General features: G+C 41.5%; 3 protein-coding genes across 6 annotated transcripts in view; 2 read left to right on the top strand and 1 right to left on the bottom strand.

Annotated features, from left to right (window-relative positions):
- Positions 1-4,788, top strand: part of dip2ba (DIP2 acetate--CoA ligase B (putative)a) — a 48,127-nt gene extending 43,339 nt beyond the window's left edge. Inside the window, exons 36-38 of the mRNA XM_026153337.2 lie at positions 1-106; positions 344-467; positions 563-4,788. The exon at positions 1-106 is cut by the window's left edge and continues 69 nt beyond it. Of these exons, the coding sequence (XP_026009122.1) occupies positions 1-106; positions 344-467; positions 563-815 (483 nt within the window). The 3' untranslated portion in view covers positions 816-4,788. The remainder of the gene's footprint in view (positions 107-343; positions 468-562) is intronic.
- A 378-nt stretch (positions 4,789-5,166) lies between these two features.
- LOC113012796 (transmembrane protease serine 12) lies at positions 5,167-11,164 on the bottom strand. The gene is made up of 5 exons (XM_026153114.2): positions 10,975-11,164; positions 9,611-9,794; positions 9,196-9,473; positions 6,700-6,842; positions 5,167-6,610 (listed from the first exon to the last, which is right to left on the bottom strand). The coding sequence occupies exons 1-5, from the start codon at positions 11,045-11,047 to the stop codon at positions 6,374-6,376; spliced, it is 915 nt and encodes a 304-aa protein (XP_026008899.2). The 5' UTR covers positions 11,048-11,164; the 3' UTR covers positions 5,167-6,373.
- A 9,750-nt stretch (positions 11,165-20,914) lies between these two features.
- On the top strand, positions 20,915-60,588 carry scn8aa (sodium channel, voltage gated, type VIII, alpha subunit a). 4 transcript variants are annotated; one of them, XM_026153111.2, is made up of 24 exons: positions 20,915-21,009; positions 21,459-21,587; positions 22,132-22,223; positions 25,374-25,595; positions 25,854-25,917; positions 26,085-26,226; positions 28,386-28,592; positions 28,683-28,964; positions 31,667-31,981; positions 33,521-33,656; positions 33,894-34,132; positions 36,358-36,531; positions 37,068-37,424; positions 38,501-38,974; positions 41,135-41,252; positions 41,820-41,974; positions 42,457-42,630; positions 47,503-47,625; positions 53,263-53,547; positions 53,915-53,968; positions 54,423-54,560; positions 54,649-54,753; positions 54,856-55,126; positions 55,249-60,588. In XM_026153111.2, exons 1-24 carry the CDS (start codon positions 20,930-20,932, stop codon positions 56,403-56,405), a joined length of 5,493 nt encoding a protein of 1,830 aa, XP_026008896.2. In that variant the 5' UTR covers positions 20,915-20,929; the 3' UTR covers positions 56,406-60,588. The 4 variants fall into 4 exon arrangements, with proteins under 4 accessions (XP_026008896.2, XP_026008898.2, XP_026008894.2 ...); XM_026153113.2 differs by having other exon boundaries at positions 31,667-31,948; XM_026153109.2 differs by lacking the exon at positions 22,132-22,223 and adding an exon at positions 22,433-22,524.
- Positions 60,589-60,948: the final 360 nt, after the last annotated feature.

Raw genomic sequence — 60,948 nt, forward strand, 5'->3', positions numbered from 1 at the left:
GACCACTTCAACACCAGGCTCAGCTTTGGGGAGCCCCAAACTCTGTGGGCCAGGACCAGTTACTTGGGTTTCATCAAGAGAACAGAGCTGCTGGATGCAAGTGGAGGTGAGAGGACATTTGATATTTGGTGACATTGTAATAATGTAATAATGACTTGGAGAAGCAATTGGTGTTGAACCCTTTAAAATGTAAATGCTTGGTTGTACTGAAAGTTCTCATCACAAATGCATCACAACATTGGACCCTAATCTACAGGTTGCACAGTTGTAGCCAGATCTTTAAAACAAGACACTTTATATTGTTGGAACTGTAAATAATCAAATAGTTTTGTCCCCGCCACAGATCGCCATGATGCCTTGTTTGTGGTGGGATCCCTGGATGAAACGCTGGAGTTGAGGGGGCTGCGTTATCACCCCATCGACATCGAGACGTCCGTGTCCCGCGCCCACCGCAGCATCGCAGAGAGGTAAGGAGCAGCAGATGTGCACTTAACGTGGCGTTGTTGATCCTCGTAGCGAACAGTAGCAGAAACCTGAACTTTTCCCACTTCTCGCTTCGCAGTGCCGTGTTTACATGGACCAACCTGCTGGTGGTGGTGGCGGAGCTTAGCGGCTCGGAGCAGGAGGCCTTGGACCTGGTGCCACTCGTCACCAACGTGGTCCTGGAGGAGCACCACCTCATCGTCGGAGTGGTGGTCATCGTGGACCCGGGGGTGATCCCCATCAACTCCCGGGGAGAGAAGCAGAGGATGCATCTACGAGACTCCTTCCTGGCTGACCAACTGGACCCCATCTACGTGGCCTACAACATGTGAACACCCTTCACCAACTGATGCAGAAACCTGAGCCAGGCTCCGAGAACAGACAACGAGGGAGAAGGACTTTGGGGACGTGTACAGTAGCAGCCCCGAAGTTAAAACCTCAGACACACTCATTGGAAATGCCAAACGGCGTGGGAACGCGAGAAACGACTCAAGTACTGTAACGACAACATGCTTCCCTCTCAGAAACTGTTCTGTCTTTACTTCCACCTGCTCGATTGCTGCAGTCCAGGTTCACTGAGATTTCTACTGTGGGGCCTGACACTTTCTCTGCTCCTGAAAGGTAGATGCACGTGTCGACTGGGAGAAATCCCATCATCCTTTTTTTTCTGCACCCACCTCTCCCTCGTCAATCAAACTCATGTTTTTAGGATATTTTAATTACTCCCAGAAAGAGAAGAATGGAATTCTCCCCTCATTTTTCTATCCTTTTGCTTTCCTCCTGAACCATGCATGCTCATGTGTCAGATTTTTCAGTTTTTTTTTAAACCCGTCTAATCTTGAAGGTGCACTGGAACTTCTCCCCTTGCACTTTACGTCCTCGCACCTCGATTTCCTGTCTCCTGCCTCCCCCACCCCTCATGCCTGCTGCTGTCAAAAAGAGCAAATCCACATCAGTATTAAAAGCGCCACAAGCAAGCACAGCCCACAGCGGGCAGTCCTGACACAATTGCCCACCAGGTGCACAGTGGCGTCCACTTTCCATCACACGCGATGTTTGCTGGCAGACTTAGTGTCGACAATGACGAAACAAAAAAATATCTTAAAAAAATGCTTGAATTACTTGTTGGTGTGGGAAAAGAAAGACTTCATGAACCCGAGTAGTAAAGATGAAACAGATTCTTCATCTTCGGTGTGAGTAGGAGTCGGTGGGGTAGATAGCTCGTATGATTGTGATAGTACTAATCTATTTTTAAAAAGCGCCAATTTCCAGAACAACTTTCGAAACTATAGTCTGTGTTTAGGTGTGCATGCCAGCTGGGAGTGCAGGTGACGTCTACATGCGGGCTCGAAACAAAACGAAAACAAGCTTCGCGAGCCAAGGATTCTCACAGCAGTTATTTCGCTGCCTATGCTGAATGTTCAGGCTTTGTCACAGTTTTTGTGCCTCTCATGTAAAAGCATTCACAGCCTCCCGGCGCTCAACAAGAGCTGCTCTTAAAGAGGAAATAAGTACCCGGTGTTAATGAGGGAGACCAAGAATGTTCTGAAGTTATTCCCAGACAACCTTCTGTTTCTCTTCTCCTTTTAACCCATCTTTGCAGTTAACTCTCTTTACTCTTTATCTGTCAGCTAAAATGTTGTAAAGAAATAAATACGTGTGACTATAAATGACAGCACTGTTTGTGTTGTACAAATGTAGCTATAGCCAGTATAGATGAGCGTTTGGTTCATCTAAAGGTTTTGTTTTTTAAGGAAATATCTTGAGAACGTTGGTGTCTCTGTGTGAATGTGTAGTTTTTCTCACCGGGTATTTATTTTCTTTACAAAAATCTCACAAAGTAACATCAACAAACTTTTGTGACTTCACCCATGAGAAGAACTAACCGGAAGTGATTTGAAATTTGTCCGATCACACCTTCAATGTGGTCTCCTTGTGCACCCCAGAACAGCTAATGCACCTCTCACTGGTGCGTTAGACTGAACACATTTCAGACTGGATTTAGTTTTGCTGAAGAGGAAAACACCTCAGGGATACAAATCTGGCACAGCAAGTGCAACAGGGAGGCTTTACAGTAGAATTTGGCCTGGATCCTGTGGACTCATGAGCTGAAAACTATTGTTTGTTCTTTGGGTTGTACATGACAACCAGCTTGCTCAGTCTGACAGTTTTGCAGGGACATTTTTGTAACCTTAGGAAAGTAGGAGAGATAGCAAAGGCCAATTTAATCTTGCAGCTGAGCTCCAGCATCACCCGACATGCATGGGGAACTTCCAGGGAGAGATTCAAATTAGAAAGTTGAGGGAAGTTTTTAAGGTTTTCTTTTCGTGGGTGAAGTCGCCAAATTTCTTTATAAAGTCAAATGTTTAGCTCTAATGTGGCTTTAATGTGATGTTAATACATCAGAGGCTTAATCTGGAGTTTGGCACTCTAGGCTCTGAAAACCATAGCAGACCAAAAAACCGCTAAACAAAATTTAAGGTCCAACTTCTCTGTGTTCAAGGGCCGTTTTGTTCGGCTTCGCCTGGCTTGGTCTGAGGTTCTGAAGTGAGCTGCTAGCTTTCAGTCTGTGTGTAGTTTTCCACCTTATATCAAAGAACGTGTTTCATTTAGTGTCACAGCTGATTAGATAAATGTAGAAAATCTGAAGGCAAGTCGGTGCCTTTTACCATGGTGACATTTACGATAATGGACCATTGAATTTAAAAAAAAAAAAAAAAGCAAAACAAAGAAATCAAGAATGAGGAGCTTTGCCTTATTAAACCTGTGGAACTTCTGTACTTTTATTGCTTATTTAAAGAACTGTTTCACCGAATCTAAGCGAGAAATCGGAAACCAGTTTGTAGCTCAAAACTCACACATACATTTTAAAAAAAAGAAGGTTTTTTTTAAGAGGAAGGCTGGTGTTTTATGTTCATGCTCATACCTTTCTGATTTTAACATAACCGTCATCACTCAGACCCATTAATTCTGAATGTGGGCAACACTTAAAAAAAAAAGAAAGAAAATGAACTGGGAACAATCCGCAACAAACCTGTGATTCAAAAGATTTTTTAAAAATTGCAGAACCCTCCTTTAAAAAGTGAAGTAATAAAGATGTCTGTATACTGTATTTTAGAGGTCAAATACTGTATTACTGGTGTTAATGTGTACATGAAAATGAATCTGTAGATAAAAAAAAACAAAACAAAAAAACTTGACTTGATCTTTCATACTTGACAGCATTTTCTGCATTGTTATTATTTTAAGGTTACCACATCGCAAGCAACAAAAACGGTTTCAGTGGGCAGGAACAAACGTGCACTTTCCCAATATCATTTTATGTGTGTGTGTGAGTGTGTGTGCGCGCGTGTGTTCAGCAGTGATATTTGGCTTCTATGGTGCAACAAGTTTTGTCTTTTGTAAGAATTTTCCCAAAATGGTAAACCTGTTATTTTGTTTTTTTTATTTCTTCTGTTTTTTTTTAATGTCGCCTCCACTGTATTTTTACTCTTTCCATCCAAAATTGGAATTTTAATATATTTTCTAGGGATTTCATCAATATTTTCCTGATGCAATCTTTATCTGCAAGCAGCTGGTTTGATGTAGGAGCGGCTTTGTCGCGCGTCGATTAAACCACTTTTCAATCGGTGACCGACACCGACGGCGTGTGTGCGTGCCAGTGAAATTGGAGTCACGCGTCTTCTGAGGTTTCTGAGGCTGCTGTGTGATTATTGCTTTGTCGCTACTGTTTCACTCTGACAAGTTTTAATAAAGTTTTATAATTTCATGTTGGCCTTCAAGCCTTTTCAATAGACATTGGTGCTATTCAATAAGGGAAAGTTGACAGTTTTGTTCTCCAGTGTCATTACAAGAAGATGCCCTTTTGTGTGAAACCAAGTCATTCTTTTTCCATGCCAACATGTCTTCAGTCACTCCATACTTGCATCATCATCGGTTCGGGATCTGATGGACAATGCGCTCTGAATATATAGAGTTTTCATATTGTGTTGTGACGAATGGCGAACATTTCAAACCTCCAAAGTTATCCTAAGCACAAAATGTAAATGTACCTGCGAGGTAATGAAATTAGGATCTTTTACTCGTACACGCAAACGCAAAACCCCACAAACTCAAGGGCCCACAATGTATACCTCAGCAACTGTCTGTTCACTATGCATCGTCGAGCTGCAGCAAAGACATTCTCAACTGGTTAATGGTGCGATAACTTCTAACAACAACAACAACATGTCTTACTTGACAAAAACACTGTCACTCTGTCATTGGATGTGTTTCATGTCAAATAATAAAAAAATTGCTTTGTCAGACTTGTCTTGTACTTCTTCTTTTCTCATCTATCTGCAACCAGCTGCTGTTACAAGAAAGAAAATGGCATCTTCCCTCCAGCAGGTGTCAGTGTTTCTGCTCTGTGTGTTTGTGTTGGGGGTGTTAAGATGCCACACTTCAGTTTTGCTTAGCGTTTCTTACAAATATTCACATCTAATAAAATAAGATATTTCTTTACTTGAACCAACAGATAGTTAATAGTTGATTGATGATCAACTAATTGCAACAAAGGTCCTGTCAAACCACTTTATATTCTACGGTAAAGTCCCGACAATATATAAGGGAAATTCCAATAATCGCACGACTTCCTACTGGCAAACATTTGGCGACAGTGGGAAGGAAAAACTCCCTTTTAACAGGAAGAAACCTCTGGTTGGCTCAGGGAAGGGCAGATTTCTGCTACGCCCGTTTGGGAGTGAGGGGCAGGGGGAGCGATAAAACCACACTGTGGAAGAGAGCCAGAGATTGATAATAAGTCATGATTAAATGCAGAGTGGAGAACACAAAGAAAGCGAAAAAGAAACAATGCATCATGGGAAGACCCCAGCAGTCTAGGCCTGTTGCAGTGTAACAAAGTAGTATCAGAAAGGAAGAAGCTGTGTATTTAGTTACTTTTTTTTTTTATTCATTTATTTTTTTATATATATTAATGCAAGAATAATTCGATTTCTGAAACAGACTAATTTAGTTTTATTTGACACTGGAAATGTGTTTCTTAAAAGAAAAGCTTTCTTAAAAACACCATCTAGAAACTCTAGATCAGGCTAATCAGTTAAAATCAGGCTGTTAATACATTTATATAATCACCTACAGACATGCCATTAATCCAGGAATTAAACTTAAGCCTTTTAACATCTTAATACAATCTGTTGCTCTTAATAAAGTTTTTTTCTGGATGTTTTAAAGCTTTTATTAGGAAAAAAAGGGAAACTTCTGGTCTTCCTAATAAATAAAAGCTCTGACATCTTTTTTGTACCCACTCAGGAGTTTAAAAGCTCTTCTCTCTTCTGCTGAGTGCCTTAAAAACTCTATGAGATAATCTAAGCAAGCTAAGTTGTTGTGGAAATGTCGCCAATAAAGTGAATTCCAAGGAAGCAGCTGCCTTTCAGTCATATTACAGCTTTCGTATTTCTAATGGACTCGTCTCTCCAAAGGAAACAACTCCTTGCAGCAGAGAAATAAAAACCATCCATTATTAGCACGTCTTAACCCTCCTTCTATTACTGATAACAAAAGCAACGTGTTAGAAAATGTGAGCTCATTTTAAGACGAAGCACATGTCATCACATACATGTGTCTCTGTCTGTATTTACATGCTGTACAAAGAAAATTAATAAACACAGATATCATGTGAAACAATCAGAGCGTTTCTGGCTTGACAACAAGTTACACCATCACTCCAAAGTAAGCTGCTGAATAAGAAATGTGGCTCTCCTGTGCCTTTAAAAAAGCTCTGACAGCTCTAGCAGGGTTGTTGTTATGAACTGTATATGAAAAAATAAGCGTGTGGCGTTCAGAGCTGTTTGCTTTAGTTTGGATGTTTATTGCTGCCAGTCTGGATGTTTCAGAGCAGCGTCAAAGCAGCAGCGAGCAGAGCTGCGATGACTCCCGTGCTCGCTCTGTGGACAGATGCTGCTACCGCTGTCTGACTCGCAGTCAGCCACTTTGAAAAAATGCTGACTCGTGCGTACACCCCAGGCTTGAGAGGAAGTCCACACTCGTCTCCGAAGCTCGTCACGCCAACCTGATAAAACCTATCCTGATTCTCGCTGTAGCACTGCAGCGGGCCCCCGCTGTCACCCTGAAGCAGACACAAACAGCGTGAAGTTTTCTTTCAACCAGCCCGTAGTGACTTAATAAAAAACAAAAACAAAACCCAAGGATCAGCACCTGACAGGAATCGGCTGCTCCGCTCTCCAGTCCTGCGCAGATCATCTTCTCAGTGATGATGCCGTTATACCAGGTGACCCGGTTACATGTTTGTCTGTCGATGAGCTCCACCTCAGCTTCCTGCAGTTTGTTCGTCAGCGGGCCTGCAGTTCACACACCAAAGATGCTTTGAAAAAACTTTATTAATATATGTGACGTAATGTGAGAGTGACATTTAAAAACAGAGGAAAATAATCATGCTTTCAGTATCTACATGATATAATATATTCAAAAACAGGTCACTAGCAGCCCATTGTGACTCAGTTGTAGATTAGACTGTGATAGCCACACTTGTGCGACCTGCCCTAGAAATGACAATTTTCCACATCTGTTGCGCTGAGTGACCGCCCAACTCGAAGCTGATGTGCCACCTTATTTGCGAGGCCCTGTAATCTGGTCAACAAATGCCTTGCGCAGCATGAACACCTGATTTGACAACTCTGCACTTCTCAGGTTTCAGAGTGCATCCCAGTGATCTCCATATGGCGTTTCACTGATTCTTTCTTTCTATTCAGTGTGATCTTTTCTGTTTCCAGGAGTTGTTGTAGAGATATAAGAGCCTGACCTGATACCCGACTTTTCCTAGTTTTCTTGAGTGCTTTCTATGGCTCATCCATTGAAATGGATATACACAGCCGAGCTCTAACTGGGACTTGAAGTTGTGTTAAAGAGGTTCTAAAACTGTTCCTTTCATCACTCAGTGGTGTCCTTCATATCTCCTGTCAGATGTCACATCATGTGGATACCACAGTTTGCCTTCAGTGCAGCAAACAAGCCTTGGGAGTCGTTCTTATCTGACAGAATCTGCAATTCTTCTCCTTCTTTTTGTAGCATCAGGAACTCCAAGTGTTTCTTTCTTCTTTCTTTCTGCGTTTTGGTCTTTACTGTGAGGAAGGCTGGTTCTGACTTTCTAGAAGTTTCTGGATTTCTACACAATCCTCTGAAAACCAGCCGGCTGTATTTTGAGTAGCAGCCTTCAAGATCTCAAGATGTTCTTGAGAATCTTCAAGAGCCAGTTCAACTGCCCTGGCAAATCTTTTTGGTAATCAGCACATGCCAGCTTCACAACATCAAGTTTTCTAGTTTTCATCTTATGAGGTAGGCTTCAAGGCTAAGACAAGCTCAGCAACGTGCATTATCTCTGTTGATAAGAACTTATGTAAGGCAGCATTGCAAGCCACATAATAGTCAAGTAGATGTTGAGTTCACTTGCCAGTGGAGTTCATTTCACCTTTACTAAAATTTCTCATCGTTCTCTTTGTAAACTTTTCCTGCTCTCACATTAAACTTCCAGAGGATGAGAAGTTTGTCTGATGCACTGATGACTTCTAAAACCGGACATACAGATAATACAGCTGCAGCTGCAGACAGGAAAGTACTGCAGAGGGTCATCAACACAGCCCAGAAGATCACTGGCTGCTCTCTGCCCAGCCTCGAGGTCACTGCAAACTCTCGGTACCTCAGCAGAGCTGGCAATATCATCAAGGACCACTCTCACCCCAGCAACCAACTGTTTGAACTATTACCGTCAGGCCGACGGTACAGATCACATAAAACCAGGACAAACAGATTCAGGGATAGCTTCTTTCCCAGAGCTATCACCGTAGTAAATAAGCACAAAAACAATTGAACCTATTCCATACCGTCACTGTCATTATATTATGCTGCTATTCATACTGTCATTATATTAATGCTGCTATCCTGTATATATTGTACATACTATTGTTTGAGTACTTACGATTGTTTTTTTTTTGTACTTTTTATATTTTACATTTATATTTATTATTGAAACTTGCACCAAGGGAGTGGCACTCCAATTTCGTTGTACTCTGTACAATGATAATAAAGGCTATTCTATTCTACAGCTGCAAATACTTCAGAACCCCTTCACTTTTTGCATGCTTTGGTTGACATCAATAAACTCAGCTATTTCAATCATTTTCTTAACCTTTCATCTGACTTGTGTTGCCAGGAGCTGCCAGAGCCCACATTCAGATGTGTTAATAAAAGATAAAAAGATCAGTAGTAAATCTGTTTCTCTACCTGATAAATGTGTAAAATTGAAGAAAACGTTCTGCTATCTCACTCTCCTATTTCCTATTTACAAAAACAACAAACAGGTTTTATTAATTTTCCAAAATGTTCTTTTGTTGAACTAAAATTTCTATGGTAGAAAATGGAAAACAAACTTTTTTGTCATTTACTTGTTTATCTATTACTTAGCTCCTTTGATATAGTATAAATGGGTGTGGCTGTTGGTCTTTGTCAGCATGTAAAGTTGTAAAACTTATAAAAATAAGTTTAAAAGTCCAAAATTTTTAAATTCACTTTTTCCAAAAATGTAAAATGGGCCATATTGGCTCCAATTTTGCCCCCCAGACCTTATGTTTGACATCCCTGCCCTAAACTAAATACTAATTTTTCTTATTTTAAAATAGTAACTCAGGCCTTTCCCACCTTTGTAATATGTGCTTCCCCATCCACTGACGAAGCAGTGGCTGAGGTTGAGCATGGCCTCGTGGATCACATCACCAGGAAGGCAAATAGGCTGGATGTAGTTGGTGAACTTAAAGGGCGAGCTGAGCAGCAACAGCGTCACATCGTTATCGGATGTGAAAATGTTGTAACCATCGTGCATTTTCACTCCCCTGATGGAGCGGACCTGGGCGTAATTTCCTGGAGAAGATAGCGTATTTAGTCCTGCCACCACACGAAAATAGCTCAGGCCGATCCGTCTGGACACAAAAGAAAAGAGTGTAAAAAAAACCAAACATATACATATACGTCAGCGTTTACCTTCACGCCAATAACGTTGCGGTAAAGACCCCCCCCTTGTGCAAAGTGCCCTAACTGTTACTTTTAAGGGACTCACAGGTGGTGGTAGAAGCAGTGTGTGGCAGTGAGCACCCAGACGCTGCTGAGGAGAGTGCCACCACAGTGGTGTCTGTATTGGATCTGGATGCTGACCTGCCATGGCCACGCCCCCTCGGGAGCCTCCCGGCCACCCACGATCCGAGAAGCACCTGGAGGACCAAAAAGAGGCCGTTCCCCACAACCTAATAAAGATTAAAAAAAAGGTTTTAAGTTGACTTGTACGTAAACTTTAAATGTGTTTCTCATTTTAATGTGAAAAACACATTAAAGCTCCTTTCTAGTGTTACTCACCACTCAAACAGGTCATATTGGTCGTAGTCTCACAATAATATTGTAGTTTGTAGGTAGACGCTTTAACATATTAGGATACTATTACCATATAATGATAATAGCATTAACCTTAATTACTTGGACATTACTTGGATACTAGTAATATCGCCTTAACTGGATTATTGAGAGGGATCCAACATTAACTTTCTGGGGTAATAACCTGCTATTTTTATACTGTTACCTGCTTGTTTCTTCCTGTTCACCCCCCTATTACCACATTCTTGCCGAGCTGTACTAAAAAGTGCTACCGAATATTTTTCAAATCGCAACAGACATCCAAAATAGCCAATGATTATATAGGTTTTGGTGACAGCAGTCGTGATAGAAACCAAACGAATATATATAAAATATAAAAATTTGAATAAAGTAGTATTAGTTGTTTTTGTCTGCTTTTGTGATAACACATAATAGTGGGTGAATGGTTTAATTTTTCTTAAAGTGCAAAACTGCGGGTGATGTGCTAATTAATCTTTCTGTTAGTAAAGAAACAAAGAAAGTACATTTTCAGCGAGGAAGTGAACTGAGTGTATCACTGAGACTTCATCATATCATAACACAAATAAAATGTTTATCAGGTAAAGTGCTGAGTCACAGTCAGCACATGGACCCAGTAAAGTTAGCTGCTCAATATTAGCCAAAAAGCTGAACTGAGACACCTGTTTAAAACAAAACAAAACAAAACTTATATTAGTTCATTAGAAAATTAGAAAAATTCACCTAAATAACACTGGGTTAAATATGTACACTTGGGTTTTAAGGGGTATTTATTATTTTCTTCTTTTTTTTGGGTTGTATGGAAGCCCCAAACGCAATTTCATTGTTCTTGACAATGACAATAAATAAATAAATACTAAATACTAAACACTCGGGTCCAAGAAAGAGGGGCTTTGCTAAAAAACAACAACAACAAAAACGCCAAAACCCCCCCGCAAAACAGGATCTGAAGTTACTGATAATCAAAAACTGGCTGAATACTTTACTAAAAAGTGGAGGAAAAGAAGAAATAACACTAAAACTTCTGCAGGTACTCACTCTTCTGTGGCGAAGTGGATAATGCGGTCAAATAGCAGACGTTCAGACACAGGAGAAAACCTTTTAACTCCATTTAGTTTCAACTCTTTTCCTTCATTAATGTAAATATAAATATATATGTGTGTATTTTTGATCGCAAACAGAAACTGTTCCGACCACCGATGACGTCAGGTGCACGTTCAGCTCTTTTGATCTGCGTAAAAAAAGTTTTAACGGAAAAGCAGCTACTCTACAGAAACGTGAAAGCTCTTGATATATTTTGAGGCTCCGTTTGCATTGATTCACACGCGAGCTCGCGCATTACGTAACAGCAAAAAGACAGAGGGCAGGTTACCGGATTAAGAGCTGCCTATTTGCATTTAAATTTGTGCTATTAAAGGGCGAAGTGCTGGAGGAGGCCTGTAAGTGAAAACAGTCATTTGGAGATGAGGTGCTCGGCTTAAATAATATATTTGCAAGTATGTGACGATAAGTGAACAAGTGTTTATAACACTGAACATGTGAGAAAGAGAAACAATTAAGGCGTTAGTTGTGTGTTCGCGCGCGCGTGTGCGTAACTGTCTTTTCATTCACTCATCAGCTTTAATGTCTTTCAAGAAACTATTATTTTCTTCCCATATCTCAGACATGTAGTGGCCTCCCCTATTTGAATGCCTACACATGATAAATTCCTGCATTACACACACATTACACACACACTGCACACACACAGTGCTCACACAGTGAGCCAATGCGTTTTGTCAGAAAAACCTTGAGCGTGTTTTCTGCGCACAGTCTCTCACCATGGATCATCCCTGATCCTGTGCTGTGAGGCGCTCACTGGGGGGGTTTGGAGTCTGCGGGCCTAAATGACCTTTACGATTTTACGAAACGCGCTCTCCGACACTCCCTCACATTCTGCTGAGAGTCATCAATTATGCAGGAAAACCGCTCGCGCTGAGGGGGAAGGTAGCAGCAACAATATGGCGACAACCGCAGTTTCTCCCCAAGCTTTTTCACATCTGCAGTCCTGCAACGGCTCTCTGGATTCATTGTAACGCTTACGAAGTGAGTATCCTTCGCTTGTAACCGTTGGGGAAAGCCTGGCGCGCGTCGGTAGGTGAGGGCAGATTTTCTCTCCGTCGGTAGGCTATCCCTGCGTAGCCTAAATGTCGCAGAGCTGCACACTGCCCCGCATCTTTTTTTGGGGGAGCGAGCGCGACGAAACAGGGTGTCTGCGCTCGATGGGCATCTACCGGCTGAACCAGTGCGAAGAGGGAGGGAAATATATTTAACAGCCAGTTGTTGTCGGAATTTATCAGATTAACCATTTCACCGAGGATCGGAGGTACTGATTAGAAAACAGGGGAGGGAGGAGAAAATGTCTCATAGGTTAGGCTTCAGGCAGGGCGCCGTCTGACTTCTTCGAAGCCCAGAAAACTTTGTAGGTTTTTATTTTTAATTTGGGCTTTTTTCTTTATATCCTCCGGACTAAAGGATGATGCACTTGAAACCCCACAAGGCTTCAAGAAGGGGCTGATGCTATGTAAGTAGCCCGATCTTCTTTCCATCACCAACAGACGGGAAATTTGCATTCCTCCAGGTGATTTTGGCGTGACATGAGCATTGCTGTTTTCTAATCGTCGTGTTTAACGCCGTGGTGCAGACTGTGTGTTACTTTTAGCTTCGCAGCCTGGGTTATTTGTGCACAGATAGAGCCTTATTGATTTGGCAGTCGACATGGCTTCACGGGTGTGGTGCAGATCCTTGAAGACAACGCGCAAAAGCGCACAGAACATCCCGGAGAGGACAAAAAACCCCAAGAAAAACAAAACCGTGTTTGCTGTTTCACAGGGAGGACAAAATGTACCTGATTGTTATTTTTACATCGACATCACACTCGTGACTTTGATCCACGGTTGTGCTTACCTCAGCGTGACAATTTTTAACATGTAAACCTCCCACTGCAGCAATACAGCTTTGGCCAATTTGGTTGTAGCGGGCCACTTCACTGCGCAGTATAACCCACAGCTTCTCTGTGAAGCTCAGCACAGGAATAGATTGGAAACGCAGTGGCTCTCTGATTCAAACCTTTAGGAAACAAGTTGATTTGACCGAGAAGATGCCAGAATGTTCTCCGTTTCTGTGTGACACTGATCGCACTGCTAGGCTTAGATGTAAGCAGCAGCCGATGGGACAGATAACGAGACGAGTGTTGCCACCACGACTTAATAATCGAGGAGATTTGAAGGATAAACTACAGGCCTGAAGGTGTCGGGGAAGAAAAAGAAAAAAGAAAAGAACGGAGGGTTGTGTGCACCCCCCCGCACCTTTTTTGTAGGCACTCACGTGCGCGCGCACGTGTATGAATATGAGCTCGTGCAGTGCTGAAGCGGACAGCGCCAGCCTCGCAGCAGAAGGCTCCGAGGTTCTGGTGTCCATTTTAAAACAGACCTCTCGCCTCACCTGCTTCACGTCTCCTGTGCTTTTTCCACCGAGTGTCGGGACACGCAGAGTGGAGTCTTTCCCGTGTGATGCCAGCTTTAACGCGTCGAACATTTCAATTAGACGCTGTTATGTAAGAGGGAGGCAGGGAAGTGACGGGGCCCGCTGACTCAAATATGGCCGCCTGTCCTGTTCAGGCTGCAGACACCTTGCTCCTGTTGAAATGAAAGGATTTTGCGCTGCAGCAGCAGGTGGAACACAGGGCGAAAAGAGGGGAGGGCGATGTTTTAGAAATCCTCCAAAAATTCTAATGATTTCGTTAATTTTTCAAGTCTGGCTTAACTGAACTCTAATTTCAGCTCCTTCCTCTTTGCTTCAGCACTGCCCGGTGTTCCTGCAGCTTGAACATTTGTCATGTTACCCTCTTTGCGTTTTGGAGAAAGCCTTTACTGTAAGGCCTTTTATTCTCAGCCTTTTTGTTTAACAGAGTCATGAGGGGTGAGACTTTTAAACCTGTGGTTTGATTTTTTGTGCAGGTGGAACTTGGTCTTCATTCAATTAATTATAAAATACATCTTCTTTAATATTTACATATTTGTTTGTTAACCTGTGCAACATCTGATTTACCATGGCAACGCAAATATATGTAACCAATAAAACAACACAACGTGAGTTGAAATGGCAAAACCGACCATGTTCATCAACTGAAGCATATACCACTGGTTTGGAGTTCTTTCTTGGTAAAACAGGTCCTCAAAGGTTGGAAATGACTGAATATGCATGTTTTTATATAAACCTACACATTTGCCTGTGTAGGTTCACAGTCATCCAGGTCATGGTTGACTAGAAAGCTTGAAATAAGAATGCAACTGGGCTTCTTTAGGCTTGTGAAAACCTCTCATCCAAAAGGCTTCCTCAGTATATTATCTGATATTTCCCCCATCTTATGAGAATAACCATTATGCGTTGCTCTTTAACACTCTTATCTAAAATATTCTCTTTATTTAAGTCAACCACACACTCTGCTGCTTCAGAGGATCATTTAACAAATGTCTGTTAATGGTTCTCTTCAGCTCACTTCCTTAATGGAGATAAACTAGATGGAGGAGATCTGTTAGCCTGCAAATGCTTATACACACACACACACACACACACACACACACACACACACACACACACACACACACACACACACACACACACACACACACACACACACATATATATATATTTAACATTACAAGATCTCAACATTTTCTTGTTCTTTTGGTGCATAAAATAACATTTTGCAGCTGTATTGTCTCCTTTTTCTGTAATCTTTCTAAATGGGCACCCAGCTAACTGTTAATTTCAGGCCACCATTTTTGTAGTACGTCATTTCATGTTATATTCCCCCCTCCTGCTTCCCGCAGAGCTGCTACCGTGGATGGTACAAACCTAAAGACTAAGTAGCTGCAGGATGAAAACATGGCCGCACCCCTTCTTGCACCGCCAGGACCTGACAGCTTCAGGAAGTTTACTCCAGAATCTTTGGTGGTCCTTGAGCAGCGCATCCAAGAGGAGAAGAACAAAAAGCCACCCAAGCAGGACAGCAGCTACCGTGACGACGATGACGAGAACAAGCCCAAACCCAACAGTGACCTGGAGGCTGGGAAGAGCCTGCCCTACATCTATGGGGACATCCCTAAGGGAATGGCGGCGGTACCACTGGAGGATCTGGACCCATTCTACGTGAATTCTCAAAAAGTGAGTATTCACACACACACACACACACACACACGCACGCACGCACGCACGCACGCACGCACGCACGCACGCACGCATGCACGCACACACACACACACACACACACACACACACACACACAACAATGATTTTAGTCAAATTGAGCGCTGGCTTTATTCTAAAACAAAGTATCTGACTGTCATTGCTGCAAATATTGGTGCAGTGCAATGTTTCTGATGTTTGTCCCTCGCTCTCAGGCTTCCAAAATGCTCAAAATATTCCTCCCAAAAACCTTTAATATTGCATTTGGCAAGTGAAAATGTGACCCTGTAACATCATTGTTACCTTTCCATCCTTGTGCTTGGCCTGATTTGTGTTTGCACTCTTTTTTTTTCATAAAACACTTTTCTTTTGATCTTTTTCAGTGTTGTTTTTCATATTGAGAGATTTGATTGTGATCAGTTGAGCTCAGTTTAAAACTAAAATCCAAGGCTTGCGTGGCATCTGGAAGAAATAGTTGTAGCATCTGACTGTAGTGGTTGTAGTAAATTTTAACCTGAGACATTGTGATTGTGTTGTTATCCTTCTGACGTTGTGTTACATCAGATAAACTCAGACATTCATAATTTTAGTACATAATTGGTTTGGACAGCATTCAGTAGATAAGAAACTTCATTATGTTGAAGTGAGTTACAAGTTATGACCGGAAATGACGCAGACAGCAGAGTCACTGTGGGGTTTTTTAGGGGTTTTTTGACACTTGACTTTCAGGGGTGCTATGTTTACAGTTATTTTTAATTTTATAATTAGGCTGCGGGAGGTAATTACGTTTTCCTCCTCGAAGACCTTTGGGGAGTGTTGGAGCCGAGCTCTCGAGCTGTTGAGTGGGCCGTTGCTGTATCTCCAATGTGCTCACAGGGCTTTGGGGAAAAGGTCAGAAGCAGTTACTGTTGAAAGACCGTTGTTCCACATGACAGACTTTCCTAATTGTTGAAAAATTAATCTGTGGCAGGAGAGAGAAGCAGCAGCAGGCTGAGAGGACTCTGGTCGTCTTAAAGGAGACACGTGTCTCTCTGGGGTTTCTGTCATGTCTGACGTCTGGTCGTCCTCAGTGTGAGGACAAACAGGTGACCTTGACAGTCTTTTAATGTGCACCTGTTAGCCTAAACTGTTGGAGACTGCATTTGTTTCACTCAACTGTTTTTGTTGTGCAAAAGCCTCCGAACTTAAAGAACAGAAGACACGGCTTGCAGATATTGAAAAAGGGAGAATTAGAGGCTCAAAATTGAAAACTATAAAGAAACTGTATTGTGGAAAGCTGTAGAGCTAAAGATGCTTCTAAGAGTTCTACATTTTTACTCGTAGGAGTGCGAGAATAATTTATCATAAAATGGCTGTTCTCTCCTTTCCTTAAGCATCAGTGCAAATGCAAGGTGTACTGTGGTGAGTTCAATGCTCGTGTGTTCATAATAGGACCGAGCAGTGAAGGCTAAAACCTTCTACCATGGTAGCGTTGTTTGTTGTCTATTTATAGTCAAAAAAAAAGTTATATAACAAAATTTGCATTTTCGTTCAAGACAGTCTCCTTCGATCATATATTCATTTCAAAACTGCTGCACGTTTTGACAACAGCGTTGTGTAAACCTCGGTCCACACAGAGTATCTCAAAATATAGCAAACCCTCCCTGACAAAACAGGAGGGTAATGACGTGTTTAGTCATCGTCGTTACCTGAACAGATTTGTTTAGATATTGTGCGTGTGTGCGTTTGGCTGCACAGCATCAGCATCAGCGTTCCTCTCCGTCTGTCTCCGTGTTATACCTCTCTGTCTTTACACCGTGCACACTGACTGTTATGTAACGCACCAGTCCGGCGCACAAGGAGACACGATTCAGATGACACGTGGCAAACATGTCCAGGGATCCACGGCACTGTTGATTGTTCACTTGCTTACATGCAGCTCACCTGTCTATTTCCCCCCACGTGTTCCATATTAATGACACACATGCGCGTGAGCCGTGCAGCCTCGCTTCTGCTCTTGCTTCTTGTCTTTGCTTCTTGGCTTCAGGCAAATCTAATTACGGCCCCTAATCTAGTGTCATTCTGATACCAAAGGGAGCCGATGCTGCAGTGACACCAGATCAGGTGGTGACCTTGATGGGAGAACGTTTGCCCTGTGTGTCTTTGTCATTTGAGAGGTGGCAGGTTGCATCTGGATAGCTCCCTTGCAGGAAGGAGGTGCAGAAAGATGAGGGGGAATATATGTAAAGGAAGGTTGCTCCTCATCTTTCAGATAAATCTAGATTCGTGGCTCTTTTAGGCCATCTTATAGCTGAGACAGAAGGCCGGGAGGCTAGCTAGGTGATGACGCAGCAACGGCCCTCCCCGCCTGGTTGGTGGCCCGAGCAGGGCTGTGCCACGCTGAGCTGAGCTAGGCCGGGTCGTGGTTGCCATCACTGTTCAAGGCCGGCGAAAGATTTCAAGGAGAGGACATAGAAGGAAGGGAGGGAGGGAGAGATGAAGAGAGGACAGAGATGAAACAGACAACATGTGCAAGGATGCATGAGCACATTTGCTGTCCTTCATGCTGCAGCCAAGATAACCAAAACATGTTTTGCTGAGGACAAAGATCTGCCACAGACACAGCAGAGCGTCTCAAAAATAAGATGACTGAAGTCACCCCGTCACAAGTTCTTGCCCCATCATATCAGTGGATGTATATCGGAGAAAACGCAGCATTTTGTCTTGTGTGGACTGGTTAAAGATGTTTACAGTAATATTACCTTACAGTAATGGTTTAATTTTCATCTATTTTAATAACATTGTCAGGAATATTTCAGCATGCCTCTAGAGACAATGCAAAAATATATTTTTTTGCACACCAAATGGCATAAACAGGGCGAAAGCACGGCAAGGAATGCATGGGCATCTCATAGGAAGGCCTTATAGCATTCATATATTAATGTCTCTGTGACTGTGGGGCTTTCGGGCTAAAGGCGCCATAAACGCAGCCCATTTATCGCTTGCCACAAGGGTCAAAAAAGGGGGTCGCCGAATGGCTGTTGAGGCCCTCACGGATGCAGATGCTGCAGCCCTGCCTGCTGGATCGAGCTTCTGTGTCGAAGCCGCTCTTGGTTTCTCTCTCCCACCCATCCCCCCCTCCCGTCCTCCTCTTCGTCTTCCGCCCAGCTTCCCCGTTCTGGCTCCTCGTGCCCTGCTTCTCCTCAGCCTGCTGTTGCCACAGTTGCTCCCTGCCTGCCTGCTTCATTCGCTCTCCACCCCCCGCCTTCTCTGCCTCTCCTCCTCGTTCAGCTCTAGATTATGAAATTTTCAGTAGCTTTGCAGCAGCACTTTTGTCATGTGTTACCCAAAAAAAAGCGCTTCATGGATAGCTGTGGAGGACATGTGTGTCAGGGTGACAGTGGTGGTTATTGATTGTGCTGTGGTGCTGCTGCTGCTGCTGCATGTGATGTGTGTAATTATGCATTTGTTTGTGAGTCATGGATGTGTACCCTGCATATGTGCACGATGGCTGTGTTTAAGAGAAATGTCATGATGGGACATTTCCAAGCGTGTGATTGTCTTGACTGGTAGATGACAGTGTTAATGATGAGGGAGATGCACTGACCTATAATTATAATAAGAGAGGAAGGTTGGAGGAAGGAAGTGGGTCCAGTCATTTGAAACTGTGCTGACGTCTCCCTTCATTTAGGTAATATTGACATCAGGGGTGATCCGTCTTATTTGTAAGTGGACGCATTCGTCATTTTGTTTTTTTCAGACGTTTATGTCATAGTAAGAACTCGGGCACACACCTTATTTCTGTCCAAAACGCACAAAATACACGCGGTCATGTGACGCCACCGCCGTGAGGCACCTTGCTTCCCACCTCCCCACCCATCCACCCCGCTTCTCCTCTTTCCTCCTCCTCTCCCTCCCTCCTGACTCCGCTGTCGGTGTCTCTTCAGAGGCTTAGCGTGGAGTGAGAGATGCCTTGTTAAAAGCACAAGGGCCCCGTATCACTTGTGCAAATGCACAGTTCCATGAATGTTTCATGCAAATCGCCATGTTTTATTTAAACAATTATGAGGTTATCCACAGAAAGTGGCTCGCAAGCTCCTCTCGGTTTTGCCCGTTTCCTTCCCCTTAAAGACGCCACAGTGGGCGGTGCAGCACTGAGATTCTGGGACAACACACAGTCATCCTGCCAGCAGTTCTCACTTTATTTGCATTTGTTTAAAAGCAGCATTTTACTTAAATGACCAAATGCACGTTGTTTATTTATCGTCCGCATACTGGCCGTGTATGCCTTGCAGAAAATGTTTTCACAATGTTTCAAATAGGATGACATATACATTTTTAAATATTCCTTGCTATTGTTCTTTGTCTATTTATAATCTTTCTGATTGTTAACTGTCTCCCTCTCTCTCTCTCTCTCTGTTTCTTCTCTCCACAGACATTTATAGTGCTAAATAGAGGGAAGACAATCTTCCGTTTTAGTGCCACACCTGCCTTGTACTTAATAAGTCCTTTTAATCCGGTTAGGCGATTAGCTATTAAAATTTTGATACATTCATATCCTTTGAAATGGTTTCTAAACTGCTGGGACTGAAAAGGTTTCCTGTTTATGTGTATTATTCATGATGTGTTCTGTCTCTCTGCTCGCGCTGCTATCGACGTTTCCTGTGAGTGGAGGTACAGGAGAGAGTCGGTTTGTTACAGTCAAGAAAGAGCACAGAGGATGCCATGCAGTAGCCATTTTATCACTGAAGGGAAAGGCTAGCACAAATGATGAGTCATCCTTAACAGTCAGCCAAGCTAGACCTCTCGGTAAGCACATTATCGGTGCATTATCTACGAATCCAGAAGGAACAGTTGGAGGATGCACCCTCGATTTGAAGCACTGTTAAAGACATAAAAGGAAACTTGTTTTAGGACCTCAGCTGATCAGAGCTGCATGTTAATATTTTATGTGATTTTTGAAATATATTTTATTTGACTTGTTTTATCTTATCTATTTGCACAAGTTAAGGGAAGTGAGCCAGAAGGTGTGTCATGTGACACACGACTGTTTGGGCATCTGGTTTAAAAATGAAGCAGACTGTGCCCCACTGTGCCTCCTTCCTGCAGCAATGCAACCTGTGAGTTAGTGGTGCCCGCAGATACACGTGGTTTATTTAAAGATCTGTCCATAGATACTAAATGAGGCAAGGTGCATAATTAAAGGTTTTCCAGTTTAGGCACAAATTAATTATTTTTATAGATATATATAAAAAAGTAAGTAAAATAAAACAGAGAAGCAGTAATGTGAGTGGCATTTTATTTTGCCCACCTAAATCTACATTTGTGTAGAGTGCACTGTGTAGGTCTTTGCAACTGCTGGTTAATGCTGTACAGAAATATTGTTCAAATATTTCAAGGCACAACTAATACTGACCTCTGCAGGCATTTAAAGCCAAGTCTGAAGTTTCCCTGGTTTCCTTTGAGTGTCAGCCTCTCTGCACTGAAAGCTTTGCACCTTTAAAATGTACTGTAGTTTTGCATTTCCCCTAAATATATACTGTTTAAATATTTAATAGTAGTGGCTACGTTTAACCACCTTCAGTTAAGTGCTTTGAGTTCATGTCTTGACTTTAACTGTTTAAATATTGCTGGCTGTTTATGCGTACTCGACTGTAGGACATACGTTACCTACTGCAAGCTGTATTTTTTATTCTTATGTTTTACATGTCATGGAGGCTTGATGATGTATGTGATTACCACTACAGTCTGCGTTTTCCTTAACATGCTCCTCACTCTTTTCAGCATGATCATTATGTGTACTATTTTGACCAACTGTATATTCATGACCTTTAGCGATCCTCCTGAGTGGTCAAAACAAGTAGAGTAAGTACACTTTATCTGTTTTCATATATAAATGGGTGATAAATGTTTGTGTCCCTATGTTGGCACTACATCTGAGTCACAGATGGTCAAATTCTGTGAAATTTTAAATTTGAATTTTCTCTTTAAACCCTCTGCACAATAACCATACTATATATTTTTCACACAAGAATCAAGATTTCAGAAGAAAACACTGATGGGGCTGTATGCTGCAGTGTATTTGAAAACCTCTGTTTTCTGGAAATTTGTGTGGCTCAAATGTAATGAAGCAACATTCTAATAAAACATTAGACCGACAGAAAAGTGTTTTATCTGATTTTGCATGATTCTAATTTTATCTAACGTCGGCATTTCCTGGGTGTCTTAACAGTTAATGAAGGTGCAGGCACTTAGAAATGAGCGAGCTTTGATCTAGCGCGGTGAACTGATTCTGTCAACGCTTTGTCTTCCAGGTACACGTTCACGGGAATTTATACGTTCGAGTCTCTTGTAAAGATCACTGCGCGAGGCTTCTGTATAGATGGGTTTACATTCCTAAGAGATCCATGGAACTGGCTGGATTTCATGGTCATTTCGATGGCGTAAGTATTTTAATTTCGATCGAGCTCTGAGTAAATAGGATGTTAAATTGGACACAAATACGTTGCGTATTTGGGTTGGGTTAAAGTAAACTGATGTTTTAGTTATTATCTTTTGCCTGTTTCCTATCTGATAACCCGTCTTCTGTGTTTCCTCATTTGAGCCGAGACTTCTCTGGTTTTCTCTTTGGGAATCGAAGATCTCCATCTGACACTGCTCGGCCTCCTTGACAACACCCACACCTCACTGTCATTCAGTCTGATTCATCTCCCTCTCGCCATCCAACTCTTGTCATTCACATTTTCTCTCTCAGTCGTCAGGAGCCTGCAAAATCCAATTTAATGCTCAGTGTCTTCCCAGCGACTATAAGTCACCTAGTTTACTTATTTCCATATGAGCAAATACAGCCCCCACCCCTCCCCCCAAAAAGACCATCATACAAAATGTCATTGTTTCTCACAAAGCCCATCTTTGTCTGAATTGATCTTTTCACCGTTTATCTGCATGTAAATAATAAGCTGTTGTAACTGTGGTTTGATCCTGCAGGTATATAACAGAGTTTGTAAACCTAGGCAATGTCTCAGCTCTGCGCACGTTCAGGGTGTTGAGGGCATTGAAAACTATTTCTGTAATTCCAGGTAAGACAGGATGGTGCGGGGTGGGGGCAGTGGGGCGGGGTCGGTGTTAGGTGTGTGTGTCTTTCTTTCCTTTTACCTTCCACCCTTCTCCTCAGTGGACAGGCTCTGTGAGTGGCGTCGTTTCCTCCTGGTTCGGTGGTGTTGTGCTCTTGGCGTGTGTGGTTTTTGTCATCGTGTTTGTTCTGTGTGTGATCCTTCCCCTATTTCAGATATATAACAGAGTTTGTGGACCTGGGCAATGTATCTGCGCTGAGAACATTCAGAGTTCTCCGAGCATTGAAAACTATCTCTGTCATTCCAGGTGAGACTCAGTTTAAACACTAAGGCTGATCCTCTCACCCTTTCCTTTCTACTCACTATTATTATAATTACTATTATGATTTTAGCGATATTAAAAAAAAAAAATTGGAGAAAACCATTTTTTGATTTATTTTTCCTCCAAAATTATCAAAAATGGTACTAATACATTTTTGATAGGCTTTGCAGTCTCCTCTAGGGCCCTCCAAAGTGTCTGCACTCTCTTCTGCCCCGGTAGCGCTCTTGTTTCCAAGGCAGCTTTTGTCTTTAAGGAGAAATAGCTTCAACTCACTCAACTTCAAATAGCTTTTCAGAAGAAGCAAATGCCGTTACTTATGGCAAAGAAATGTGTTGTTAGAACACTGTAAACTTACAATATGCATGTTATGTTTTATGAGAAAAGAAAAATCAGACAGCTTTAATCCCTGTAGTTGTTCCTAATTGGAAATTTGAGAGGATTCCTAGTAATGGGGTCCAAAACAAACCTGTGAGCTGTATTTTATGAGAAAAGGTATAGCTCTTATACAGATCTTATAGAACATACCCATTACTTATGTATGAAGACTGCCAAGCCTAGTTTGTGAACATACCTCTTATGCTGCATGATGCTTTTCGGTCACTTGCTTTTATAATATTAGCCTACCAAGAGCTTGGCTGATTAATGGCATTGAAAGTTTGATTTGCCCTCTTTTTTGTTTTTTAGCTTGTTGATTGATTTTTTTTCTCTGTTTTTACGACCTCCTTGAATGATATATCACAAAAAAAAAAAAGATATTTGGGAATGCAGATGGAATGGTAACGCTGACCGGACATCTGACCGGAGAACATTAAACACATGTTGCAAAACAGCCACTAAAGATTGCTTTCTTTTTCAAATTACACATTCATGCTGAAATTTGAAAAAGTCTTCTTTGAGTGCAGACGATTTAGATATCAGTTTGGCATTTTGGGAAATATGCTTGTTTGTTTTTGGGCTCAAAGTTGGATGAGAAAATTGATACCATTCTCATGCCAGTACCTAAAGTTACTGCGAGCATCTGGTTAACTTAAAGACTGCAAACAGACTTCCTGGCTCTGTCCAAAGACAGCAGCCACCTAAAAGCAGCTCCAAACATCCTTATTTAACACATCGTATCTGCTTTTTTAAAATCTGACGAAACACTGGTTGGTAGGATGTATTGATCTTCTAATGTAGCGTTCAGCCACAAAATTAATTACATATTTCCCCAAAATTCTGGACTCTCTGTTAAAATGCTGGTACAGAAGTAATGAAATTGGAGCTTTTATTGATTTTTATAGATTTGTTTAATAAAGCAAACAGTAATCCATGTGAATGGGAGGGCTTTTTCCAGGGAAACATAGATCTGTTAGTTTGATTTGATAATTTTTTTCATGTGCTTGTAAATAAGATGTATGGTGATTTAAAGTGGACCTGCTATGCTTATTTCTAGCTCCACGCTTTAATTGTTGGACTCTGAGTTCTAGTTTAAGTCTTTACTGCTTTTTTAGATTATGCTGGGGCTTTGTGCGACCCCCGAATGCATCAAGCTGTTGCATTCCCCCCGTTATACAAGCTTTCTTTTGATTGGCTGTCCTTTGCAAACAAAAGGTGGGTGGAGCTTCTGTGCATTTAGATATCTTGAAATCCTTGAAAAAAACTGCCAGAAACGGAGCATTTACCTGCTTTAAGCCTGAGGTTTTTGCTCTTACATAGCATGAACATCAGCTGCTGTAACAGCACATGAGGAAATAAAGAAATTATAATAGGTCCCTTTAAACACGAGCAGCTCCTTACATGTCTGGTTTGACGGAGCTTTTAGTAAGATTATTTGAAAGTCTAAATTAAGATCATAATTTATCGAAAGCTTGTAGCAGGTCAAGCCTGCTGTACGTGTAGTGGGTGAGCAGTAAAAATGGGGCGTGGGCGATCCTGCCTCCATCTTTGAGTTCCTCGTGGATCTGTGCGAATGCTGCCAGAGGAGGCTGGTCTGGAAGTTAAAGCGATTTTGTCTTTAGTGGATGAGACAGACTACAGGGTCGCGGTATGGGGAGTCAGTGCTTTCCTAATGACACCTTACACAAGACAGTTCAAGAAAGTGCCCACACCGGCACTGGCATTGAATTGCTTCTGTTCAGCCTTGGAGTTTAAATGACCTGCATGTGGTTTAATGCCCCCCTGCCTGTGCCTCTGTCCCTCTCATGGCCTCTCGTTGTGCTGCTGTGCTCTTTTCCTTATGGATTTCCTCTCACTTATAGAAAGTCTTCCCCCTCTTTTTTACTTCATCCGTCATTGGCAATGAAATGCTAATTTCTTCTGTTGAAGAGCCCATTATTTGGATTTGAGATCTGTTGCAATAATCTGAAAAGAGTGGGAAGGCTCCTGAATATTTCCTGTTTGTTGTTTCTAGAGATGTTCTGTATGTAAACTCCCAGTTTTGTCCAAAATGTATTACTACCCATATCTAAAATTTATAGTATTTTACCAGTTCAGATTTTTATTTATAAAATGATCCCTTTTGTTTTGATGTTGAATTTAGTTAAAAATGAACATTTAGTTGTATATTCAAGTCGATGACAATACATCTATTATTTCTATTTATAATTAAATTCAGTGGGAAGGTTTTCAAATGTAGTCTCAGCCAGATTTTTATGAACATCTTAAGATGCAGGGATTTACGGGCTTCGTCCCAGTGACAAATTTAAAAAGATGAGCTCTAGTAGCAGCTGACACTCCAGAGATTAACACATGGGACATGAGGAGCTCCTGCATCACCTGTGTGGTTTGTGAATGTGTGTGTGTGTGTGTGTGTGTGTTTGTGTGCGTGCGCATGTGTGATTGTGGCTGGCCTGCAGGCCTGAAGACCATTGTGGGTGCCCTGATCCAATCTGTGAAGAAGCTTTCGGATGTGATGATCCTGACCGTCTTCTGTTTGAGCGTCTTTGCCCTCATTGGTCTCCAGCTCTTCATGGGTAACCTGCGCCACAAGTGTGTGTTCTGGCCAATCAACACCAACGAGAGTTACCTAGCCAATGGCAGTAAGGGCTTTGACTGGGACGAATACATCACGAACGACAGTAAGTAGAGTCAAGGCGTCACCAACGGTGACCTGGCACGGAGGTCAGAGTATGAGTCAACCCATATGCTTGAATGGGGAAACAATATGTCGTTTTGGCACTTAAAGGAATTTGTTTCAAATGAACTGAAGTCAAAATTTCTGAGTGAGCTGGAGTCAGAAATGCGCTGAATGGAGTAAATTTAGTAAATCTCGACAGAATGTGAGCGAAATTACTCAGTTTGGCAGTTTTTCTTTCTTGCTTTTTTCCCCCTCTCAGCCAACTTCTACTTCCTGCCTGGCCAGTTGGACGCTCTGCTCTGTGGGAACAGCTCAGACTCTGGGTGAGTTGCCTTCTCCACCCTTCAAAAAGAGTACCAAGATTTGCTGTAGCTCCTCTGTGTGCTTATAGTCAGACTACATTATCAGTAAATAGTGCTGACTCATTTTTGGGCTGAATGCCCTGTTCTGTCTCTATGTGTCTCTCTCTCGCTCTCTCTCCACCCCTCAGCCGCTGCCCGGAGGGCTACACATGCATGAAAGCTGGGAGGAATCCAAACTACGGCTACACCAGCTTTGACAGCTTCGGCTGGGCCTTCCTGGCTCTCTTCCGACTCATGACACAGGACTTCTGGGAGAACCTTTACATGCTGGTAAAGCAGATGTGTCCACACCTTCAGCTTGTTTCACCATGTAACAGCCCTCAGTGCTGAAATCTGATTGATATTTGGCCTTTGGACAGATTTTATCGAGGCTTCAAAGGTGTTAATTTTGATGAACATATATTATAATTCAAACAAAGTCACCAAAAGCATAGATAAATAAATAATGCTAGCCTGAAGTGCAATAGAGTGGCAGCCTGCCCAGAGTGTATCACACCTCTTGCCATGTGACAGCTGGGATAGGCTCCGCCCCCAATAGTACAACCCTTAACTGGATAAATCAATGAAATGATTAAAAAAGGATGGTGCGATGGATGGTTTGTTTCTCATCCATTATTAGTGACAGCAGCTTTTTAAAGATTTCTTTTGCCTTTACTGGTTAGTTCACTGGTGAAGATTAGACAGGAAGAGAGGAAGAAATACAGCAGTCAAGGTCAAGGTCAAGGTAACTTTATTTATACCCAAAGGCAAGGTAAATTTGCTTTACAGAAAAATGACAGCATTTGGCATCCCTTTAAAAACACACATACCTAGTAAATATATATGTTCAGCTGTGTGTGTGGGCACCTGCTCAACCAGTGAGCTAAACTGGTGCCTGATGACAGCAGTCTTCAACTGCACCACTAAAGCTGAAAAACTCGCCTCAAACGGTGAATGAACTGATTTTGGATAAAAATGTGACCTCACATGTCCAATTTTGCAAAAACATTTTTTAAGCGATCCAGTTGACAGACAAACCAATCGCATGGTGGAGGTGGTTATCAGCTGTCTAGTGATTTTATTACACTGCAGCACAAATGCCAATAAAAAATTGTGTACCAAACATCCTGTAATTATTCAAATTACATTATTCAAAAACTGGTGGTGGCTTCTGCATTCAGCTCTAGTTCACCTCCAAGTTTATCCCCTGTTCTCAGTCTCATGTGGATACTGTGGCCCCGTCACCGCCATCTGGTCTGTCTTGCAGGCTGTTCCACATTAAGCTTCCCTGAAATGGTGGAGACAGCCCTGCCTCCACGTACAAGTGGAAGGAAGGAAGCATGAAATATTAAGGGCTGAGGATTACAGTATGACCAATGAGAGCGATGAGACCTGATGAGAGCATCCTGGCACATATTTCTATTTTCGCTCTCATCTTTGAAATTCAGCTTCCAACTGCAGGCTCTCGCTCATACTGTACGCCGTATGTGTAGAATAATCATTACGTAGCCGCTTTTGGTTTGGTGTAAGGACATTAAGTAATAAAACGCCTTCCTATGGATCATATTTGTTTCTCAGTACTGAGCATTTTATTATATATGTAAGATTTAGTTTTGTGCCACTAAAATAGAACGTTTGAGCCAAATGTCCTGCACGCACTTCTCAGCATCACGTCAACTGCATGCATAATTGATGGGTGAGGATATTTCACTTCTCTACCTGCTAGAGTCCTTTTTCTCTCCTTTTTGCTGCCTGAAGACGTATTTCATTTTTTGATGAGGTGCATGAGCGAGAACATTTTTAGTCAAATTTGGGATCCTTTCATGATGACTATTCGTTTGCTGGTTTATCTAAACCTAAAAATATAACAGTGCGAGAATGACTTTAACAATTGTATGTTAGCATGAAGACAAAGTGAGACCAATGAGCTTTCTCCTTTGTGTGTTCATCTGTTCAGCTGTACCTCTGCTGCTCAGTCTCCTCACTTCTCATCTCCAGTGGGCATAGCGTCCAAATCTGTAGAAATAGTTTGGCTATTCACAGTGAGCGTGCAAAGTAGGTCAGTTCTTTCTGATGAACAATACAGTCTCACATGGAGGGTTTTAATGAGCACAAAGTATAAAATCATTTACTCAATTTATTTCCACACATTGTTTTCACATCAGAAACAGACAAATGAAATCATGTGAGCTGTTTTAAGTTAAGATTTGACTCTTCTGTCCTCAGAAGGTGAGAGACATTTACCCTCCTCACTTGAGGCTTGCATTCATTTTTGCCCCCAGGAATGCTCAGACCAGTGTACGTCTTCTATTTCTTTCTGATGAGTCATATTAAGAGATGAGCAGTGAGGCTGACGTTGATTGTGGCGTTGAAGTCATGTATCAGATCTCACGGGTCTGCTGTTTTCTTCCTCTCTCTCCCCGGACCTCTGTGGCACTGCCTCCTAACAGACCCTCAGGGCGGCAGGGAAGACCTACATGATTTTCTTTGTCTTGGTGATCTTTGTGGGTTCTTTCTACTTGGTGAATCTGATCTTGGCTGTGGTAGCCATGGCCTATGAGGAGCAGAATCAGGCCACCATGGAAGAGGCCGCGCAGAAGGAAGAAGAATTCAAGGCGATGCTGGAGCAGCTAAAGAAGCAGCAAGAAGATGCTCAGGTGAGTCCTCTGCAAGTTGAAGGCAAAACTTTTTCATGGATTGTGTCAAAATATCGTTCTGACTTCACTCGCGTGCTCGTTTCTCGGTAGACGGCTGCAATGGCAACCTCTGCAGGCACAGTGTCGGAGGATGCGGTTGAAGACGATGGAGGAGGGCGTCTTTCCTGCAGTTCGTCCGAGATGTCGAAGCTCAGCTCCAAGAGCGCTAAAGAGCGCCGCAACCGTAAGAAGAAGTGGCGGCAGAAGGAGCAGGAGAAGGAGAAAGGCGACAGCGAGAAGTTTGTCAAGTCAGAGTCGGACGATGGCAGCAAAAGGAGCCGCTTCAGATTCCCCGATAACCGCCTGGGCCGAAAGTCTTCCATCATGAACCAGGTGAGGAAGATATTCCCTTTTGTTAGCAATGATCAGATGCTGACATTTTGATTGAAAGGAAAATTTAAGCTAAATTATAACAAGATATAAACTGTTAGTAATTTTACACGATAAACAGAATTTGCAGCTCAAGAATAAAAACACTGAATTTGACAAACTCTTCTCTGGGGATGAGTATTTCACTCATGATCATGCTGTGATGTAGATTTTTTCACACATGTTGGGGATGGTACTAGAAGTCTTGCAGGAAAAAGAAAATCTAAAATCACCAACATATAAGAAAATATCTACATGGCTAGCGTAAAGCTGTATGAGGCCTTTTGTGCCAAAATGAGACCAAATGAAACTCAAACAACACACAGAATTAGAACAGATACCTTTTCATGTCTATGAATAGAATATAGACGTCAGTAAGTCACATGGCTGCAGGGACGGCATTCTTACTACTTTTCATTTTCAGTGTGTGAAATATAAGATTGCACTTACAGAGCAGCGTGTAGTGAAGCACATGTCCAGGGGCCTCAGTGGGGGTTAAGCCTAGGCATAGATAGTGTACAAAGGCGTGAACTGGTGTGCCTTAAAATGTATGTGTGTGGATCGGCCTCATATCCTACCTCCACATGTGCAAATTCTACTATACAGTAAATGGTTGATGCAAAGGGCCTCATAATTGACTAAATCAGAAATGAGCGACCTTATTTATTTGTGATTTGCATCCATACATTCCCAGCAGGTCCCTGAGGTCATGTGACCAGGGCTTGCTGGTTGTCAAACACACGAGGCGACAGAGCTTTTGTAACTGTGGCCCCCAAACTGTGGAACTCTCTCCCTTTGAGCCTGAGATCTGTGGACCCAGTGGTCGCTTTTAAAAAACAGCTAAAAAATCATCTTTTTAAACTTGCTTTTGGTTGATTTTTATTTTTATGTTTTAGCTTCTGTGGCGCACTTAGTGATTGTTATCTTGATAGGTGCTATATAAATACAATTTTACTTTTTTTTTTTTACTAATTGCTTGGTTTTCCAGTCAAACATTCCTCTGGGATTACCTGAGCATTCATTGCAGCTCTATGTGTCGCAGCAGCATTTATTTGTTTTACAGGAATCAAGCTGACTGATTTAAAGCTTGTCAAAATGATTGTGATACCACTTGCCTGAGGATGTCATTTAAGGGTAGAAATTGATCTTTTCTTGTCTGAACTTGGCCTGCAGTATGATTGAGGCTCTGGTGAGGGTACGCATCGGCTTTATTCACAGACAACAAATTTACGTAGTCAATAAATGAGACAACCGGAGGAGGCTTTATGGCACTCACTAACTTGGTGATACGGTGGACTACTGACTCTTCTGCGGTTCTCTAATTTTGTATCATCTGTCTTAGATCTCGACAAGCAATGACATTCATGAAAATCTGGTAGTCTGATTAATGGGAGGTAAAACTATCAATGAAAGGAAGCCAGACGTCCTTTAACAGTTTGGCTCAGTCTTCTGTGAGCGAAGTTTTTAGTTTAGAGATTTTAGTTACAGCTGCAACTTAAGGGCGCTCACAGAACAACTTAAAATAACACTGCTAAATACTTGGATCACTTCATTGAAGTTAATATGTGTGTTAGTGAAAAAGTGCATCATGAAGTCAGACTAACAATTGTGGTTGCTTCAGCTTAGGAGGTAATGCAGGTCATCTGTTAGTTTGATGGTTCGATTCCTTGCTTCTCCAGTGTGCATGGGTAAGATGCTCATCCCGAGTTCGCCAGTGGATACATCGGCTTATAACTGTGTGGTTAGATAGAAAGTGTTTGTGTCAGTGGATGATTGAGGCATGTCGTATTGGAGTGTTCAGATAGAATAGATAGGTGTGATATAAGAACCGGTCTATCTGCATCATTACAGATAAAAAGATTCCTCTCATTGACCACCTCACCATCAGCTTCCATTTCCTCTTTCTTGCACACGTCTCATAGGTCAACGGTTCCACAGAGATGCTCGCATTTTCCTGGCCACTTGTTCTGGATATCAACTTTTGTGCTGGAAGTAGTGTGCGCCTCATTTTTGCCTGTTTTTGTGTGTACCCAACGTTGATGTATGAGGCCTCATTTTCAGAATTATTTACACAAATCTGTAACAGGGAGCAGTCCTGCTGCTGTGCTTAGACCGTGCTCGAGCTTCGCTGACTTTTAATTTTTTTGTGTTCTATGGAGAAGTATTCAGCTGACGAATTAACGAGGCCTACGGGCCTTATGTAACGCTTTTCTGTGAAAATCCTTCATGTGACATGCAATGGATCCTTTGCGCTTTTCACTCATCTTCTACACAACCAGAGGGCTATTGTCAAAACATTTGATTTCCCGTGAGCTAGCATACTTTGTGTAGAGCTAAAAAAATAGCTGGATCAATGCTAGCTACATTCCAGATTGTTGCTGTCGTGACTCATGTTCAGATTGCACTTGTCTCAGACGCCTGTATCTCTGTCCTGTGTGTGTGTGTGTGACCTTGACACTGAAGCATATCACTAACCTAATTATCTAGTTCTTGTTTATTTAGTCAGAAGAATATGGCTCCTCGTGGGAAGGAGCCCTTGCTGCATTAAATTTCCCACAGATGTTGGCTTTCATCTTGTCCTCTGGAGTTGATGGGCCCAGAAGGGCCCAGGGCTCCATCACACAAATATCTCCTCTTCTCATCCTTTTTCTATTTCCTTCCTCCAGTCTCTCCTGAGTATACCGGGCTCACCCTTCCTCTCACGCCACAACAGCAAGAGCAGCATCTTCAGTTTTAAGGGCCGCAGCAAGGACGTGGGCTCGGAGAACGAATTCGCCGACGATGAGCACAGCACCGTCGAGGAGTGCGAGGAGCGGCGAGGCTCCCTGTTCAGCCCGTACCGGCGGAGCAGCTACACTGGCTTCCATGGCAAGAGGAACAGCACGGTGGACTGCAACGGCGTGGTGTCGCTCATTGGCCCCGGGCCCGGTGGACGCCTTCTGCCTGAGGTGAAAATAGATAAGGCAGCTACTGACGAAAGTGTAAGGAAGTCAATGAGTAGACCTATCTAGGCATGGCCCCCCTCTCGTCCGTTACGTTTCTTTCTGGCTCTCTATCCTCTACTGTCATCTTTGCAAGTCCGTATGTATCTCTTGGCTAAGCGCTCGCGCCTCCCCTCCCCCAGCCCCTGCAGTGTATGCTGCCCTCCAACTGTAGGCAAAGGATGGGAAAATAAACGTGATTATAGCATTTATACTTAAACCAACCTTTCACAAGTTAGCTTCATACTTGGTCTATCAGTGACTTCCAGGCAATTTTACTGTTTGAAATGAATGATGACTGTTAATGTTTTGAATATGTCAGCATCAAACTTATAACTCATAAAGTACCTGCACTCAAAATCATTCAGCTGCTCACTGACCCGTTAGTGTACAGATCAGAGAAAGAAGTAACACACAGTTTTGTGTTTTAAGTTCCCGTTCACACACTAGCAGTAATGAAACACAGTTTTTGTTAACAAATGGCATATAATGATTGGTTAACATGCTCCAGTGTGTTGATGTGTTCCTCCAGGCATCCGGGTCCTCTGCTAGCCTGTGTGGGTAGATCTGCAATAGAAGCCGGAGGAAACAGAGGGGACCAGCTTTATAGAGCCACAGACAATTTTATCTGCTTCCCTAATTCCCTGATTCCATCCCAGAGTATATGTATCTAGCTATCTACATAAATATATATGTATAAATATATACACACCATCCTATTAGGCTTTCGAAAAATACTTTAAGAAATGAAGGAGGGCTGCTGTCCTTGTCTGTCTATACCTTTCTATGTTTTCCAGTCTCTCCCTGGTCAGCATTAGCAAATTAGTTGTGCGTCATTCTAGTTAGCATGGTAGATTTAAACCCCAAATTAGAACAAGCATGATGTAGACAAACCAAACTTTGGTTATGATGTCTGTTATTTCCTCTCCTTCTCTTTGACTTGGAGCATGCTCATGCATGACAACTGGATGAATTTGAACTACCTGCCTTCATATGACCTATTTACAATGCTCTTGACTTGATGGTTGCAATATAAGTTGTATGGTTTCAAAATAGGAAGATACAGTAGCATCAATTTGCAAGTTTGTGTTAAAAATGGCCAGATTTGGGAGACATTTTGTAAAATAACCTCATGATTATATTGCAATGGCAGCAAAGCCTCCATTATTGCATGACGGGACTGAGAATGCATTCATGCAGAAGCAGTTCTCCTCGCACAGTGTCTCACAATCCATTTTTTATCTAATTGGGATGAGCTAATTACATTCAAACACAATTAGGTCAAGTAGCCCTAGACCACTGCTCCCACTTTGGCTGAAACCTGCATGCATTTACAGCATACACACATCTTCCTTGAAACCAGCATACAAGTAGAGGAGAATGAAACGTGCCCTGCCCCCCACCCCCAAAATTCTGATCCTCGACTACTTTTTCCTGCCGTTGCTGTCGTGCACTTCCCTCCGCCGGCCACCGGTGGTGATGTGGGATGGTGTTCATGTCCTCTCCATGGGTGCTTGATTCTTCCTCTCCTCCTGACAGCCGACTACTGAGGTTGAGGTGAAGAAGAAGCTGTCGGGCTCCCTGATGGTGTCTGTGGACCAGCTCAATACCTCCTTTGGGCGGAAAGAGCGGGCCAACAGTGTCATGAGCGTCATTACCAACACACTAGTGGAGGGTACTGCCACTTTAACCCAGCTATTTAACCTGCTCTCTCATTATTCTTTAACTAGGGCTGCTCTTCATTGTTTGATTAGTTTGACATGAATTTCCTGCTTATCTGCTTTGCATATTCAAAAGTACCAGATACATACATTGCATAAAATTTTTTTCTATCCTATTATACCATTGCATGCAGTTTGCTGAGCACGCAAGTATGTTTGGTTTTGATGTATGATCCGCGCTATGTCTTCAGAACTGGAGGAGTCTCAGCGCAAGTGTCCCCCATGCTGGTATAAGTTTGCTAACACATTCCTGATCTGGGAGTGCAGCCCCAAGTGGATTAAGATCAAGGAGATTGTGAACCTTATAGTCATGGATCCCTTTGTGGACCTGGCCATCACCATCTGTATCGTCCTAAACACCCTCTTCATGGCTATGGAGCATTACCCCATGACCCCTGACTTTGAAGATATGCTGTCTGTAGGAAATCTGGTGAGTGGATTTTTGTTGTTATTTTTATCTGGTATTCTTGTAAATGATCTTCTCTGCTTCTTCTCAGTAGCTCACAGAAAGGTGTTATTTATGGGACTGTAATTGACAGGGAAAAAAAACATTCCCAAACCCCCCGCTGCTTCCTAGTATTCGTGGATTTTTCTTTACATACATGCACACACATGTTCCATTCTTCTTCTCCCGTCTCTCTCGCTGTACTCTGGTTCAGTGGATGCACCTGCTTCTCTGCTGGTTGGCTGACTGGTTGGAGGGCGGTGTTAATAATTCATGAAGGCTGATCGATGAGCTCTTCTAAAATGGTGCCTAAATAATTTCTGAGACCTGGTTGTTTTCATTTAAAGCTTTGTTTTTCTTTAAGAAACGGAGTAAATCAGAGTACTGGCACCATTTCACATAAGTTAACACATATTGTTGTACGCTCTTTTATATACAGTTTTGTGTGTATGTCTGTTTCGTATTAATTTACAATTGAAAAAGCAGTGAAATGTGTTCTTTCCAGTTGTGGTTCATAAAAATCTAGTTGAAAAGACTAATGGGTGGTACAGGTGGAGGTTTCTAGGTCACCTTGATGCAATATGAGTCATCATCCTGCGCGCCAATGAACACGCAGTCTGACAAACTCACGAGGGTGTATACAGGTCGATTTGAGTTCGAGTTCATACCACCCGAGTGGATTAAATTCAGAGAATCAAGATGTCATGGAAGTGCAGACTTTCAGCTTTAATTCAAGGGGTTTGACTAAAGAACTACATTAACTGTTCAGGAATTACATTTTTATACACAGCTCAAAAGTAATTGGACAACTATGTGGCAAATAATTTCATGGCCGCATGAGGCTTGTTCCCTCGCTATGTATGATTATTTGAATTAAGCACACACAAGATCAGGAGTTGATTCCAAGTGTTGAACTTGCATTTTGTAGCTGTTTGCTGTTATCCTCAGTATGAGGTTGATGTTTGTGAAAGAAAACAACCCATAAAAATCTAGTAAGAATGAATGCAGTGTCAACTCAGCAACACCAAAAGACCACAGAAGATAACCGAAGTGCATGATGACAGAATTATTTCCATGATTAAAAACAACTTCACAACGTTTATTTCAATTAAAACAAAAACTCTCGAGGTAGCATGTGTATCACACTTGAGGTCTACAATCAACCCAAGTCTTCATGAAGGGGAATACAGAGAGTTCACAGCAAGGTGTAAACCACAGGTTACACTCGGGACCAGGAAGGAAAGATGCCAGAAAACGTCTAAGAGTTCAGAATTTTATTTTATTGTTTTGACAAATAAACTGAGTGCAGGAGAGAAACACCTCATGATCTGAAGTACGCTACACAACCTGTCAAACATGGTGGAGGCAGTGTTATGGCATAAGCATGCACGGTTGTTAGTGGAACTGGGTCACTAGTGTTTGTTGATGATGCGACTGCAGATAGAAGTCGCATGCTGAATTCTGAAATGTTGCAGAACTGATCAGGCAGCACTTCAGCGTGTAAACCGATAAAGCAAGAGTTTCTCAAAGCAAAGAAATGGGATATTCTTCAGTCAAATCAGTAACCAGATCTCAGCCCAATAAATCAAAGGAAAAAAATAATGCAGAAAGAGCCACAAACCCACCTGGTCTAACAGAACATCTGAAGAGAGAAAACACAGCATTTGGTCATATCCATGATTTATAGACTAAATCCAATTAATTTGAAATCTCTGAAAACAGGGGACTATAAACATAAAGATATCTGTCATTTCTTAAAAAGCAATATTTGATCTAAAGCTGAAAGTCTACACTTCAGTCACATCTTTGTTGTTTTATTTAAAATTTACTGTGGTGGTTGTGCTGAGGCAAAATGACAGAATAAGTGTCATTGTCCAAAAACATGTATGGCCTACATGACTGTATGTTCGCTATGTGGTCTGTGTGATTGAAGGCAGCCATCAGTGATCTATTAAAGATGAGAACAAACAAGTGCCGTCTTATCCTCAGTGACTGCAGAGCAGCTGACACATGCACGGACATTAACTAGATGTGCTTCCTCTGTAAATAATCTATTTGTGTTTAAGTTCAATTGCAGTAGCTGAGAGTACTAACCTAATGCATTTTTCTGCAGAACCAATATGTCGGTTCTTTTACTACTCATTATGCTTTACATTCTGTTATATATGTTTAGAAGCCAAGTTAAATTTGTCCTCCTTCTCGCATGTCAGGTTTTCACGGGGATCTTCGCAGGAGAGATGCTTTTCAAGCTTGTAGCTATGGATCCGTACTACTACTTTCAGGAGGCCTGGAACTGTTTCGATGGATTCATTGTGACTCTGAGCTTAGTGGAGCTTGCTCTGGCTGACGTTGAGGGCCTCTCAGTCCTGCGGTCATTCCGATTGGTAAATATCTATCTTTGCCTAGAAAAGTAGAGTTGAGATTGTATCATTGCATCATGTTGTTGTGTGTTATCATGCACATTCTGCACATCGAACAATACTTCTCCACTGATGCAGTGTCAGTGTTTAATCTAGAGCTGTTTGCACATATTTAACTCTTCCAAAAAAACAAAAACAAAAAAACCTCCCAAAAACTGGCGTATGTGTCAAAAACTCACAGCATCGCAAATTCTCTGTAGAAGTCGGAACCACTGATGTGGATATTTTAGGAGTTACTGCAAGATAAACCAGGCTGGCAGATCTCAAACAGGTTCTCAAACCTGTCAGAAAGTGGGTTGTTTTTCGATAAGCACGAAGACAAAACCGGCTCTGCACTGGTACTGCATCTGAGGCAAACGAGGCAAAAGTAAAATCTGTGTTTATTTAAACATTGCTGTATATTTATGCTATTTGTACTCTGCTGAATCGAAGCAACAAGTTCGTAAAGATGGGATGTTATGACTAAAACATAATCCTCCTACTCTTTCCTCCCACTTCAGCTCAGAGTGTTTAAGCTGGCCAAGTCGTGGCCCACTCTCAACATGCTGATCAAGATCATTGGTAACTCAGTGGGAGCCTTGGGAAATCTGACTCTGGTGCTGGCCATCATAGTCTTTATCTTTGCTGTGGTGGGCATGCAGCTGTTTGGGAAGAATTACAAAGACTGTGTGTGTAAGATCTCTGCTGAATGTGAGCTGCCCCGCTGGCACATGAATGACTTCTTCCACTCCTTCCTGATCGTCTTTCGTGTCCTGTGTGGTGAGTGGATCGAGACCATGTGGGACTGCATGGAGGTGGCCGGCCAGGCCATGTGCCTAATCGTCTTCATGATGGTCATGGTCATCGGTAACCTGGTGGTGAGTGTCCCATGTTGTTAGCTGGAAACTGTTAATGGGAGTTCACACAGGACTCAGGTGCACTGTTCTTGACACAGTTTGAGAGACGTCCAGAAGGTAGAGCAAAGCGAGTGGACGTTTCAAAACTTCAGGCAGAATTCAGTAAAGTGTTTGGTATGAAAACTGCACTTCTATTCTATTCTTTGTTACTTTAATGATGAAGGTTTAGAAGCTCTGTAGAGTTACAGGGGAGGAAGACAACAAGCCTAAACCTTTTACACATGACTTTCACTGCCAATAACTAGCTGTGTGACTGTTAAAACACACGTAAGTCTACTTAGACAGGGCTTTCCGCTCAGGATCCCAATACAAACTCACATCACTGTTGCATAATTCATAGCGTTTGGACCATAAATAAGGTCTATGACTGCGACATATGACATCAACTTTTCTTCCATTTTTGCTTTATTGGATTTATTTGTACCGCCCACTTGAATCACAGTTATCTCACTGACTAAAGTTAATCAATGGAAATAATGGAATTCAAGGTGCCCAATGAAAAAATGCCCCTTTTAGCTCTCTAATGTAATGCGGTCAGAAATTGAGAATTTAGCAACAACATCCGATTACTTGTTTCCTTTTTTCTTTTTCACACGTATATGAATTTAAAAAAAGTTCATTAGCATCACAAGTAAAACAGGAAGAAACAATGTGTATGGAATATTTGATATTCATAGCATATTACACTGTATGTAATGGGGGAACCCAATGTGGAAGACCCGCATGCTATCACTTGACCAGCAGGGGGCGACTCCTCCAGTTGTAAAATAAGAAATGAACGTATAGAAGTTTATTTATAAAAAGACCCCCCTTTTCACTTTATTCATAGATCCATTACCTAATAGAGCTCATAATGTCAGTGTGTAATTTAATCTTCAATACAGTAAATGTTAAATCAGAACATGGCATGATTTAGGGTGTGGCTTGTAAATCACAAGGTGCTACCTTACAAGTGTGCAGTTGGTTACTCGGATTCCCTCCTGCTTCCTTCAAAACTGCCACTTTTTATGTATTTGTTTTTCATTTACTCTTTAAAGGTTTTGAACCTGTTCCTTGCCTTGTTGCTGAGCTCATTCAGTGCTGACAACTTGGCGGCGACAGATGATGACGGTGAGCCGAACAACCTGCAGATTTCTGTCATGCGCATCAAGAAAGGCATCGCATGGATAAAAGCCAAGATGCGATTACTGATGGCCAGTCTGCTGAGGAAACCACCGATGGAAGATGAGCAGAAGCCTTTGGAAGACATGTACGACAAGAAACTGAACTGTATCGCTAATCACACTGGGGTGGACATTAACCGTGACCTGGACTATGCCAAAAATGGTAACGGCACTACCAGTGGTATTGGCAGCAGCGTGGGCAAGTACATGATCGACGAAGACCACATGTCCTTTATCCACAACCCGAATCTGACCGTTTGCGTACCAATAGCTGTGGGAGAGTCCGACTTTGAGAACCTCAACACAGAGGACTTCAGCAGCGAGTCAGACAATGAGAACAGCAAAGAGGTGAGTGCTAGGACAGGGTCACATGAAAAAGAAAGCACGTCCTCTTGCAATTCTGTGATCCAGGTTCATCAAGTACATACAACCTGATTACAAAACATGACATATTAAACTGTTCCATTGTTTAACATAGATTAAGCAAAATGCAGAAGCACTGTGTGAAAAACTAAGTGCACCCTTACTGCTTTCATAGAAATTAAGAGGATAAGCAGCAGCTGGGTGCAGCAGGAGTTTGCTGGTCTGGAGCATTCAGGTGTTTGTTCAAGGGGGAAAGACATCATCGTTACATCATTACAGATCTCAGAGTAGCAACTGTTGCTGCCCATCAGTCTGGGAAGAATATTTGCCATTTCAAAGGCCTTGCATCCAACCCTACAGTAAGAAAGCATTCAAGTGAATTGCTAATCTTGCCAGGAGTGGATTTCCCAGCATATTTAACACACGGTCAGACTGTGGAATACTAAAACTGCATAAAGCCCAAGAGCCACATCTCAGACTCTACAGATCTAATGTATGTTAAATGTTAAAGTTTATGGCATTAAAATTGGGAAAAGACTAAACAAATATGGTGGTTTGGAAGGTTTGCCAGGAGAAAGCCTTTTCTCTCTACGTGAACATGGAAACACAGCTTAGGTTAGCAAAGTCAAATCTAAACAAACAAAATGACAATTGGACAGATAAGACCACATGACCCGGGCTCCTTGCAGTCACTGAATCAACCATAAACTCATATACTGAAGTATTCTGGAGTAAAATGTGCGGCTGTCTGTCTGACAGCTAAGGCTTGGGTGATATTGGGTCATGGAATAGGACGATGATCTCAAGCATAGCAGCACCTCTGCAACCAAAAGGCTGAAAAATCTGCAAAACAAGGCCCACTCAAGTCCAGACCTCAACTGCATTGCAGTGCTGAGGCAGGATCTTAAGAGAGCTGTGCATAAATGAACCCATGCAGACCTCAGTGAACTGATGTAAGATGATATGCCTCATATTACAACGACGTGAACGACTGATGAAGTCATTCAGAAAGCAATTACTTCAGCTTTAAAGTTATTATGACTATTGAATTGTGGGGTCTACTTAGTTTTTCACAGGACTGCTTAGTTTGTATCAAATAAATACTGACATGCTGTAATCTTTTATATGTATGCATCACAGGTTGTATTTAAATAATGATTAAACCTGGTTATGGCTAATTTTTCCCATCATGTCCTGATATATAAAACTGTGAAAATGAAAGAAGGTGTACTTTCTTTTTTAACATGACTGCATATCTTATTCAGGGAGATTTTACTGAAAGAAAGAACGGCATACAAAGAAATATGTCCATGATATTCAGGCCCTTTCACTGCTTCCTAATTACATTGTCAATTTGTAAAAACTGATGCTCCACGTGTTGTTTTTGTTGTGTATAATCCTCAGCTATCCAGCACTGTGCCATTTTCTCTCTCATGCCAGTGAAAGTCTGGGTGTGGCTGGCCACTCTATGTTGCTCAGACACTAATACAACCCCATTACTCAATAGAGCCATCTAGACTGGCTTGAGCAGGCAGGCACTGCGGATGAATGGACGCTCTCTGACTTATGTGTTTTGATGAAATGCATTTAGAAGACTTTCAGAGCAGATTATCTGACATTTGATATTCCATTTCAGTGTTCAAACGGATGATAGGTGATGTTCAAGGTTGTTACGAAGTCCATTACAATATGAAGAAAAAAACACAGAAAAAAAAGAAACAAAGATCAAAGATTTTCCATTTAAAGATAGAGCTGATGTAATTTAGAAATAACATTTCCTCAGGCTCTAAGAGGCATTATGAGTCCATCGCTTCTTGGTACCGAAATAAAACGTGAAAAGTTTCTGTATTTTGCATTTTTGTATGTTTGTTTCTATGCTTGTGAGATTGTTTTTCCCCATGTGTCTGTTTCTTAATGTCAGTGTGAATTTTATTTCTGTAGCACATTTAAAAGCAACGAGGTTGATCAAAGTTCTTTGCAAAGCAAACGAGATCAAATCAATAGATCAATAAAGTAAATAAAACAAAAGAAAATATTTAAAAAACCCAAAACAAATAGAATAAACTATGATTAAAAACATAAATATAAAAAAAACAAGACACCACCACATTAACAAAATGTGTTTATGCGTCTGCTTTTCTTTAGCTGGATGACACCAGTTCTTCGGAGGGCAGCACCATCGACATCAAACCAGACGTGGAGGAGGTGGTTGTGGTGGAGACGGTTGAGGAATACATGGAACCAGAGTCCTGTTGGACAGATGGTGAGACCACTGCTTCCACACCACCCATTACCTCGACTCCCCAGGGGCTGGGTGGAAACTGTAGGGCACCAGGGTTGAAGGGGAGCTTTATTATAAAATATTATTTAACCATCTGTCTATAAATCTAAGGTTTTAATAAACTAAAGTGCATTTATAGGTACATTTTATATTGAACAAGAAAACAAAATGCTGGTTATTTTTGTTATTTACAGTTCATCCAGAAAGTAATCACTGTGCTTCATCGAGGTGAATTAAATTCATTTTTACCTCAAAATTCTTTGCAAATGTATTAAAAGAATGAAAAACACAAATATAATGTGTTTGCACCCTATGTTAGATAAATCTAAATCCGCATGTGAAGGCTCAACTTGGGCAAAGTTCCTTGGGTGGGCAAAATGAAAACAAAGACGTGCATTGTGGGAATTGCAGTTTGAAAATGTAAAAGCTCTTTTAAGATTTTACCAGGAAAACATGTTGAAACCTCAGACTTGAATCTCAGGGCTGGTTCATTCCATCTTGTTTTGGCTCAGTACATCTGCTGTTGTTTCTTCTCCTGTGCGTCCTCAGCGTGCGTGGCCAAGTATAAATGCTGTGATGTTGACATCACTATGGGATGGGGGAAGAGCTGGTGGTTCCTGAGAAAAACCTGCTACCTGATTGTGGAACACAACTGGTTTGAGACGCTCATCATCTTCATGATTCTCCTCAGCAGTGGCGCTCTGGTAAGGAGGCCTACGTTAGCATTTGCTCACACTTAAGCTAACTGTACAGTTGAATAAAAAGAGAAAATGTTAAATTCAAGATTCCACATACTTGAACCGATGAGTGAAGTATATATTTTAGCGACTGGGGGAAATTGGAGCAAAAATAAAAAATGAATAGAAATCAAAACCAGAGTGTTTGTGACATTAAGGAGGTAACACAAGCCTATCAGTGGTGTGGTTAAATGGGATGGGAGAGGACACAGGGGATTTGGTGAGTTTGTTAAATGTGCCAAATACAAAGCACGGGTCGGATGCAGACATATAATTCTTGTGGACTTATTTACAATTTTCTTTCTTCCTGTAAATCACAGTTAGGATTCAGCCGTCGGCTGGGCTGTGGTGCCATATACAGTTTCATTAGAAGCATCGTTAATCATCTCGTGTAATATTTCTGTCACCGTCTTCTCTCTGTAACTAATGCGTTTCCTGTTTCTCCGTAGGCCTTCGAGGATGTGTACATTGAGCAGAGGAAGACCATTCGGATCATTTTGGAGTATGCTGACCGGGTGTTCACCTACATTTTTATCCTGGAGATGTTGCTGAAGTGGGTCGCCTATGGTTTTGTCAAGTATTTCACCAATGCCTGGTGCTGGCTGGACTTCTTCATTGTGGATGTAAGTCTGGCTCTTGTTCCCTCCTGTGTGAGCTGCAGACTAGAGTAGTCACTTGCTCGGCAGCCACACCCTGGTTCAACAGCGATAGGGTGCAACAGAAACTCATGCAGGCTCTTGATCAGCAGTATCAGTATCAGATAACATATACACCAACCAGCCAAAACATTAAAACCGACAGGCTGCAACAACCATGTGATCTGCAACGCTGTTTAGGTGAGGGGAATATGTCAAAGTGCCGTCCCCCTGAATGATCAGTGTTACTCACCTCACCTAGCTTGCTTTTTAATGTCCGGACTGGTCAGCGTATGGCTTGTACCCTTTTGTTGTTGACCGGGTGTGGTTAGGTTTGTAGGGTCAGGGTATTAACTGAATATCTGCTTCATGGATTGCAGCATGTGAGCGGGCATCTCTTTTAACAGTAATTCCATTATACAAGGACAGTGTTTTACAAGGCTGCACTGGAGTCTGTCCATATTGAAGGCACACATGCCCGAGCCACCTTTTACCACTCCATCAAGCAGCTATTCACATATTTTACTTGGTTTATCACTGAAATGCTTGAATATGTGGAATAATTTTCTGCTTCTCAAACAAAAAACTGCTCACGCTTAGCGCCGCAAACCTGCCCGCATGTTTTTTTCACATGCAATAAAGTGAAGTCACACACAGATATTTGGGTGTATTGATGACAATTCAAATTAGAATCAAATCAGAGCACACCTAACGACTACAATAGGTGTGTAGTCACCTATTGTAATGATTACAATCATATTCAAGTCATGCTCAGAGCAATGGGAAGTGTCAAAGATGTGTTTTTGTTAAGCTGTCTCTGCCTGTGTTTCTGACCTTTATCCTCTCTCTCTCTGTGTACTGCTGTGCTCCTCGTGTCACTCAAGACTGAAAGTCCAGAACAGGAATGATTCTCCGGTCTATTCTGTGGAAGCTACACATATAAATAAGATTTAAAGGGGACCTATTTATCCTAATGTCCTACTCATTCGTTTTTAATATTAGACTCTTATGGAGCAGCTGTGCATGAGTCACAGAATAATCTTTTTTTCTTTTTATACAGGGCCTAACACAGCCCTTCAGTTTATCTTCCATCTGAAACTAGCAGTTTGGTGCTGCTTTCCTCTTAAAGCCATTTTCCTCTCGATTGGCTGCCCCTCACAAACAGAAGGTATAAACAGTAGGCGTGCGGGGGCTGCTGTACTCACAGCCAGAGCTGTGTGCCTATGCTTACAGTCACATTGGGCCAAGACTAGAAAAGGTCTGAAAATGAGTGTTTAGAGCAGTCACAGGGATTACTTCCACATAATCTCATTTTCTGAAACTTCGGCCATGTTCAATATGAGCTTTCATCATTATGAAATAGGGAAAACATAACAGGTCTGCTCTAATTTCAATGCTTTCAATTTTATATAAGATAATATTAGATGCTTCTGAGTTTCCAAATTCAGTCTAATGGGGGATAAATAAGGGTAAACATCTGGATGTAAGATGCCTGAATGATTTGAATTTTACATGTTGATTCAGGAATTAGTCAGCACCAGGTAGCAGAGCAGGATAGAAAAAGAATTTCCTGACTTCTGACTTTCTGCTTGAACTAACCACCTCTCCACAGTGTCCAACACCTCAGCCCCCGTGAATGGACTCGTATCAGAGGTTGCCATTATAAGCTTGTGTTATTCAGACCCCCTACAGCAAATACACGCATATTATATGTATCACATCCTCTAGGAAATCCACATTAAGCCTAAACAAAGCATTTCATGTTTGTACAGTTTAAAACAGCATTCAGAAAAACAACAGAAGCTATTTATTATTGATATGTTTAATGTTGACACATAAAGCTCACATAGATCTTGTATTGATAGTATTGATTATAATCATACCACGCCGTACTGATTGTGGTTCTCGCCACTTTAGACTCCCTACCTGTAAGTGTGTTGTCTCATCACACACTCTGGGCAATGTGAGGTGCTATGTTTCCCAAGTTGTGACCATGTTTCAGAGAAGTGATGTCCCTCCTCCCTTCTTTCCCCCCATCCTCCTTTTATTCCCTCTTGAAAGTGTAACCTCAGGAATGTGGTGATATTGTGCTGAGATGTAATGATGGTGGGTGACAGGCAGCCGATGGTAAGTTTGGTCTTCACTAGCGCTCCCCCTCCAAAGAAATAAACAAAAGAAAAAAGAAAAAAGAACCAAAGAACTTGTGCTTGATGAGTCTGGGCTGTGTCATGGCCTCCATGTGCCTCTGCCGTCCTGTGTTGTTGGGTGAAACCATCGCCATGGACTCAGAAAGCAGGGGTGGTGGTGGGGAGGGCACCATCATTAGACCAGCCTGTGACTTTTAAGAGTGTGGATGTGCTTGGCTCTTTCTATGAGTGTGTCCCTCTTCATTTCCCTCTTATGTATCTTTCTGTTTTTCATTTGATTTGTGTTTTACTGATTTTCATTCAAAATGTGTTTTGTATTTTTATTATGTGTTTATTATTATATTACGGCCACATTAAGTCAGTCTGCAGCATCGTCATCATTCATTTACTCAACTCGTTTTTCTTAAATCACAGAAGCAGATGTTTAATATTTGAGTACACATTAATATACCTTTTTGTCTTAAATAATCTGTTTATCATACGACAGTAAAATTAGGCTAGATAACTGACACTGGGGTGTGTGAGCATCAGGGTGACAGGGGTCATACTTCATTCATCTTTCTTTTTCACTCAGATTATTATCATTGTTTTGTTGTGTTTTTCCCTTTGTTTTCAGTTGGTTTTATTTCTGTTTGGTTTGTGCTGTCGTCATCATGGGATCACAGCCCCAGATGTCATTGGCCTTGCCTTGCAGAGCTCTCTGAGAAGGACGTTGAGACACTGAGGCCGCTACCACACAGCTGGCCCAGCAGGTGGGCCAGAGGCCAGGCACCCCAAATGGGGGCTCTCCAAGGGGTCAGGCTGAAGGTGACAATTACCCCAAACACTGTAGTGCAGACTAAGGCAAAATCTTTATTTTACTGTCTCCCCCTGAGTATAGATGCTAATTCATTCAAGAGGCAAGGTTAACGATTTTTTAAAAAGTAAGTACCACAAAGTAAGCGCTTGGAGAAATGTCAATTTCTCTGTCTATTTATTTTGGTTTATTCATTTTATATATAGTAAGAAGAAAATCTGAATACAAGCCGATACTTTTCCTGGTGTTTTTTTCCTGTAGCTTTTATAGACTTTTAAGTCTCATGTCGTCTGTGTTGATGATGGCATCAGTCAAAATGAAGATTTTGCCTGTTATAAACCTCCCTCCGTGATTTTGGTAAGCTTTGGATGTTGTGTACTTCTTGCGGTGAGTTTGACCGGTTGGTGTCGGTGGCTGGTTGGAGGTGCTTTCACATGTGTTTACTGTTGATATTTTTCCTTATTTGTAAGGAACTGGTGCGCCCCCTGTTTTAGACCCTTCAGCATCACGGAAATTGCATTTATGGAAAGAAAAGACTTCCTGAGGGTACAATTCCTGCAAAAAAAGGCCAGATTCTTATACAGCTGGATACGTTGGTTCCATCTTGAAAAATGTGCATCCATCCAAGCGATCCTTTTATCTTTGCGATGCTTTCCTGTGCTGAAGACAGGCTATAATGGCGGCTAGGGCCTTTAAGGCAACTTCATCAAGGCGCTGTCAATACTGCACTTCTGAGCACTCAAAGAACGTGAGTGCAGCTTATTGACCACACTTTCCATAGTCCATTTCCTCCTTGCTTAGCAAAACAATGCTGTTTATGTGCTTAGCTTAGAATGGCTATACCACTCAGTGCTTTAAATGATTCTGTTACCAGAGCAAAATTGTATAGACATGATCTAAATTTCACAGTGATTTATTGCTACGATAAGAGTTCTGTACATTTACCACTGCTGAGCATGTGCGCACAGTTTTGTGAAGTAGTTAGTTAACTTGAGGATTAATTGCTCTTCAGCTGTGGCGATCTCTTCCTGACTGCTGCTGGGCACAATAAGGGCCCTCACCAGTTCCTTTGAGGTTGTGTGCCGTTATTGTTAACCATTGTTAACTGTGTGTAACTCGACTGTACTCTGTGTATTTTTGTCCTTTCAGTGCCATCCAGTGCTAATAACTATATCTGATGTGCCCTTAACCTCCATCCCTGTTTCTTGTGTGTGTTTCGTGTGACTGTGGCTCTCCTTTATGACTCTAAATGCTGTGTAGCAAATATGATTTGATGTCTGAGAAAGAAAATGGTAAAATGACACACTTGTACATGTTCACTTGTATTCTTTCTCTTAGGTTCCGTTAGTTTGTCTGTCTTAAATTATATGGGATTTTATGCCTCAGCCCAAGAGCGACATGGAGAGACAGTGTTAGAGGGGCAAGGGTAAGGCTCTCAAGTCTGTTGGGTTTTTAACAGGATAACCTCTCTCCTTCCCTCCCTCCCCAAATCCTCTTCCTCTGCTCTTCCAGTCCCTTCGCTTGTATCTTTACTAGATCATGTAGCACTCTTTTCTGTCTAATTGACCCTCTATTTGAGTCTTATGTCTCTACCTCCTCTCTCTCTCTCTCAACCACAAATTTCTTTGCAGGTACAAAGGACTTTTCACATCTCGTCAACTGCCCAAAAATAACAAACAATCCCTCTGGCCTACTGCTTCTAAAAATACTACGCACATAAAACCTATACTAAACACTGATCTTCTCTCTCAGTGTATATACATGTATAAATGCAATATTATACATGCATATACATGCATAGATTTATGTGTGTATGTCAAGCAACTCTCCGCCTATACCAGGGCCGTCTCTCTTCCCTAGTGAATATTCTCACTTCTAACAGTTTGGAACCTCTTTTGCTTCTCTGTTTTTGTGTAGGTGTCTATAGTCAGCCTTGTAGCTAATGCGCTGGGCTACTCCGATCTAGGGCCCATTAAATCACTCAGGACACTAAGGGCCTTGAGACCCCTCAGAGCCTTGTCACGTTTTGAAGGGATGAGGGTAAGATCCAAAGCTAAGCAGCTGATCCTTCCGCATGCCCATTCAACAGTTTAAAGCATGCTAGAACTGATCTAAAAGCAAACTAAGAAGACAAAAAAACAAAAACAAAAAACAAAACAAATTAAAAAAAACCTCCAAAATATTGGGAGATTGTTTTTTTTAAAAGAACAGGAAATGAAATCCAAAAAGTCACCCTTCCATGCGCAATCCTGTACCATGCCTTTGTTAGAGCGAAATAAGAAGTCATGATGCAGCTGGGAGATTGAGTAAAGTAACACTAAAGTTGTATTACTAGTAGAATAACGTGTATTTCAATTGAATTTCTTTAACAACAGCAACCAAAAAAAGAAAAAGAAAAAAAGCATAAATTGATTTGTTTCATCATTAAAATTGCCCAAAGAGCAACTGAAATCTTATTCACAAAGCTGCCTCATCACACGAGTGACAAATTGCAATTTCCGATGACTTCATTTTACTTTGTTTCTTCTTGATTGGCCAAAGTGAATGCCAAATTGGTCAAAGCTAACCAGACTTACATGCCATCTCATAGAGCATTCAAATCAACAATTAGCTGTTCATTTGGCCTGATTCTCAACCACTGCTTTCAATTGAGAACCCCTCTCCCCTCCACATGCCCCGCTCCCTCTTGCTCCCATAACCTCCCCTCTTCCTCAGCTCACACCATCCCTCAATGCATCTGGCATCGAGAACAACCAGCAGGAACCGAGGAGCTGCGGGACACCAAAATCTCTGCCTAACCAGTCACACCAAAAACTCAGTGTGCAGGACGACTGCCAAACAACCGCTCAGAGGAGCGTGTCTTATTTGTAAGAACAAACTGAGTCGGTTTGCAGAGCAGAAATTATTTGCTGCTACAGTACCTCTGGTTGCTTGGGCTGTCTCTTCCTATGATACAAAGATCTGATTGGTCATCTTTGTGACTGGCGGTAGTAGTAGGTTGCACCTGGTTGTTGTCACCCGTAGTCCCTTCTGTCGCTTTCTCTTTCTTACTCTCTCTGTCTCCTGATCTCATTCGTCTTTACCTCTCTTTATACTGGGACTGGTTGCCTTGTCTTCTAGTTTGAGCTTCTCCTCTTCACCTCAGACTCTCCCCACCTTTTCCTCAGCCCCACATATGCGGCACTGTGCAGCACCCACCTTTCCTCCCCCCTTCTCCCCTTCCTTCGCACCCTTACCCCTTCACTACTCACTCCACCTCGACCCGGTTCAGCTGGGCCAGACTGCTGGAGGGTCACCACACTCTCTCTTGCTTGTCCAGGATCTTTCTGCATCAGGGACTGAGACAGAAACCACACACTCACAGTGCTGTGGCTTTGGGAGGAAAGTATTTGTTAAGCTTCTGCCAGTGTCAGCACTTTGAGTTCTACTGTTAAAGTAAACGATCTGCTAACAGTTCATTCTGGTGGCAGCTTCTTAATGCAAATGCTTCTCAAAACGGTGCATATTAATGTATGTATAACGAGTCTTAATGCCTTCCTTTGGGAATGCAGGCAGAAGCTTTGCAAATATGTTAGGCTGCCATTTCACACAAGGCATTACTGCTGTCATGTCATGGCACCGCATTCTGTAGCGCATACAGCAGGCCCTAGCTTTCTGTTGCCTTCCACTCCCACAGGAAGTGAAACTGGGAGGCAACAACAGGCCCAGTTAAACTCTGACTTTGAGTTCTGGGTGGACGGTACCCCGTTGGTTCGCTAGCACTACAGCGTTCGAGCAACACTCTCAACCCTAGACAGACAATGTGTCGTCCTTCTTAAGCATGTCCCAAAAATGACAGACCAGCAGATAAAAGACAAAAGGCCTAGGTGGTTATTTTAAGGGCAGATTGACCATAAGTGGATTCAATCTTCAAATTTGACTCGTAGTGAAATTTCATTCATACTACATATCCAGCGACTAAAATATGATGCCGTTGCACAAGAGCAGACATCAGCGCTTTTAGGCCCTGGATAGGCTTTATGGATGTTGTCATAAACGTTTCACTGAAATTTCTTTGGTTTAATTGTGCAGTTTGAGTTTGAGCTGCACAAAGATAAGTTGTCATTTTTGGGTTTGGCACATTTGCCTAAATATAGTGAACGGCTGCCAAAACCAATGCCCCTATGAATTAACTCATTCACTGGGAGTATGTGGTAAGAGAGGTGAGGGTGGCCCAGTAATGTGAAAGGAAACAAACTTGAGGAATTTAATCCTGCTGTATCAGTTTTTTACGATAATGTCTATGTTCATCAATCGAGTTACCATTTTGTTTGAACTGGAAATGAAAAAAAATTGAGGTCAAAACAATAAATAAATGAATAGAGAATCAAATGAATAGAGAGATGACACCAAATACAGGAGATTATGGGGAGTTATAACAATTACATCTTTTAAAAAAACAGTCACTGGCTGAGTCCTGATGCAACTGAGCCGATCCGAGTGAGCAGTGAAGCTACAGTGAAATGCATTGCACTACCTAACACGCAATGGCTCTGACCTTGTACTTGGCTCTCTTTTTTTTTCGTAATTCTGCCCTGCAATTTCAGTTCCAGCTTTTTGACAAATGCATTTCACAGGAATGCAGCTTCAGTACATGCCCTTTTTTCTTTACAAATCCACTAAAGTTGAAGTTGTAGTAACCTGGCAGATTTAGCTTTTCTAGCTTTTCTAGCCTTAAATGTTATGGGGTCTTTGTATGTAACCTCTGAACCCCATTGACATTAATTTCCTGCATACACTATGGTCAAGCTATGGTCGTTCACCTCTGCTACATTAGGCTGTAGATGCTTTCCACATATCATAATGGTTTCAGCCTTGATCTCTTTAGCTGCTATCTCTCTATCCACACACTTCTCTGTTTATTTATGTATTGATTTGAGCAGTTCTTGAGATTGCACAATGCCATGTAACACGCATGTATTTTGCATTTTTGAAAGCCATTTTCCCTCTTTTGAGAATGCTTTCCACACAGCATGGCCTAATTCTTTTTTTTTTTTTTTCAAAACATTGAATTTTTGGGAGCGGTTAAATTGTTTCTTAGCTCAATCAAAAAGAGTCATTCTCTCAGCACGTGCATTGGCGCCACTGTGAAGGGAAATCTGGTATTTTGTGAATTGCATGCCTTTTAGTCCTTTAATGTTACTTGAAAAACTCTTGTTGTTTTTTATCAGTTTGCATTTAACAATAAAAAACAATATTTGAATAGTGTACCCTTTGCATCCCCGCTGATTCAGCTCAAGTCAGCGGGTGAAGGTCGTGCACACGCTGAGAGAATCCTGCTCTAGAGCTCCTCCCTATCTGTTTGCAATGAGGAGGGAATATGGCTCCACAAAACGAGTCTGCCAAAGACATGCATGCTCAGCTGTCTGCCTGAGAGCTGCTGGTCGGCCTGCCTAACACTGGTAGTGAGCGGTTCACTATGTGCTGAGCTTAGTACTGGCAATGACAAATACATTGGATATTGGATTTGATTGCTAGATTTTGGGGTGGTGGTGGGAAAAATGTATTACTGCTATAATGTTATATTATTTAATGGGCTAGTTGTGGGAACAAAAGTAAGCTGTATTAGAAATATTGACTGTCTACGGTTGGGGTGGTAATAGGGGACACTTCATAATGCTATGGCATTAAAACACTTTAATTTTTTTTACTGACAACCAAAGCTCTTTGATGTAAACTTACACACATCAAGTAGTCAAAAATATTGCGGATTGTATTGATGCATGCTCATCCAGGTAAGCAAATCCCAAAAAGTTGATTCTGTTAATCTGGACGTAGCGTTTTCAGTTGGAGAAATGTTTTGTCACTCATCCAAGTGACTTCTTCAGCCTTAGCTAACTGCAGGTTTCCCCAACCTTATAAAGAGTACATTTGCACAACGACTGAAACTAGAACCACTGGCGAAGAATGGCCTGTGAGGTCAGTTTCTTGATCAATGCATATTGTCATGACCATCGATCAACAACGATCATTGACCTCACAGCCCATTGTTTGTCAGTGGTGCTAGTTTCAGTCATTATGCGAGTGTACTCTTTATAAGTTTGACCTGTATAGGTCATTTGGATGAGTGACAAAAGATTTCTCCAAATGAAAACGCTACGTCCAGATGAACAGAATCAACTTTTCAGGAAATTGTATTTCACACTTGCAAAACTGTCAAATTTTTCTTTTATTATTTGATCTTTATTAGTTTTTTGTAAATTGATATAAAAAATTAATTTACGTACATGTAAAATAATAACAGGAACACTTGGCAATTTTGTGAGTCTTAACAGAGATAAACCTTGGGAAGTGTGTTTATGTGTATGTGTGGGTGCTTGTGAGTGCTACCTACAACCTAATAGGACCAAATATATTGCAGTGTATAAATAGTCTAATTAAAATGTAACAGTCACTTTAAGAAATTAACTTACTTAACTTGTGTTTTTTAATATAGAAACTGTCATTGAAAATTCTGCCATAATGTGGTTGTTTAATACTCCACGTGTAAAAGTCATGCCATGCACCAAATAATAGAAACTATCATATTAAAAAAGTGGCTTTTTATAGTGATTTTTTTTTTAAAGTACCATGTATATCGTAAATATGCGATTCTTAAATATATTTGTATGGTTGGTGCCTTAGAACATGTGTTTGTGTTTGGATGCCTATTACCGATCTACAACCTAACAGAACCAAATATATTGTAGTGTATAAATAGTCAAGCCAGATCAACATGTTACAGTCACTTACAGACATTAAATGACTTTTATTTATAGTAACTGTTATAACATTTTCTGCCATACTGTGGTAGTTTAATACTAGACATCACATGTGAAAGTCATGTACATGTCACGTACTAAATATGAGAAAAGATCATTATAAAAATAAAATTGGTTTTTATTTTTTAAGTACCATTTATACTGTAAATATGCAATTCTAAAATATATTTGTAAGGTTGGTGCCTTGGAACATGTGTTTGTGTGCGGATGCCTATTACCTATTTACAACCTAATAGAACCAAATATACTGTAGTGTATAAATAGTCAAGCCAAATTAACATGCTACCATTACTTGCAGATATTAACTTACAATCTGGTTTTGTTTTAATAAATGCATCCACATCACATGTGAAAGCCATGTGCAAAATAGTAAAAATGATAACATCAAAAATAAAAATGACTTTTATTTTTAAAAATGTACCATTTTTATCATAAACATACGACTCTTAAAGGTATTTATATGGGTGGCACTATAGAGCTATAGTGTGTGTGTGTGTGTGTGTGTGTGTGTGTGTGTGTGTGTGTGTGTGTGTGTGTGTGTGTGTGCTTGAGTGTCCCTTAAGCAGCTCTAGCTGCATGCTTTAGCAGATCAAAGAGCATATCAGAGTCGCATCAGTGCTGCTCTAATTAGGCTGGGACTGATACAACTCTCCTTCTTAGTAATTGCCCACACTTCAGTATGCACCACACAGTGCTGTGTTTTCATCTACATGAAGCCATAGTGGAATTTCACAGCTCCTCTTAACACACCTGTATCAAATGGTTGAATTTTACCTGTAAAGCCATAACAATATGTAGCGTCACAGGGGTGGAGTGATGTGTGTTCGTTATTACGGTTCTGACATTGTCATGTCCTGTCTCCCCTGGTCTGGTCTAGGTGGTAGTCAACGCCTTGGTGGGTGCCATCCCTTCCATTATGAATGTGTTGCTGGTTTGCCTCATCTTTTGGCTGATTTTCAGTATCATGGGGGTCAATCTCTTTGCGGGCAAGTACTACTACTGTTTCAATGAGACATCCGAGGAATATTTTCCCACCAGCGTGGTCGACAACAAGACCCAGTGCTTCGAACTCATTAACCAAAACTATTCTGAGGTCAGGTGGAAGAATGTCAAAATCAACTTTGACAATGTGGGCGCCGGCTATCTTGCGCTGCTGCAAGTGGTGAGAGCATCACACCTAGTCGCTCACAGAATCCATTTCCTTTTTCTTCCGCCTTTTTTCCCCTTTCTCATTTACTTTCATTTTTTGTGTTTCTTCGTGTTCTACACTTAAAGATCTGTTGTTACTTCACAATCCATTTGTTTTTTGCTTTTCACAGTACTATGATGCCTGTTGTTCATATTCATGGTGTATATTGGCTCGTCTCTTCATATACCTTTTTTCTTTGTTCACTCGCTTCTTTCTGTGCACAAGCTGTACCACAGGATGTACTTCAGTTTCGGTTTGCCATGATTGCAATTTATAATTTTCTTTTTATTATTTTCTTAGTTTATGCAAAAATATTTAACCATGTCTCTCTTTTTAAAAGGCCACATTCAAAGGGTGGATGGACATTATGTATGCAGCTGTGGATTCAAGAGAGGTATATCTATATATCTGTCTGAGTCTAATTTGGGATACATAACTTTGTGCAAGTGTGCAAATTGCTCTTAAAAAAGTAGTTCAACATTTTGTTTATTTAATTTGTTACATTTTGGCTAAAAACCTTCTGCTGAATTGTGATAAAGTGGCAAAAAAATTATAACTTTTTAGGGGAAATAGCCCAATTCCATGAAATGATGATTTCAGTTTTTATGTTTCTTACATAAAATAAATTACTGTTTATTATTAGTATTTAGAAGTGCTGAGAGGCAGATTTCATTACCTTTGGGCGGAGCCACCCGATCTATTTCTTGTTTCCAGTCTTGATAGTGAATTTGGAGAATTAAATTGTAACTCTTCCTTTAACTCTTGGCAAGATGGTCTTAAACTGTTCCTTTACATGTTGTGTTAATAAAATACAAAACTGCTTTCACACATGATTTCCTTTCTCCAAGGTGGAGAAACAGCCTGACTATGAAGTCAATATCTACATGTACATCTACTTTGTTGTCTTCATCATATTTGGCTCCTTCTTTACCCTGAACCTCTTCATTGGTGTGATCATTGACAACTTCAACCAGCAAAAGAAAAAGATAAGAAAATTTTAATTTCCTGTTTTGTACAGCGAGTTTCCATTTTGTTGGGATATGATTATAACCAAATCTGTCTTTGTCCCTTTACTTTGGAGGTCAGGACATCTTCATGACAGAGGAACAGAAGAAGTACTACAACGCCATGAAAAAACTGGGATCCAAAAAGCCACAGAAACCTATTCCTCGACCGCAGGTAGTATTTTTTCATTAGACAAATGTGTTAGCTTATTCAGCATATAACATGTTTGGCTAAAACCTGATTATATGTCTATCTCCTTGTCCTCTGACCATTTAGAATAAAATCCAAGGGATGGTGTTTGACTTTGTGACGCAGCAAGTCTTTGACATCTCCATCATGATACTAATCTGCCTCAACATGGTCACCATGATGGTGGAAACGGACGATCAGTCAGATGAAACCGAGATCGTCCTCTACTGGGTCAACTTCATCTTTATTGTAATCTTTACCACGGAGTTCTTGCTGAAGCTTTTTGCGCTCCGCCACTATTACTTCACCAACGGCTGGAATATCTTTGACGTTGTGGTGGTCATCCTGTCCATTGTTGGTGAGTGAGAGACATGAAAGATGAAGTAGAGAGCACATGATTTAGAAATATCACCTCAAGAAGTTAAATACTGATTATACTCTCTTCCTTTCTTCCTTTTTTCCCCTTTTCCTTTTTCTCAGGTATGTTCCTGGCTGACCTTATTGAGAAGTACTTTGTGTCACCGACCTTGTTTAGGGTAATCAGGTTGGCTCGCATTGGCCGTATTCTTCGTCTGATCAAAGGAGCAAAGGGCATCCGGACTTTACTCTTTGCTTTGATGATGTCACTGCCAGCTCTTTTCAATATTGGCCTACTGCTCTTCCTCGTCATGTTCATCTTCTCCATATTTGGCATGTCTAACTTTGGCTACGTAAAACATGGAGCGGGGATTGATGACTTGTACAACTTTGAGACCTTTGGCAACAGCATGATCATCCTGTTCATGATCACCACATCGGCTGGCTGGGATGGCTTGCTACTGCCGATCCTCAACTACCCGCCAGACTGTGATCCCAACTTGGAGAACCCTGGGACTTCAGTGAAAGGTGACTGTGGTAACCCGTCAGTGGGGATCTTCTTTTTTGTCATGTATATCATCATATCTTTCCTGATTGTGGTTAACATGTACATCGCCATCATCCTGGAGAACTTCAGCGTGGCTACAGAGGAAAGTGCTGATCCCCTCAGCGAGGACGACTTTGAGACCTTCTATGAGATCTGGGAGAAGTTCGATCCCACTGCCTCTCAGTTCATTTCTTTTGCCAAGCTACCTGACTTTGCCGATGCTTTGGAGCACCCACTTCGTGTGCCAAAGCCCAACACTATAGAACTAATTGCCATGGACATGCCCATGGTGAGTGGCGATCGCATACACTGCCTGGACATCTTGTTTGCCTTCACAAAGCGTGTGCTGGGTGACAGCGGTGAGTTGGACATGCTGAGGCAGCAGATGGAGGAGCGTTTCGTGGCAGCCAACCCCTCCAAAGTGTCGTATGAACCCATCACCACCACCCTCCGCCGCAAACAGGAGGATGTCTCTGCCAGAACTATCCAGAATGCCTACCGCGCTCACCTCATCAGGCGCGGCATCATCTTCAAGCGCATTTTTGCTAACAATAAGCTGGAGAACGGTGGGACCAATCAGGAGAAGAAGGAGAGCACACCATCCACAGCCTCTCTGCCGTCTTATGACAGCGTGACCAAACCCGAAAAGGAGAAACAGGATGATAACAAGGAGGAGTGGGCCAGGAAAGAGAAGGACAAAAACCAAAAAGATGAGTGGGAATCCAAGTGTTAGGATTCAGTGACTCTTAAAACCCAATAAACACAGTCAGATGAGACTCTGAGCCTGAACCCAACAAATGTCAAAAAAGTGATGATCATTTGCAAGCAAGAGAAATATAACAAAAAAAAAAAACCCAACAAAAAAAAAAAATGTTTACATATTCAAATACTGCTGAGGCAATGTGGTTTCCTATGTCGTCAAAGACAGCTGAACCAAACACAATCAGTTTACTGCTGAACTTTTTCTGCATTGAGACCAAGCTCATAGAAATGAGGAATTAAAAAAAACAATGCTGAAAAACAGTAACTCACAGTGTGCTGGCCATTGGCACACTATTTCTTTGGGGACCAACTGCCAAGGTACAGAAATCTCTGCAAGATTATTGGACAATTGCGAAATACCTGCCACCACCGAGTGTGGAACCCGGAGCTTTGCTGCGGGACTGGATCATGCCGATCCCAAGAGAACTGTATTAGCAGTCTAAAGGAGGGTCTTAAATGCTGAGTTTACCATCTTTATCGAGGAGAAAACAGTGATCAACCAAGCAAGTTTAGCTTTGAAAGAAACACTAGTGAGGGAGGGGGAACCCAGAACCGTAGACAAAGATTTTTGTTTGTTTGTGCCGAGTATACTTGCATCTTTACATTATTTGAGCAGCAAAAAAAAAAAAAAGGAAAGAAAAAAAAGATAACATTTAGCCCATGTCACTGGTCTTTCCATCTTCTCTTTGTTATACTGACATTGAAAAAGACGTTTTCTACATGGGCTTTCACACTCACTGGGTAGGGGTCATTAGTCATCGTTTTGACTTGGGCTGAAGGAGACTTGCTCAGACCGAGTTCCAGATAAATAATAATTATTGTGCTCGTTCAATGCATAGAAATGACTTGCATGAAGGCATGTTTTGACCAGGAATCATGCATGAGTAATCATAGTCCACAAGACACTAATTCTCAGACCACTGCAGTGGCTTGACTACAAGTTAGAGGCTGTCCACGCGGGAAATTACAAGAACTTTAGATGGAAAACAAAGAGTATTGGGGGAATGATATTCCTATGATCCCTGTCACCCTTCACTAGTTTTCCTTTTTGAACTGACAGATCTTCTGATTCAGCTCCTAATTATTTTTGTTTTTAATGTGAATGAAAGATGTAAGTACTCAGATGCAAAGTCTCAGTCGGATCAGCCAACAACACGAAGTCGAAGCGTTTTTTTGCCGCTTTGGATGTTTATCAACAATAAAGAGTATTATGAAGCAGAATATCCTCATGTTGAGGCTGCACAGATTTAGAGGGCCAAATCTGGGGCATACATCTCTTTGTTTACTCACCATGGAGTCACTTTTGTTGTTTCCTGTGGTCCTTATTAGGGCAGCAAGAGGAGGTGATGTTTCACGCCAAGGAATCCATATATGGCACTAGTGCTCGTGCATCAGTTGGTGTTCCCTTTACTGCTGTAGTTCCTGCAGAGGGGACAGAAATATGGTTGTGGTTTTAGTTTTTTCTTTCCCGTTGGTTCTTTTATTTTGTGTGTGTGAGTGTATAGGGCTAGTGGGAGAACTCAAAATTGTTTGGGTAAAAACATTGAACACTTTTACTGATTCAGAATTTCCCAGTGAATGATTTCTTAGGCAGTGCTTTTCAAACATGTTGAGTTGCCAGCTTCAGGAAAAAGCCTTGAAGTCCTTCTCTGAGGTCCTTTTAATGGCTTTTATCAGTGGGAATGACACTGGCCATCTGATACCTCAGAGTTAGCAGCAGAATTATCACCAGGACACGCCCAGCGTATAAGTAAGGTGGATAGCGATAGGGCTTAAGGTTTTCAGCTGTAGTGTTGAATGGATGCTGTTTGGTATTTCAGGGAGGTTGCTGTGTGATAAGCGTCACCAGATAACGGTGGACCAATAAATAGTTCGAGATCTTCCCTTCAGAGTTAAAGACTGACTGCCATGAGAAGATGAATGCAGATGAACAGAGTAGTGCTTTGGTCTGAGTCGGAGTGCTGAAAGTCCCATGTTTGTCAGTGTATCAATGTGCTTTTGTGGGACCTCTCAAAACACTGTGTGGTGTTGGACCCAGACTCGCACCATCTTTTCACATATTTGCAGCCTTTCAAAACGCTGTCACCTGCTTCAGAAGTAATTAGCCAGGAATGGAGTTAGGAGGGCTAACACTCGCCGAAAAAATACATCAGCAGGCCTCTCATCGACGCAGTTATGTTGTATAATAAGCTTTGTGGGTGTTTTTCATATTAAAAAACAAACAAACAAAAAAAAAAAACAAAGACAAAAAACTGAGGCTTTGTCTGTTTCTAGACAAGACGCAACTGCCTCCATAGGTGTTCTGCCATTTGTTTTCTACACAGGAGTGATGGTCCTATTTATAAGTGGATGACCGGACTTAAATCCGGCATCCATCATCACACCACTAATGCCATTTGGTGTGTTTAACACTGCCTATACCAGAATCCCCTGTACAACAATGACTGAGGTCTGTTTACAATATGAGGTCTCTGAATCAGTTTGGCTGCTGCACACTGAAACCAAATACATTCCCAACGAGAACCACAGGAGGTGTAGGTAACGTCATCAGATTTACCCATGCTCATCTTGGATGTAATGTTTTAGAATGATGCATTCACACTTGAAAAAAGAAAAAAGAAAAACAAAGAAAAACGAGCAAAACGAAAAAAGACAAAAAATAAAAAGAACACAAAAACATATATATGTACAGTGCAGGCTCTGATGTAAATGGCACAATCGCTGAAAAAGAATGAACTTTTTGAGAGAAACTATAAATATTGTATTATATTCTTTTATTTTATCGGCATGCTTTGTTGTGTTTTTTTGTAAATACGGAATTTTAAAAATGTTACTACTAATAATCGAAAAAAAAAGAGAATAATAACAACAATATAGAATGGCTTCCAGCTATGCCCTTTGTCACATTTGTTACCTTTTGGATTTTTTGAGACACTTTTCACTTTGTTGACGGAAATTGAATGAAATATAGATATTATATAATACAAAAGATATATACATGTATACATATATGTCTATATGTATATACGTAAAACAGAAGAACACTGTTTGTCACATTTAATTTATGTGCAACACGTTCAGTGGATGTCTAAAACTGGTTGTTTCCAGCACCCTTCTATGTTGGGGAATATCTCATGTGCGATGTTACTGGATGTAGCCTAAACATGACAAACGGATAATGTTACCAGCACATTTCTCACTTAACTGTCATATCTCTCACGGTCAGAGTATACAGGACGCACCCACAGTCACAGACACACGAAGGTGACTTTTCCTCACTGCCCACCAACATCACCGGTGATCTCTTCCAAGAAGGACGTCAGCTGGTGTGACTGACTGCCTCACGCACCCTGAGACAATTCCTACCACGGGGACTTTTTAAAAAAATGTTTTCCTCACATGCCCACACATCAGTGCCATTGCAGCTCAACACACAGAGTCGCGTACTTGCTTCTCATTCTCACGTTATTTTCGTTGAATGGTTTCTTTCTAGTGTTCCACTCTATGGCATGTGCCTTTTTTCTGCTTTTTCTGCAAATTTGGATGTCAATGCCACACTGAAAAAAAATGTTAAAGAGAGCGAGAGAGAGAAAGAAACCAAAACATATTTCGAAACTGTGGAGGGTAGGAGGTTTTGGGGGGTGAGCACAACATTAATCAGGGATGTCGGCTTAGAAATACTGCCAGAGGATGATCCAGACACCCCACTTCATCTTAATATTCAACAGTGTGTGATGTTAACAGAAAAACAGCTAACTCAAAAAAAAAAGTCCTGTTCTTAGTGCTATGTGTGTCACCCACTTGGCTTGTGAAAAAGCAGCTTGCCTTCTATATTTTGGTTTTCTTTCTTCTATATATTTCTGTTTCCATCTGAAATTTATTTTTGTATCAATATTTGATTATAGGACTCATTCTTTTTTTTTTTAAAGCATGGTTTATTATGGGCGTTTTTTTTTCTTCCTTTTTTTTGCTGAAAAATTAAAAAAAGTGCTTTTCAAACTGTTGTTATCATTTGACACCGTGATAAAAGAGGTTATACAGTACAATATGATGGTGTGTTGCACAACCACTTGGACTCTTGGTAAGAATATATGAAAGATTGTCTTCATTTGAGCACGAACCTTTTTATTACCAATAAAGCAGCCTTCCAGTTACACCTCCTGTGCTGTTGTTGTTTCTAAATGAGACGTTTATTTCTTTTTGACTAGAGTGCCATGTCTGACTTCCTTTCACATTCACTGTGTGCACTTCATGTGGTCACCATTTTGTGTAGTTTACTTTTGTGGTGCTGGGTATGGATGGAGGAGAATCGCAGAGCATCCTGTGAAATGGAGCTGGCTTCTTGAAAGGCAGCCTTTCAAACGTAATGGACTTATTGAGTTTGTTAAGAGCCCGTGTCAACACCCCCTTGCAGGCAGAAGATGGACTATAGCCCCATCATTATGTAGTCCATTTGTGCGGTGACGCTCTTATTTGTGGTCCACTATAAAGTAAATCGCCCAGAGGTATGATAT

Source organism: Astatotilapia calliptera, chromosome 20 (assembly GCF_964374335.1).
Source record: "Astatotilapia calliptera chromosome 20, fAstCal68.1, whole genome shotgun sequence".
Taxonomy (NCBI): domain Eukaryota; kingdom Metazoa; phylum Chordata; class Actinopteri; order Cichliformes; family Cichlidae; genus Astatotilapia; species Astatotilapia calliptera.

What these genes read in the sequence shown, in the direction of transcription:
- scn8aa (XM_026153111.2), top strand. Translation starts at nt 20,930, where the DNA reads ATGATCATTATGTGTACTATTTTGACCAACTGTATATTCATGACCTTT. An exon ending in AGTCTTCCATCATGAACCAG is followed by an intron (nt 28,965 to 31,666) that starts GTGAGGAAGATA and finishes TCCTTCCTCCAG; the next exon opens with TCTCTCCTGAGTATACCGGG. An exon ending in TGGTCATCGGTAACCTGGTG is followed by an intron (nt 37,425 to 38,500) that starts GTGAGTGTCCCA and finishes TACTCTTTAAAG; the next exon opens with GTTTTGAACCTGTTCCTTGC.
- LOC113012796 (XM_026153114.2), bottom strand. Translation starts at nt 11,047, where the DNA reads ATGGAGTTAAAAGGTTTTCTCCTGTGTCTGAACGTCTGCTATTTGACC. An exon ending in ATCCACTTCGCCACAGAAGA is followed by an intron (nt 9,795 to 10,974) that starts GTGAGTACCTGC and finishes AATCTTTATTAG; the next exon opens with GTTGTGGGGAACGGCCTCTT. An exon ending in GAGCAGCCGATTCCTGTCAG is followed by an intron (nt 6,611 to 6,699) that starts GTGCTGATCCTT and finishes TGTCTGCTTCAG; the next exon opens with GGTGACAGCGGGGGCCCGCT.